The sequence below is a fragment of the Chlorocebus sabaeus genome, chromosome 14, assembly GCF_047675955.1.
Source record: "Chlorocebus sabaeus isolate Y175 chromosome 14, mChlSab1.0.hap1, whole genome shotgun sequence".
Classification (NCBI taxonomy): Eukaryota; Metazoa; Chordata; class Mammalia; order Primates; family Cercopithecidae; genus Chlorocebus; species Chlorocebus sabaeus.
Genome location: NC_132917.1, coordinates 91,996,299 through 92,066,966, shown reverse-complemented (window position 1 = coordinate 92,066,966; position 70,668 = coordinate 91,996,299). Strand labels below are relative to the sequence as shown.

Genomic DNA, 70,668 nt, shown 5'->3' with positions numbered 1-70,668 from the left:
TCTATCTATCTATCTATCTATCTACCTACCTATGTATCTCTATCTATCTATCTATCTGTCTATCTATCTATCTATCACAGTTTCTTTATCCACTCATTGATTGATGGGCTTTTGGGTTGCTTCCACGATTTTGGGATTGCAAATTGTGCTGCTATAAACATGCGTGTGCAAGTATCTTTTTCGTGTAATGACTTTTTTCCCCAGTAGTGGGATTGCTGAATCAAAGGGTAGTTCTACTTTTAGTTCTTTATGAAATATATTAGTTTAATATGCACTTCCCATATTCTTCTCTCTTAGAATACTCTACCCCAGAGATCCACCTGGCTTATTTCTTCTTCTGCGTTGAGGCCTCTACACCCATGGTTCCCTATCCGAGAGGTCTTTTTTGACCACCTTATCTAAAATAGCATTTGCCTCCTGAAAGCCACCTGTACCTCCTTTGCTTACTGTTTCTGTACTTTGCTTTATTTTTCTTCCTAAAAATGATTACTGGGTGGTCATTGTGGCTCACGCCTGTAAGCCCAGCACTTTGGGAGGACAAGACGGCCCGATCGCCTGAGGTCGGGAGTTTGAGACCAGCCTGACCAACATGGAGAAACCCCGTCTCTACTAAAAATACAAAATTAGCTAGGCATGGTGATACATGCCTATAATCCCAGCTACTCGGGAGGCTGAGGCAGAATTGCTTGAACCGGGGAGGCAGAGGTTTTGGTGAGCCGAGATGTCTCTATGTTCACCCATGGTGTGTGAAGAAAGCCTGTAAGTCCCCACACTCCTCCTTCTCTCTGTGAGAGCCACAAAACCTCAAAGAAGCAGGTGTGGTGGAATTAACTGGGCAGAAAGAACGACTTTCGAAATAGTGATTAAAGGATCATAGCAGAGCCACTGAACATGAGATGGCACTGTCAACACGCCCCAGCCTCACCACCCGATAGGGCAGGATCCCCAGGCCTGGCTTGCTGCTTATGATTGTTCTCTATCTGCCAGCCCCCAATGCCCACAGTTCTGTTGCTATCTTCTGTGAAGGGTTTCACTTCTCCTGACCTCCTGCCACTCCAAGTGCATCCAGGGCTCACCTTTGGCTCTCCAAACACAGACCAAAGTTCTCTGCTAAACACAGAGTCCATCCACTCCAGAAGGGCAGAACTTTAAAATTATAGTTATCTTTAACATCAAACTCTTCGACAGAACTTGTACCCCTTTCCAGACCAGGGCGAACCTCCTGCTGAAAGTATGCCTCCTCCACGCCCCTTCTGAGAAACTCAATTCAGAAGATTGTGCTGCAGGGAGCAGAGGGGAAGGGGGCCAGCTCCAGACAGAGCTGATTTTCAGATAGGCCATTTGCAAGTGGAAAGGGACAAGAGTCTGTAGTTTGAAATCATAACTCTCAGGGATGAGGTCCAGCTACATCATTTAATAGCCAAGTGATTCTGTACCAGCTCCTGAAGCTTCCTGAAGCTCATTTCATTCATTTAGAAAATCATGGCTGGGCACAGTATCTCATGCCTATAATCCCAGCACTTTGGGAGGCTCAGGTGGAAGGATCACTTTAGGCCATGAGTTCAAGACAAACCTGGCCAACAGAGCAAGAGCCCTCATCTCTACAAAATTTTTTTAAAAATTAGCCAGGTGTGGAGGCTGAAGCAGGAGGATCACTTGAGCCCCAGAGGCCTGGCTGCAGTGAGCCATGATTGTGCCACTACACTCCAGCCTGGGCGACAGAGCAAGACCTTGTCTCTAAAATAAACAAAAAAGAAAGAAAACCAAGATCATAATACTTCTCAGAGTTATTGTCACTATTAAATAACATGCAAAAGTGCTCTAGGTAAAAGCTCACTATAAAACTGTTTGAATAAGGTTATAACCCAAGTATTACCAGATGTCTCTAGCCCATGGGTCACCTGTATGTCCTGGTCCTGACTCAGCTCACCCTTAAGCCCCTCACTACACCCTGACATGCCCCATGTACAGATCGTAAATGCTCAGTTGCATAAATTTTGACAAATATATACATTCATTTAACCACCACCCCAATGAAAATGTAAAACATTTCCATAACTCCTGAAAATTCATTTATGTCCCTTTCTAACCAGTTCCTCCCACTCAAGAGGTATCCACTGTTCTGACTTTCATCTCATACGTTGGTTGTGTCCTGTTTCAAACTTTATATAAATGGAATCACATAGTATATACTCTTTTACTTGGCTTCTTCCTCTCAACATAATGTTTTTGAGGTTAATCCATGTTGTTGTGAGAAATCAACAGATTCTTCCTTTCTGTTGTTGAGTAGTATTTCAACTCATGAATAACAGGCTTTCTATGGACTTTTGAGATGTTTCCAGTTTTTGTCTATGATGCATAAAGTAGCTATTCTTTTATACCATTCTTCTTGTGGACATTTGTTTTCAACTCTCTTGCTTTGAGTAAATGCCTAGCAGTGAAAGGACTAGGTCAAAAGGTAGGTCAATTTACAAGAAGTTGGCAACTTGTTTTCCAAAGTTGTTGTATGGTTTTACGCTCCTGTCAGCAAAGTATAAGAGTACCAGTGGTGGCCAGGTGCAGTGTCTCATGCCTGTAATCCCAGCACTTTGGGAGGCCAAGGTGGGAGGATGTCAGGAGTTCCAGACGTCCAGGAACTCCTGATGTCAGGAGTTGCAGACCAGCCTGGTCAACATGGTGAAACACTGTCTCTACTTAAAATACAAAAATTAGCTGGGCGTGATGGTGGTGGTAGTTGTAGTCCCAGCTACCTGGGAGGCTAAGGCAGGAGAACTGCTGAAACCTAGGAGGAGGAGGTTGCAGTCAGCTGAGATCACTCCATTGTACTCCAGCCTGGGCAACAGAGTGAGACTTGGTCTCAAAAAAAAAAAAAAAAAAAAAAAAGACAGAAAGAAAGAAAAAGAAAAAAGAAAAGGAGTACCTGTGGCTCCAACTCCTTGTCAACTCGTCAATATTTGGTGGTCAGTGTTTTAAATTCTAGCCTTTCTTAGGAGGATGAAGTAGTATATCTTTGAGGTTTGAATTTGTACTAAAAATATTGAGCATCTTTTCATGTGTTTATTGGTCATTTGTGATTTTTTTTAAATTGTAAAATGTCTGTTTAACTCTTTTGGCCATTATTTTATTTGAGTAGTTTGTCATTTTCTTATTCATTTATAGTTTTTAAAAATTATTTTTAATTTTTGTGAGTACATAGTAAGTGTATATATTTATGGGGTACATGAGATATTTTGATATGGGTATGCAATGCATAATAATCACATCAGGGTAAATGGGATATCTATCCCCTCAAGCATTTATTCTTTGTGTTACAATAATCCAATTATACTCTTTTAATTATTTAAAAATGTGCAATTAAATTATTATTGACTATAGTCACCCTGTTGTGTTATCAAATACTAGGTCTTATTTATTCTTCTAACTATTTTTTGCACCCATTAACCGGCCCTACTTCTTCCTCACTCCCTCACTACCTTTTGCAACCTCTGGTAACCATCATTCTACTATCTCCACGAGTTCAATTGTTTTCATTTTTAGCTCCCACAAGTAAATGAAAACATGCAAGGTTCATCTATCTATCCCTGACTTATTTCACTTAACGTAATGACCTCTGGTTCCATTCATTTTATTGCAAATGCCAGGACCTCATTCTTTTTTATGGTTGAATAGTACTCCACTGTGTATATGTACCTCATTTTCTTTATTCAATCATCTGTTGATTGACACTTAAGTTGGTTCCAAATCTCGGTGATTGTGAAGAGTGCTATAATAAACATGGGAGTGCAGATATCTCTTCATTATACTGATTTCCTTTCTTTTGGGTATATACCTAGCAGTGGGATTGCTGGATCATGTGGTAGCTCTATGTTTAGTTTTTTGAGGAGTCTCCAAATTGTTCTCCATAGTGGTTGTACTAATTTACATCCCCACCAAGAGTGTGTGAGGATTCCCTTTTCTCTACATCATCACAAGCATTTTTTATTGCCTGTCTTTTGGATAAAAGTCATTTTAACTGGGGTGAGATGATAGCTCATTGTAGTTTTGATTTGCATTTCTCTGATGATGTTGAGCACCTTTTCACATATCTGTTTTCCATTTGTATGTCTTCTTTTGAGCAAAGTCTGTTCAGATCTTTTGCCCATTTTTAATAGGATTATTAGATTTTTTTTCCTGTAGAGTTGTTTGAGTTCCTTATATATTCTGGTTATTAATCCCTTGTCAGACAGATAGAGTGTAGTAAACATTTTATTCCATTCTGTGGATTGTCTCTTCACTTTGTTGATTGTTTCCTTTGCAGTGCAGAAGCTTTTTAACTTAATGTGATCCCATTTGTCCATTTTCCTTTGGTTGCCTATGCTTATGGGATATTACTCAAGATATCTTTGCCTGATCCAATGTCCTGAAGAGTTTCCCCAATGTTTTCTTGTAGTTTCATAGTTTAAGGTCTTAGGTTTAAGTCTTTAATCCATTTTGGTTTGATTTTTGTAAATGGCAAGAGACAGGAGTGTAGTTTCATTCTTCTGCATATGGATATCCACTTTTCCCAGCACCATTATTGAAGAGACTGTCCTTTCATCAGTGTATGTTCTTGGCAACTTTGTCAAAAATGAGTTCACTGTAGGTATATGGATTTTTTTCTAAGTTTTTACACTGTTCCATTGGTCTATGTGTCTGTTTTTATGCAAGTACCATGCTGCTTTGGTTACTGTAGCACTGTAATATAATTTGAAGTCAGGTAATGTGATTCCTCCAGTTTTGTTCTTTTTGCACAGGATAGCTTTGTCTATTCTGGGTCTTTTGTGTTTCCATATAAATTTTAGGATTACTTTTTCTGTTTCTGTGAAGAATGTTGTTGGTATATTAATAGGGATTGTACTGAATCTAAAGGTGGCTTTGGGTAGCATGGCCATTATAACAATACTGATTCTTTCAGTGTATGAACATTTTAACAATATTGATTCTTCCAGTCCATGAACATAGAATATCTTTACACGTGCTTGTATAGTTTTCAAAGTTCTTCTTGTTATTGATTTCTAGTTTTATTCCATTGTGGTCAGAGAAAATACTTGATATTATATTAGTTTTTAAAAATATTTTAAGACTTATTTTGTGGCCTAACATGGTCTATCCTTGAGAATGATTCATGTGCTGAGAAGAATGTGTATTCTGCAGCTGTTGGATGAAATGTTGTTTAAATATCTATTAGGTCCATTTGGTCTATAGAGTAGATTAAGTCTGATGTTTCTTTGCTGATTTTCTGTCTGGATGATCTGTCCAATGCTGAAAGTGGGGTATTGAAGTTTCCAGCTAGTACTGTATTGAGGTCTATCTTCCTCTTTAGCTCTAATATTTGCTTTATATATCTGGGTGCTCCAGTGTTGGGGATGTACATATTTACTCTTGTCATATCCTTTTGCTAAAGTAGCCCTTTTATTCTTATATAATGACCTCTTTTGTCTCTTCTTATAATTTTTTGTCTTGAAATCTATTTTGTCTTATGTAAGTAGAGCTACACCTGCTTCCTTTTTGTTTCCATTGGCATGGAAACAAAAAAAGTCATTTCTTTATTTTCAGTTTATGTTTGTCTTTTTAGGTGGGATGTGTTTCTTGTAGGGAGCAGATCATTGGGTCTTATATTTTTTAATCCATTCAGCCACTCTATGTCTTTTGATTGATGAGTTTCATCTATTTACATTCAATATTATTATTGATAAGAAAGGACTTACTCCTACCATTTTGTTATTTGTTTTCTGGTTGTTCTGTGGTCTTCTCTTCCTTCTTTCCTTCCTTTCTGTCTTCATTTTAGTGAAGGTGATTTTCTCTGGTGGTATGTTTTAATTTCTTGCTTTTTTATTATTCATGTATCCTTTGTAGGTTTTTTGATTTGAGGTTACCCTGAGGCTTGCAAATAATATTGCATAACTATTTATTTATGTATTTACTGAGACAGAGTCTTGCGCTATCAGCCAGGCTGGAGTGCAGTGGCACAATCTTGGCTCACTGGAATACAATTTAACACTGATTGCATGAACAAACAAGCAAAAGAAAATTAATAAAAACTCTGCACTATAACTTTATCCCTCACTTTTTAACTTTTTGGTGTCTCTATTTATATCTTATTGTACTATCTATGTCTTGAAAAGTTGTTACAGGCCAGGTGCTGTGGCTCGTGCCTGTAATCCCAGCACTTTGGGAAGCCGAGGAATGCAGATCACTTGAACCTAGGAGTTTCTGACCAGCTGGGCAACATGGCGAAATCCTATCTCTACACAAAATACAAAAATTAGCCAGGCATGGTGCTGTGCACCCATGGTCTCAGTTACTCAGGAGGCTGAGGTGGGAGGATCACCTAAGCCAGGGAGGCTGAGGCTGCAGTGAGCCATGATTGTACTACTACACTCTAGCCTGGGTGACGGAGTGAGACCTTGTGTCAAAAAGAAAAAAGTTGGCATAGTTATTATTTTTGGACAGTTCTTTTCATCTTTCTACGTAAGTTATGAGTAGTTTACACACCCCAATTACGGTGTTATAATTTTTATTTTTTGTGTACTTACTATTACCAGTAATTATCTGAATTTTGTACCTTCTGATGATTTCTTATTGCTCATTAATGTCCTTTTCTTTCAGATTGAAGAACACCCTTTAGCATTTCTTGTAGGACAGTTCTTGTGTTGATGATGAAGTCTCTCATATTTTGTTTGTCTGGGAAAGTCTTTACTTCTCCTTCATGTTTCAAAGATATTTTTGCTGGATATAGTATTCTATGGTAAAATTTTTTTTCCTTCAGAACTTTAAATATGTCATGCCACTCTCTCTTGGCCTGTAAAGTTTCTACTGAAAAGTCTGCTGCTAGATGTATTGGAGCTTATGTTATTTGTTTTTCTTATTTACTGCTATTAGGATTCTTTCCTTGACCTTCGAGAGTTTCATTATTAAATGCCTTCAGGTAGTCTTCTTTGGGTTCAGGTAGTCTTCTTTGGGTTAACTCCACTTGGTGTTCTATAGTCTTCTTGTACTTGAATATTGATTTGTTTGTCTAGATTTGGGAAGTTCTTGTTATGATCCATTTGAGTAAACTTTCTACTCCTCTCTCTCTCTCTACCTCCTCTTTAAGGCCAATAACTCTTACATTTGCCCTTTTGAGGCTATTTTCTAGATCCCGTAGGCATTCTTCTTTTTTTATTCATTTGTGTCCTGTATCTGTGCATTTTTAAATAGCTTGTCTTCAAGCTAAATAATTCTTTCTTCTGTTTGATCAAATCTGCTATTAAAAGGCTCTGAGGCTGAATGCAGTGACTCATGCCTGTAATTCCAGCACTTTGGGAGGCTGAGGCAGGAGGATCATGTGAGGCCGGGAGTTCAACACCAGCCTGACCAATATGGCAAAACCCGGTCTCTACTAAAAACACAAAAATTAGCTGGGTGTGATGTTGCACGTCTGTAATCCCAGCTACTCAGGAGGCTGAGACATGAGACTCACTTAAGCCTAGGAGGCAGATGTTGCAGTGAGCTGAGATTGCACCACTGCACTCCAGCCTTGGTAACAGAGAGAGATTCTGTCTGCAAAAAAAAAAAAATAATAATAATAATGAGAGAGAGAGAGAGAGACTCTAATGCATTCTTTAGTATATCAATTGCATTTTTCAACTCCAGAATTCCTGCTTGATTATGTTTAATTATTTCAATCTCTTTGTTAAATTTATCTGATAAGATTCTGAATTTCTCCTTTGTGTTGTCATGGATTTCTTTGAGTTTCCTCAAACAGCTATTTTGAATTCTCTGTCTCAAAGGTCACATATCTCTGTCTCTCAGGATTGGTCCCTGATCCCTTATTTTGTCCCTTATTCAGTAAGGTCATGTTTTCCTTTATGGTCTTGATGGCTTGTGAATGTTCATCAGTGTATGAGCATTGAAGAGTCAGGTACATATTGCAGTCTTCACAATCTGGGTTTGTTTGTACCCATCCTTCTTGGGAAAATTTTCCAGGTATTTGAAAGGATATGGGTGTTGTGGTCTAACTTTTTGGTCATTGCAGTCATATCTGCTTCAGGGGCCATGTCAAGCTTAGTAACACTGTGGCTCTTGCAGACTCATAGAGGTATCACCTTCGTGGTCTTGAATAAGATCCAGAAGAATTCTCTAGATTGCCAGGCAGAGACTCTTATTCTTTTCCCTTACTTTCTCCCAAATAAACAAAATCTTTCTCTCTGTGCTGAGTGGCCTAAAGCTGGGAGGAGTGGGACACAAGCACTTCTGCTGCCACCACAGCTGGGAATGCACTGGGTCAGACCTGAAACCAGCATGGCACTGGGTCAAGGCCCACTGTAACCACTACCTGTCTACCATCTCTGTGGACTTAAGGCCGTAGGGCTCTACAATCAACAGGTGTTGCAGCCAGCCATGCTTGCATCCTTCCTTTCAGGGCGATGAGTTGTTGTCTGGAGGAAATGGCCTGATGTTGGAAACCTTAGAAATCTACCTTGTGCTGTAGTCTACTGCAGCTGAGCTGGCACACAAGCCACAAGACAATGTCCTTCCTACTTTTCCCTCCCCTTTCCATAAGCAGAGGAGTCTCTCCTTATGGCCACCATTGCCACAGGGCCTTGGGGCATACTGTCAGGCTACTGCCTATGTTTACTCAAGGCCAAAGGGCTCTTCAGTCAGCTCGTAGTGAATGCTGCCAGGCCTGGGACTCACTCGCCTTCAAGACAGTGGGCTCCCATCTGGCCCAGGGCAGGTCCAGAAATGCCATCCAAGTGCCCAGGCCTGAAATCAGGGACCTCAAGGGTCTGCCTGGTATAAGCCTTAATGTCTCTGGGGTCCTAAATAAACTTGAAAGCTGCAAGACAAAGTCCCCTCCTTTATGTTTCCCTCTGCTTTTCTCAAGCTGAAGGAGTCTCTTCCCATAGCTACCACAGCTGGGAATGTGCTGGGTCACACCTGAAGCCAGCATGGCTCTGAGTCTCACTCAAGACCCACAGTGTATACTACCTGCCTACAGCTGCTGATTATTCAGGGCTCAAGGGCTTATTACTCAGCAGGTAATGAATCCTGCCAGGACTAGGTCCTTCCCTTCAAGGCAGTGATTTCCCTTCTGGTCCAGGGTATATCCAGAAATGTCATCTGAGAGCTAGGACTTGGAATGTGTGCCTGCGTACTCTGCTCAGTGCCCTATCCTACTGTGGCTGAGCTGGTATCCAAGTTGCAAAACAACATCTTCTGTATTATACCTTCGTTTCTCCTCAAGCAGAAGGAAGGAGTATCTTTTGGATCTGTGAGCTGCACTTCCTGGGATTGGAGGAGGGGTAGTGCAGGCCCTCCCTTGGCCTCCCCAGCTGGCGTATCACTAGGTCATGTGCCCCCCAAGTCCACTGACTCTGAGCCCAGAACAGCACTAGGACTTGCCTAGGAGTTGCAGTCCTTGTTGCTTAGATTGCCTTTCAAGTTTATTTAGGACCCCAGAGACCTTTAGTTCATGACATTAAGGCTTGCCAAAACTTAAGTTCCTTCCTCCGGGATGGACGATTCCTCTCTGCCTAGTGCTGGTTTAAATGCTCCCTCTGTGTGCATCAGCTGAGTTCTGCTTGGTGTTGCTTTCTACTGTGTCAGGGCATCGCTGAGCTCCAATGCAAAGGCTGGCCATCACTGCACTATCCCTCCTCCATGCTCATTGATTCTCTCCCTGTGCCACATGGCTGCTGCTGGGGGATGGGGGAGGGGTGACATAGGTAACTCAAAACCGTCTTTTCTACCCTATTCAATGCCTCTTTCAGTGCTGTGAAGTTAAAACCAGGTACTGTGATGCTCACCTGATATATATATATATTTTTTTGAGACAGAGTTTCGCACTTGGTGCCCAGGCTGGAGTGCAATGGCACGATCTGGGCTCACTGCAGCCTTCACCTCCCGAGTTCAAGCAATTCTTCTGCCTCAGCCTCCCGAGTAGCTGGGATTACAGGCATGTGCCACCACATCCAGCTAACTTTGTATTTTTATTAGAGACGGGTGTTCTCCATGTTGGTCAGGTTGGTTTCACACTCCCGACCTCAGGTGATCCGCCCGCCTTGGCCTCCCAAAGTGCTGGTGAGCCACTGCACCCGGCCTTGATTTTTGGTTCTTATGAAGGTATTTTTTTGGCATAGATCGTTGTTAAACTTGGTGTTCCTGTGGGGAGAGTGATTGTTGAAGTCATCTGTAAAGCCATCCTCCTCTGCTTCCCAGGCCTAGGAGTGAAATTCTGGGTCATACGGAAACTCTATGTTTCATGTTTTGAAGAATTGCCAAACTGGTTTCCAAAGTAGCTGCACCATTTTACAAACCTACCAAAAGTATATGAGATTTTCAATTTTTTGCAACCTTGCCAATACTTGTTATTATCTGTACTTTTTATTATAGCCAATCTAGTAGTATCTTATTGTGATTCTGATTTGTGTTTCCCTGATTGCTAATGATGTTGAGCATATTTTCATGTGTTTATTGGTAATTTGTCTACCTTAGAGAAATGTCTATTCAGGTCCTTTGCCTACTTTAAAATTGAATTCTTCTTTTTATGATTGGGTTATAAGTATTATTTATATATTAGATACAAGTCCCAGGGCTCATTTTTTTTAACCATGTAGATTTCCAGTTGCTCCAGCATTGTTTGTTGAAAAGGCTTTTCTTTCTTCATGAATTACCTTGACACCTCTGTCAAAAGATATGTAGATATATATTAGGACACTTTAATTCTGTTACCTTAATCTGGTTTTATATATTTTTGCCATTCTAATTTGAAGTATTCCCTCGTATTTCCTGTGATTTCTTGTTTGACCTATGAGTTATTTGGAAGTGCATTGCTTTATTTCCAAACATTTGGATATTTTCTTAGATAGAATATTATTATGGATTGCTAATTTAATTCCATGGTAGTCAGAAAATACGATCTTATGATGTCTTCCATTGAAATTTAGAGATTCTTCTGTAGTTCATGAATCATAAGTCTTGGTGAATATTCCATGAGCGGTTGGAAAGAGTATGTATTTTGCCATTGGTGGTGTAATATTATATGATGTCAGTTTGGTCAAGTTAAACAATTATGTTGTTCAAATCTGTGACCTTAATAATTGTTTGTATACTTGTTTTATTAATTATTGAGAAATGGGTTTTACAATGTCCAACTATGTGGGTTTTCTACTTCCATTTTTGCTTGACATATTTGGAAATTCTGTTGTGACATTCCTATACATTTAGGATTGTTATGTTTCTTCCTCTTCCTCCTCCTCCTCCTCCTCCCCCTTCTTCTCTCTTTTGACACAGAGTCTCACTCTGTTGCCCAAGCTGGAGTGCATTATCAGGATCTCGGCTCACTGTAACCTCCGCCTCCTCGGTTCAAGCAATTATCCTGCCTCAGCCTCCTGAGTAGCTGTGATTACAGGCATGTACCACTGCACCCAGCTGATTTTTGTATTTTTAGTAGAGACAGGATGTCACCATGTTGGTCAGGCTGGTCTCGAACTCCTGACCCCAGGTGATCCACTTGCTTTGACCTCCCAAAATGCTGGAATTACAGGCATGAGCCACCACACCCGGCCTGTTATGTCTTCTTGATAAATTGATCCTTTTGTCATTTTAATATGACCATTTTTATTTCTGGTAATTTCCCTGTATTAAAGCCTACTTTGTCTAAAATTCATATTACATAGTATATTTTCCCTGTACTTTTACTTTCAACTAGCATGGGTTTTTATATTTAACATGTGTATCTTGTAAACACAGTATAGTTGGGTCTTGTTTTCTTAGCCTATTTGACAGGTCTATCTTTTATTTGAAGTATTTAGTGTATTAATGTTTCATTTTCCATCTTGCTATTTGTTTTATGTGTCCTCCCTCTTCTTAATTTTTTCTTACTTCCATGGCTTCTCTTGGGTTAACTATTTTTCAGTGATAATTTTTATATCTTCTATCAGATTTTAGTCTGAATTAATATTATAAAACGTCATACACAACATAAAAATCTTACAATGTACTCCCATTTTTCTTCCCCTTCTATGCTTTGTGCTTTTCTTGTTATACAGCTTGCTTCTACAAATGTTACAAATCTCCCAGAATCTGACTATTTTTGCTTTAGTCAATGAACTTTTAAATAACTTAATACAAATGTGAAAAAGTATTTTGTATTTATCTGTATATTTATAATTCCCACTGCTCTTCATTGCTTCACTGTAGATTGTAATTTTTATTTAATATCATTCCCTTTATCTTGAATAATTTATTTACTTTTCATATAATACTGTCAGATTTTATTTATTTGAAGATGTCTTATTTCCTATTTAAAAATTTTTTAGGGGACAAAGCACTATAAGTTGCTAACTTTTTTACTTTTAGCATTTTAAAGATGATGTTCCGTTTTGGCTCGGCCTGGTGGCTTATGCCTGTAATCCCAGCACTTTGGGAGGCCGAGGCTGGGGAATCACTCGAGGCCAGGAGTCCAAGAGCAGCCTAACAACATGGCGAAACCCTGTCTCTATCAAAAATATGAAAATTAGCCGGGCATGGTGACATGCACCTATAATCACAGCTACTTGGGAGACTGAGGCAGGGGAATCGCTTGAACCTGGAAGGCAGAGGTCGTAGTGAGCGGAGATTGCACTACTGTACTCCAGCCTGGGAGACACAGAAAGACTCCATCTCAAACAAACAAACAAACAAACAAACAAACAAAACAATATTTTGTCCTCTGGCCTACATGGTTTCTATATGATGAAATTATTCATCATTCCCGTATGCAATGTACATTTTTTTATTTGGTTGCTTTTAAGAGTTTTATCTTTATCTCTGTTAAGTCAGTAGCTGTGAAAGGGTCTGAGTTTTTATTCTGCTTGCAAGCTAACTAGATAGCCCATCACAATTTTATAGATTCTAATAGACGATGGTGGAAGACAATTTATTACTCACAGCAGTAGCAGAGTAATACACAGACTCCTCGAGCCCCATTTTTTAAATTTTGAGACAGAGTCTGGCTGTGTCACCCAGGCTGGAGTGCAATGGCGCAATCTCAGCTCAATGCAACCTCCACCTCCCGGGTTCAAATAATTCTCCTGCCTACGCCTCCCAAGTAGCTGAGATTACAGGTGCCCACCACCACACCCGGCCTCCGCCTGGCCTTGAGCCCCACTTTCTACAGGGAGTTGTGATGAGCTCCATATGTTTCCTGAACACACAGTGAAGTACATCATAAAAAGAGACCCTGGCCGGGCGCAGTGGCTCATGCCTGTAATCCAGCACTTTGGGAGGCCAAGGTGGGCGGATCACGAGGTCAGGAGATCAAGACCATCCTGGCTAATATGGTGAAACCCCATCTCTACTAAAAATACAAAATAGCTGGGCGTGGTGGCGGGCACCTGTAGTCTCAGCTACTTGGGAGGCTAAGGCAGGAGAATGACGTGAACCCAGGAGTTGGACCTTGCAGTGAGCCGAGATCGTGCCACTGCACGCCAGCCTGGGTGACAGAGCGAGACTCCATCTAAAAAAAAAAAAAAGGAGGGGGGACCTTAATATTGTCATGGAGGCCCTGAACTTACATAGCAGCTGTTGGGAAACCTGCCCAGGCTTCCCCCTGGGGGGTAAAAGTTGGGATGTCTGGGGTAATAAAGATACAGATATCACCTTCATCAATGTGGATTTATTTATATTCCATTTGGTACTTCATTTAAAAGATGGTTATATTTCTCCTGAAATGCCTGATTTCTTTACCCATTATATCTATTTTTTTTGCTGGAAGTTTTTTTAAAACGTATTTATCATAGTATTTGTTTTTAATTCCTCATCTTTGGATCCCAATATATTGGTCACCTGAGGGTCTATTTATTTTTTTCTCTTGACTATGGCTCACATTTTTCTGCTTTTCTGAATGTCTGATAATTTTTTGTCACATGGTGAACATTGTGAATGATATATTGTAGATGCTCTGCATTCTATTTTCTTCCGAAGAGTGTCAAGTTTTGTTGTAACAGGAAGTTAAATTATTGAAAACTCACCTTGGTTTTGTGGAGATTCGGTTTTGCACTTTGTTTGGATGAATTTCTTTTGGTTTTGTCCCTAATTCTAGGGTATATCCCTTAATGCTGGGATGCAGTCCTTCCTGCTAAGGGGTGGTCATTCTAGGGTTACAATGGAAAGCCCAGTAGAATCAAGTCCCTCTCAGACGGTGGAACTTTCCGAGAGATGAAAACTAACTGCTCAGATCTCTGCTCACTATTGTTCTCTTTTGGGTTGTCTAGATTCTTGCTCCATGCATTGTTCGTTCAGGAATCTGCCAAGAGTTTAAAGGAGTTTGCATGTAGTTGTTGGGCTTCTGTTCTTTGTGGCTCCCTCCTTTTCAGGATTTTCCCCCTCAAAGACACCCCACTCAGCCTCCCAAGTTTACAATTTACCAGTGTACCTCACACTACTGCTTATAGTCCCTGCTAGCTGCAAGCTTTTGGAGTGTTCAGTTCATTGTTTTAACCAGTACCTGGCATATATACAGTAGGTGAATACTGAAGTGAATATTTGCAGAGTGAACAAATAAACTAATAAATTATAGGATTGTTAAACCTAGCATCAGAGCCCCATCTAAAAAGACGAAGCAGTAGTGTTGCACATTGACTTAGAGCAATCCCCTGTCCACGGCCTGTTAAGACTATGTTGGGGGTGGGGATTGCGAGCAAAGCTTCATCTGTATTTACAAGCACTCCCCATTGCTTGTATTACCACCTGAGCTCCACCTCCTGTCAGATCAGCTGCGGCATTAGATACTAATAAGAGTGCAAACACTATCGTGAACTGTGTGTGCGAGCGATCTAGGTTGTGCATTCCTTATGAGAAGCTAGTGCTTGATGACGTGTCGCTGTCTCTTATCACCCCCAGATGGGACTGTCTAGTTTCAGGAAAACAAGCTTAGTGCTCCTAGTGATTCTACATTATGGTGAGTTATAAAATCATTTCATTATATATTACAATGTAATAATAACAGAAATAAAGTGCACACGATAAATGTAATGTGCTTGAATCATCCTGAAGGACCATCCACTCCCGCCTCCCACATCTGTGGAAAAATTGCCTTCCACAGAAAGCAGTCCTTCCCTGGTGCCAGAAAGGTTGCACACTGCTGATTTAGAGCATGGTCTTTGGGTCTTGCTTGACTGTGTGCCTGTGTGTCTTTGATCAGGTTACTTAGCCTCTCTGTGCCTCAGTTTCCTCATGACGTGAAAAGCTTCCTAACTCATAGGGTTGCCATAAGGATTAAATGTTTTAAGACAGTTTATTGCCTAGCACTCAATAAATATTAGGTGTTGTCAGGGTTGTTGCTGCTTGCAGAGAGCCTGGTCAGCTTCATTTTAGCAGCATCAAATCAAGAAATGTACCTCTCTAGGTTGCCGGTTCCTAGGGGAGCTAAAATGTTGACTAGATATTGTGAATAAATGTGAACCTTAAACAGCCAGTTCTTCCAGATGGATCCTGAGTGGTTAACTGGGCCTAGATCTGTTTTATTTTTCCGTTTTTACATGTCAAATGACTGGACCGTATTGGCCTAAATTTAAAATAGAGCCAAGTGGTCATTTGCTGACTAAAGGTCACATAGGCTGAGCTGTCTGGAAACCAGCACCTTTTGTTTCTGGGAATTTCAGAGCTCACCTGAACCAACCAATCAGAGCTCACCTGCCTTGGCCAATCAGGGTTCAACTGTATCATGCAGTCAGGGCTCAGATGTATTGATCAATCAGAAGTTAGCCTTGTCAAGCAGTCAGAACTAAGCAAATTTCAAGCCTTCATTTGCACAGGAAACCTGTGTGGGACCATTTGCTATAAAACTCGAGCCTTCCCTTTGTTCTTTGGAAGCGCACCTTTGTTTTACAATAAAGGTTGTGCCTCTCCAGTTTACAAACTGCTTACTGGAAGATTCCTTTTGGAGAACTTTTATTCACGACATACAGGAAATATGGAATCATTTAACTCAAAATGTCATTGTATGGTGCCTTACATAGTTACAGAAATAGAAACCAGATCGTGCCATGAAGGGTGACACTGAAAAATAATAGCTTCTCGCCAATGACAACCTATTCTGAGCATATGTTTGCTGAAATAGATTAAGTGTAAAATCATAGCTATTTGCTTCTATGCCACCAATCCCCAAACCAACTAGTGATTGTTCACTGTAAGTCAACAGTTACGGACAGCTGAAATTCGGAAATCAAATAATGCAACTTTTTCTTGTGCCCAGTGAATAGTAAATGAATAAGGGGTTTGTAAGAACTCCAAACAATCCCTTTCAAGGCTTGCACGTATCTAGGGAAGGCCTCAGTTTCCGGTTTAGGTACTGGAAAAAGAGCCAGAGGGCTCTGGAGTGCCTGCAGCTCTGCAGCCAGCGCACAGGTCAGGCAGTGCGGTGCGGGGCGTGCAGGAGGTACCCGGCCTGCCTGGCGGCCCAGCCCGGCGTCACCGCGGTCAGACCAGTCCGACAGCTTCGCCCCCCCACACCCCAACCCTGGCCCGGTCTCAGCCCGCCCCTCCCCGCCCTGCGCCGCCACCAGCCCGCCAGCCTGCAGTCCCGGAAACCGAGTCCCTCCTGTGAGCGCCCGGAGCTGGACTGGCCCAGCCCCCCGCGCAGCCGAGGCCCCACAGCTCTCGCTGCCCACGGCTGGCGCCTGGGCGCGGGGCCATGGGGCGCCCGGGCCGGCGGGAGGCCGGAGTAGGAGCCCGGCGGGAAATGGGTAAGGGATCCTGGGGAGGCCTGGGCCGGGCGGAGGCACCCCCCGCCGTCGCCGCCCTCAACAGTGACTGTGTGCCACGCACCGGTCTCGCCAAGCCGGTGAGCACCTGCGGAGCGGCTGTCGCTGAGGGTAAGGGTCCCTGGAGCCGGAAAGAGGGTTGAGAGCGAGCAGGGGACCCTGAGAATCCAGCCTAACCAAGTGGCGGAGACTGGGACAGCAAGGGGACACTTTCTCCACTGAAAGAATCAGCCTGGGCTCTCTCGCTGTGGGCTACTCCAGTTGCGCTGCTGGATCCTGGCTCCAAGCCCCGCTGGCGAGCAGGAGGAGCCCTTAAAGACCCAAGTGTCAGAATCAGGCCACACTGAGGGCTTTGCTCCTAATCGCTCATGGCCCTGTGCCTCAGTGGTTTCTGGTGCTCATGACCAGGCCAGGCTGGCCCCTGCTGACCCCTGCTTGGTGGGAGCTGCCCCCCAGGAGTGCACTGGGCTAGAGGACCAGGCATCTCTTCCCTATCCCCTTGGGTGCTGGCCCTTCTCCTAGGTGTGTCTAGCAAGAAAGTATCAGAGATTTCTGGGAAGGTAAACAGTGTCTGCTCAGCTGACAAACTCATATCCCTCTAGGATTTCTTTCTGTCTCTAGAATTGTCTAGCTCATCTTTTCCGTAGGATGATGGAGGTAAGAATGTCAGTTCTTTGCTGGATTTTTCCATGCTGCAGGATGGACTTGCTGCTCTGGTCAATGCGCTCGCCAGACCTCTGTGTCCACGGTCTGCATGTCTAGGTTAGGGGACAGTATCAAAGTAAGACTGGGCAAGGTAAGCCCCACCTGCCCTTGAATCTCAGGCTTGGCGCCTCCTGAGCCCAGAGCTGATTGAATGTAATTAGCAACTAATTGGATGTCCATGAGACTCTCCACATAAAGAACACACCAGGGTCAGGTTTAGACAGTGTGTAGCGCCAAATGATTCATTCTTTTCTTCCAGACATGATATTTCCTGTATGTGAAGCATGTAAAGAAGATACATTCATTCATTCATTCATCTAGCAGGTATTTACTGAGTGCCAACTAGGAATCAGGCATGTAGGCACTGCGAATACTACTGCTCTTATTTGCATATGGGTTGGAGAGAGAAAATAAGCAAGTAAGCAGCTGAATGACATCATTTCGGAGAGCAATAAATGCTGAAAAAACAACACTGAAAAATTTCCAATAAGAAGGATATGGGGCATGACATTGAAACGTATAAGAGGATTTGGGCCTTAGCTAGAAAGTACAGCAAACAGACTTTCTAAATTAGATGGAAAAATGGTCCCATGTTCAGGTCCTCAAAATCTAGGGACACAGGATGAGGTGCCCTCTGTTCCTATGAGCAGGGAGTTATAAGCTGCCTATAAGAGATCAGTGAGAAAGGGACTAGTGGTGAGTAGCTCCTCTCTAAGAGTACGTTTCTTATTGGGAAGCTTAAATCTAAGACAGAGATTACGATTCCCAGAAAACATGGTCTATTGACTCACTCACTCATTTGTATAGTTATTCAACAAATATTTATTGAGGGCCTGTATGTTCCAGGCACTATTCCAGGTTTTAAGGATACATCAGTAAACAAGACAATCCTTCGTCTCATAGAGCTTATTTCTTGTGAGAGAAACACAATAAACAACATAGCAATTTTAATGTGGTGTCTGATGAAGGGAGTGAAGAAAAGCAAAGCAGCTTAAGGGGTTAAAGTTGATAGGGGCTGTTGTGTCCAACAGAGTAGTCAGGACAGGCTGTGCTGAGATGAAATTCGAGCAGAGACCTGAATGAATGTGGGACATAGCCGTGTGACTACCTGGGGGAAGAACATTCCAGGCAGAGGGAACAGCAAGTGCAAAGGCCCTGAAGCCAGAGCGAGGCATGAAAATGCTGGGCATGCTGGATGAACAGGGAGGAGGTCAGTGTGGCTCTGGGGTGGGGAGCAGGCGTCTCAGAGACTCGTCTTAAAGGAGACCGGGGTAGGGCTCAGCCTTGACCAAAGGCACCCAGGAAAGCAGGTGGTGCCCCGCATTGCTGTGGCAGGAAGATTTACAATCGCCAACTTGTGGATAGGACTGGTGGTTTATGCCAAGTAGGGCAAGAGGTGATCGACAGAGATGGAGAGCATGTCTTTTGGGGGGAGAGGTATCATTTGCTTTTCTTACTCACACCCTGTGTCCTTCAAAACATTACGGGCAGCCTGACTAACATGGTGAAATCCCGTCTCTGCTAAAAATACAAAAATTAGCCAGGAGTGGTGGCGCTTTCCTGTAATCCCAGCTACTCTGGAGACTGAGGCATGAGAATCGCTTGAACCCAGGAGGCAGAAGTTGCAGTGAGCAGAGATTCTGCCACTGCACTCCTGCCTGGACAACAGAGTGAGACCCTGCCTCAAAAATAAAATAAAATAAAATAATAAAAATAACATTATGGGGCCACACAGCAAGAATTATAGTGGGCAGCAGACCCTGAGGTTTTCAGATTTAGTATTAGGTTGGTGCAAAAGCAACTGTGACGTTTGCCATTACTTTTAATGGCAAAAACCACAATAGCTTTTGCACCAACCTAATAAATGCCCAGGGAATGGAAGATGAGAAAAAACCTGCCTTCTGGGAAAATTCCAATAACCTATTTTTTTTCATCCTTAAAACTATTATATGATCTCATTAGCAGGTTTTTCTTAAAAAACAAACCAGCCCAAGAGCATATAAATCATTAGCATTTATTGAACACATACTATATGCCAGACCCTCCTTTGGGTAACTTCTGTGCAGTAACACAAATAATTCTCCCAGTAAGTCTATGCAGTTTATACTATTTTGATCCCACTTCACAGATGAGAAAACGGAGGCCCAGAGAGAGTAAGAAAGTTGGCCAAGGTTACATGGGTAGTAAGTGAAGAATCAGAATTTGCCATCAGGCAGTGCCATTTTTGAACCAAGCGCTCTCACACTATGCTGTAACAATGTCAGAGAGCCACCTTGGGCCCAAATTTTGGAGAGATTCTGTCCACCAAATGGACTTCTGCCTGCCCTAACTTTTGGAGAAGCTCCTAGTTGGCAAATGAAATTGGTCCCTTCATAAAATAGTCGTGGCCAACCGGGCGCAGTAGCTCCCGCCTGTAATCCCAGCACTTTGGGAGGCCGAGGTTGGCAGATGACTCAAGATTAGGAATTCAAGACCAACCTGGCCAACATGGCGAAACCCCATCTCTACTTAAAAAAAAAAAAAAAAGAAAAGAAAAAGAAAAAGAAAAGAAAGAAAGAAAAATACAAAACTTAGCCAGGCATGATGGCTCGCGCCTGTATTCCCAGCTACTTGGGAGGCTGAGGCATGAGAATCACTTGAACCCCGAAGGCGGAGGTTGCAGTGAGCCGAGATTGTGCCACTGTTTCCCAGCCTGGGTGACAGAGCGAGACTCTGTCTCAAAAAGAAACAATAAATAAAATGAAAATAAAATAAAATAGTTGTGGCCATGAGATACATTCCACAAATACTGGTCTCAGGTAATGGTGAGGACGCAGGTGCAGGGTGAGGACTACATAGGGTGCGGTAGGTCAGTGGGTCAGATCCAGTTAGCGGGGGCTCAGCCTTGTGCCCAGGATGCTAAAGCAGGAGGATGGCATAAGACCAGGAGGGCAGGTTTTGTCCACAGTGCGTGACAACAGATGGTTAGAGAGAAGACAGCTGCTGGGTTTGAGCACATTCTACTTCTCTCCTTCTTCTAAAAAGATGTTTTTAAGATAGTGCTGGCCGCGTGCAGTGGCTCACACCTGTAATCCCAGCACTTTGGGAGGCCAAGGCAGGCGGATCAACTGAGGTCGAGAGTTCAAGACCAGCCTGACCAACATGGAGAAACCCTGTCTCTACCAAAAATACAAAATTAGCCAGGTGTGGTGACACGTGCCTGTAATCCCAGCTACTCGAGAGGCTGAGGCAGGAGAATTGCTTGAACCCGGGAGGCGGAGGTTGCGGTGAGCCGAGATTGCGCCATTGCACTCCATCCAGCCTGAGCAACAAGGGTGAAACTCCGTCTCAAAAAAAAAAAAAAAAAAAAAAAAAAAAGATAGAACTTACACAAGTTAAATACTCTTTAAAAATATTTTTAAAGGCAATATTTACATGTATTCAAAAATCTTTTTAAAATATTAATGCAAACAGCCGTTAAGGTACACAGTGAAAAATCTCTTTCCCTTTCCTGCCCTGTCATCCCCAATTCTCCTCGGAGGCGATTTCTTGAGGATACTTTCAGAGCGACATATTCTATTTGTAAACAAGCATTTATGTATATATACCTTTCCTGTCTTCTTTTTTTAAAACATAAATAGTAGGAAATAATACTAGGTATACACTTCTTTTATTTTATATACTTAACAATCATTCTGCTTCAAGACATATAGACAGGTTTCATTTTTCTTTTTTTTTTTTTTTTGAGATGCAGTCTCGCTCTGTCGCCAGGCTGGAGTGCAGGGGCATGATCTCGGCTCACTGCAACCTCCGCCTCCCAGGTCAAGTGATTCTTCTGCCTCAGCCTCCTGAGTAGCTGAGACTACAGGTGTGCACTACCACAACCAGCTAATTTTTGTAGTTTTAGTAGAGATGGGGTTTCACCATGTTGGCCATGATGGTCTCGATCTCTTGACTTTGTGATCCACCCACCTCGGTCTTCCAAAGTGCTGGGATTACAGGCATGAGCCACCACGCCCGGCTTTTTTTTTTTTTTTTTTTTTTTGAAACAAGATCTCACTCTGTCACCCAGGCCAGAGTGCAGTGGTGCAGTCATGGCTCACTGCAGCCCAACCTCCTGGGCTCAAGCAATCCTTCAGCCTCAGTGCCCTGCCCCGCCCAACCCCTGCCCAGTAGCTGGGACCACAGGCAGGCGCCACCACGCCAGGCTAAATTTTGTAATTTTTGTAGAGATGGGAGTGTCACCATGTTGCCCAGGCTGGTCTCAAACTGCTAGCCTCAAGCAATCCTCCCACCTTGGCCAGCCTCCCAAAGTGCTGGGATTACAGTCGTGAGCCACCACACCCCGCCTTCATCCTTTTTAAGTACATGTATGATACTGTATCTCATTGAATAGGCTACCGTATTTATCTAGTCAGTGCACTGTGGGTTTACAAGCTGTTTCCCCCATTTCTGTTTGCCGTGATGGACAATAACACATTAAGCGTACCTGTACCTATATAATCTCGGTTCTGCGACTGTTTCAGCAGGAGGAATTAATAAATGTGGTTTAAAAGTTACTGGCAGCCTGCCTTCCAAAGGCATGCATGTCTTTGTACTTAGGAGTGTGCCGCTTTCCCCTCGGCTCCACCAACTTGATGTATCTTCAACTTTTTGCCCTTGCCAATTTGACAGATGAAGAAAATGCCGTCATGCTATAGTTTTAGTAGGTCTTTCTTTCTAGTGAGTGGTGTTACAGGACTTACAAGCTATTTGTATTTCTGTGGACTGTTCACATACTTGGCGTATGTTTTCAATTGGATTTTCATTGTTGTTGTTGAATTATCATTTCCTCTTCATCCCTCATTCCTAGTCCCAGTGGTTTCCCCTCACACTTACCCTCTAACCCTACCCTCATGAGCAGCAGCTACTCTGACGTATTTATGATAGGTTTAGATGTATTAGATCTGGATGTATTTTAGAAAGGTATATGATGTTGATTTATATATGCATGTATTTTTAACCCTACATAAATTGCACTATGGGGCTGGGCACAGTGGCTTATGCCTGTAATCCCAGCCTTTTGGGATGCTAAGGTGGGAGGATTGCCTGAGGCCAGGAGTTCAAGACTAACCTGGGCAACATAGCAAGACTCTTCTCTACAAAAAGAAAAAGGTAATAATAAACAAAAATTAGCCAGGTGTGGTGGTGCACTCCTATAGTCCTAGCTACTTGGGAGGCTGAGGCTGGAGGATCACTTGAGCCCAGAAGTTTGAGACTGCAGTGAGTTACGATAGCATCACTGTACTAGAGCCTCAGCAACAGAATGAGACCCCATCTTTATGGGGTCACAATTGCTTCACCCTATAAATCATTATATTTTTCTTTCTTTTTAAAACCAGCACTTTTTTTTTTTCTTTGAGACAGAGTCTCACTCTGTCAACAATCTTGGCTCATTGCATCCCCTGCCTCGTGGGTTCAAGTGAGCACGCTTGGCTAATCTTTGTACTTTTAGTAGAGATGGGGTTTCACCATGTTGGCCAGGCTGATCTCAAACTCCTGACCTCAAGTGATTCACCTGCCTCGGCCCCTCAAAGTGCAGAGATTACAGGTGTGAGCCACCACCCCTGGCTAACCAGCACTATGTTTTTCTTTTTTTTTTTTTTTTTTTTTTTGAGAGGGAGTCTTACTCTGTCTCCCAGGCTGGAGTGCAGTGGTGTGATCTCGGCTCACTGCAACCTCTGCCCCCCAGGTTCAAGCGATTCTCCTGCCTCGGTCACCCCAGTAGCTATGACTACAGGTGCCTGCCACCGTGCCTGGCTAATTGTTGTATTTTAGTAGAGATGGGGTTTCACCATCTTGGTCAAGCTGGTCTTGAACGCCTGACCTCATGATCCACCCTCCTTGGCCTCACGAAATGTTGGGATTATAGGCATAAGCTACCGCACCCAGCCACCAGCACTATTTTTTAAAAGATCTATTTGACTGCAGTGTGTACTCTTGGTTTGTTGCTTCTGATTGCTGCATTGTACTCTGTAGCTGGAGTTACGGAATTATTGTAATAGTCAATTCCTATTGGATTGGTCTGAAAGATTGTAAGGAGAATTGGCATTATGGGGTGAGCCTCAAAGGATGAAGAGGACTGGGGAAGGAATTGAGAGCTGTCCGAGAGGATGTGTGAACATGCCAAGAACATTGAGGGAAGAACTCATTGCCTGCTGGGGCCACAGGTCAGGGTGTGCCAGTGCGTGGTCCTAGGAGAGGCTGGAGAGGTCTCAGACAACAGTGTTGGTCATTCCTTAAAGCAATGCAAGAAAGAGGCAGTTGGGGGCTTTGTTGGGAAATCGGGGAGGAGGGTACCAGGTAAAGATTTTCTAGGGCAGGAGTGATCTCCCAGTGGAGAATTAGGCAGGCAGTTGCTGCAGTTCTCCAGGAAAGCAAGGAGGCGCTCTGTGAGGGGGTGGAGCCCAGGGACCCGCAGGGGAGGAGGATCCAGCAGGACTGGGGACCAAAGCCATGAGGGGAGAGGGGCCTGGGCTGGTGCCAAGGTTGCTAACTTGGGAAGCTGGTGGATGTGATGCCTGTCTAGACAGGTCCTGGGAGGCGCAGGCATGGGCATGGGATGGGAAGGATGCTTACGGGCATGTGAGCAGGCTGTGAAGTCTGATGCTCTGCTGTACATCCAGCTAGAAGATTCCTGCTGGTAATTAAGATGCTAGGCTAGAGAGGGAATTGAGAACCTTTAGTGAGTAGGTGGGAGGTTAACATGTGGGACTGGGTGAGGTCCTCGCAGAAGAATGTGAGGGCGAGAGATGCCCAACCAGAACAGAGCATGGGGCAGGTTTACAGGGAGGAGCTGATGGACAGCGTGAGCCAGGCAAGAACACATGGTGACCTTTTGAACTCTGCCCTTTTCTGGCTTGACAACCTCTGGAAATGATCCTCTTGGCATGGACTCCGTGCTGCTGTGGAGCCTGGGCAGGGGAGGGATGGGAGGTGGGTATATACAACAAGGCCCAACGAGTGGACTCTGCCTTTTTGGAGCTCTCAGTTCTGCCTTGGAGGATGCATAGATGTATTGAGTCAGAGAGGAGGGAAGTGGCCCCAGGAAGCTTAGATGTGCAGGCTGTCCTCTGGGGGTATGAGCTCCGAGGCCCCAGTGCTCTTCCTGCTAGGAGCTGCCAAACCAGCCGTCTCTTTCGTCTTCTGAAGATGACGGTGGACAGAGCGTGCGTCAGCCCTTGCTGCTGCAGAGGGCGCTGCGAAGCTCACGGCTTTGTTACTATGGGCAGGGTTAAGCGTGAGCCTCCCCAGGGGAATACGTGACCCTTTACAAGGCCCAGGAAATGTCCTGCTCTGAGTTTGTCTTCCTCCTTCACTTTGTGAGAGCACACCTGTTCTCTGTTTAATGCTAGAGCTTTGCTTTTCTGCAACTCATACCCGCTTGAATTCCTATTCAGTGATTGGTGGCCAATCAGGGCTAATGAGCATTACAAGGAAGACTTTCAGCTCTTTCTCCAAAGGAGAACATGCTGCAAAGGTCAGCTCCAGCTGCAGAAAGAGTCTGCTCATTTACATATCCCTATTATAATTTTTGAGATGAGAGTTTTGATATTTAATTATATTATTAAATAATACTTAGTATTTTTCTTTGAATACATATACTTAACAACATAAAGTAGATGTTTTCTACTTTAGCGTTTTCCTAAATCACAGGTTTGCTACACTATATCCTATTCTACTGCATATTCGAATAAATGATTAGCTATTAATGTTCAGTATGTGTACCACATATCCACGTAGGCAAACACAGCCTCAGATTTGTGGGTTCATGGAGAAGGTAATCTTGGGGTAGGTGCTTTACCTTAATACTAGGTAGGGGAGGAAATAACCCTTTTCCTCTTCCTTCTTAGGTTTAGGGACTGAGACCTGCAAATTAAACTGACAAAAGCCAGATTAACAGAAGAAAAAGGTTTTATTCATATGTACATGGGAGCCAACAAAAGTAGTAGCTGGCTTGTTAGATAGTTAAAGTTCAAGGCCATGTACCTAACTCAGTAGGGGAAAGGGAGGGGCAGAAACAGTGACTTTATTATTTTTGCTGATGACAGACATAAAGTATATTTATTTTTAAAAATTGAATACATATGAAACAAGCATGAAGAAATTGAAATCATGTATACTGTTGTCAGGCACAGATAGCTACTGTCAATCAATGCTTTGATGTTTTATTGCCTAAATACACAAACACAAACAAGTTTTTTTTAAAAATTGGGACCATAGGCCAGGCGCAGTGGCTCACATCTGTAATTCTAGCACTTTGGGAGGCCGAGGCAGGTGGATCACCTGAGGTCAGGAGTTCGAGACCAGCCTGACCAATATGGTGAAACCCTGTCTCTACTAAAAATGAAAAAAAATAGTCGAGCGTGGTGGCGTGCACCTGTAGTCCCAGCTACTTGGGAGGCTGAGGCAGGAGAATTGCTTGAACCTGGGAGGCAGAAGTTGCAGTGAACCGAGATAGCGCCACTGCACTCTAGGCTGGGCGACAGATCAACACTCCATCTCAAACAAACAAACAAACAAAACAAACAAACAAAAAACTTGGGACCATAGTGAAATTATAAATAGTTTTCTTATTTAACAAAATTCTGTGAGCATCTTTCCATTTCATTAGATACTCTTTAAAAAGAAGATGGCTAAAGGTTGCCTAGGTTCACCATATGGCTATATGGCTACCCAGCAATCTATTCATTTATCTCATTCCCTATTGTGGATATTGAGGCTGTGAGCATTTTTGCCATTATAAGTAACTGCATGCACATGTGTTTCAGCAGATGTTTTGTGGGTGCCTTCTGGTGCTGAGGGGGCTGGGGAGAGAGGGTGAATAACCACAGTGCGCAACTCACTGCTCACGTGGAAAGGACAGGCCCACAACATGGGCTTATCTAAAAAACAAAGAGCTGGGAAAGAGCCCAGGAGAAGGACCTTGAGAGTGTCTGAGGCGAGCTTTTGTGTTGGGGCAGAGGAGAGCCAGGGAGCTGTGACCTGGGTGGCCCCGTCCCTGGCCATCTGTCCACAGACACTGGGTGTGCTTCATTTGGCCACGGGTGGTTAGGGACAGCCTCCCAAGGTCACTGCATGGGTACGGGATTGGGCAAGCAAGTGCGGAGACGGAGGCTTGTCATTCACTTTTGTAATCACTTCCTGCCCTTCTCCAGAGCACCCAGGGCAGCACCAGCGCACACATGCGCTCAGAGGTTGGTGATGTCAGCACCGGGCTGGGCTGTTCTCCCTTTCCTCTTTTCCCTGCCTCTAGGAGACTTCTCCCTCCCACTCTAAGGTCACAGGCGGCAAGGAGAGGCACCTTTGGCCCCTGCCACGTGCCCAGTCATTGGAAGCCCCGGCCCAGCCCTACCTCCCTGCTCTGATCCTGGGAGCCCACAGTCGAGCTGGCCAGGGGGACTGTAAACATCTTACCGGGCAGAGGAATGAATGGGGAGGCAGGCGTTTTGTCTGCCCTTCTCCAGGGCCGAGGCTTGTGGAGGTCAGAGAGCTGGGAGGGAACAGGGCCTTTTCTGGAGAAAGGAGCATGCGGCCACCTCAGTCTCAGCCTTCTCTAAAGCATAGGACTTTTATGGACACTAGTTTGGAGCCCATTTGGATGCTTCAGTCCTGCTGTCTCACCCTGCCCCAGGACAGTATTTCAGCTCCATTAGCACAAAGGTTTTCGTGAACTTCCAGTTGGGAGACGTGAGTCAGGCTTACCCTGTCCAGCTCTGCTCGTTTGGGAAGAAGACCTGCTCCCCACCTGGGTTTTCATTTCTGCAGCATGCAGTGGTAACGGGGTACAGCCAAAAGTGCATTTGGAGGTTCCACAGGCCTAAGTCCAATCCCAGCCTTACCATTTCCTGCCTGTGCAAGCTCAAGTGGCAGCTGACCCTCTGTCTCCTCATCTGTTCTGTAGCACGGAGATAATAAAGCCCCTCACCCTGATCCCAGCCCCCCAGGAACTAGAGATGATGCGTGGAGAGGGCCTGGTTAGTGTCAAGACACTGGGGTCCTCAGGAAAGGGTCCTGGGCTTTATGTCAGGTGCCATTTCCTTCATTGGTGGCCTCTCTCCTCTCTCCCCTCTGCCTCCCAGAAGGGGCTGACTATGTGCTGAGATCCCCAGGGCCCCTCTCCTGGAAGGTGGGCTCCACTCGCTGGTCTGTGCTCAGTGTGGAGAAGCCGTCTGTGCTGAGTAGCTGCTTCTGCAGGCAAACAGGAAGCAGCTTACCTTGAGGGAGGCAGCAGAGTTGCCTGGCTGTGCTGTGTGTCTGCTGTGTTGTATGTCCTCTGTGCCGTGGGGAGGAGGACAGGCTGGGAAGGGAACTCCCAACACACACACACACACACACACACACACACACACACACACACACACACACAATATGCAAGACCCACTGCGTGGAAGGAACAGGGAGAGGCAGGTCCCATTCCCCTTAGTACAGTCTTGAAGAGAGGCTGAGCAACCTTTATTCATTTATCAAATGGCTGTGGAGCAAGTGTGAGCCAGGCACTCTGCTGTAAAGCACATGGGCCAGTCCTTGCCCTGAAGAAGTCAAGGGGAGGGTGGGAACCCATAACTAAGCCGAGGGGCAGGGCCTGGACTTGGGGAAGGGGGAAGATCACTGGTGCCTCCCTTTCAGCTTCAGGAAGCCATGGATTACCAGGAAATCTGGACTGGAGTGGGCAGAGCCCCGACTTGAGGAGGTGACACTTCACCTCTTGGTCTCCTGGCTTCTGCTTTCTGCATCTGCTGCCAACCCCACTTGTCCATAACCTCTAGCCATGTACAATATAGATCACTTTCGCTTCTAATCTTCCTGCACTTTTCAGCAGCAGTCAACCAAGCCAACCACTTCCTCCGTCTGAAGTAACCACCTCTTGTATTCTGTGAGAACATGGCTCTCCCCTTGCTTCTCTCACCTTCGCAACAGTCCCTTTTCAGTCTCCTTTGCAGACTTGTACCCTCCCATCCGGGTAGGCACGACCTTCCCTCTCCCAGCTCAGATGGACTCCAGGTGCGTTTTTCAGTTGCCTACTTGAAATATCTCACAGGTAGTTCAAATCCAATATTTAAAACTTAAACTCTGGGCCGGGCGCGGTAGCTCAGGCCTGTAATCCCAGCACTTTGGGAGCCCGAGGTGGGCAGATCACCTGAGGTCGGGAGTTCAAGGCCAGCCTGACCAACCAACATGGAGAAACCCCATCTCTACTAAAAATACAAAATGCGTGGTGGCGCATGCCTGTAATCCCAGTTACTCAGGAGGTTGAGGCAGGAGAATTGCTTGAACCTGGGAGGCGGAGGTTGTGGTGAGCTGAGATAGCACCATTGCATTTCAACCTGGGCAACAAGAGCGAAACTCCATCTCAAAATAAATAAATAAATAAATAAATAAATAAATAAATAAATAAAAGTTAAACTCTGGATTTTCTCCCCTGAGCCTCATCTCCTAGTTCTTTCCTATTTCAGCAAATGCCATTATTACTACCCATCTGGTTGCTTAAGTCAGTAATCTGGAAGTTGCCCATGACTTCCCCTCCCATCTTGACCCCTCGAATATAATGAAGCAGCAGGTTCTATAATCATATGTATTCCCAGCCCTATGCCTCCCTTCTCTCCTATGACTGTCCCAGCCAAGCAACTGTCCCCTGTCACCTGGACTCTCCCAGAGCCTCCTAACTGGTCTCCTTGAACTTACATAGCCTCTACCATCTCTTCTCCATACAGCAGACAGATCCATCTGTTCTCCATATAGCAGATGGACGATCTTAAAAGTAAATACACAAATACTCTTTGACCTGTCATTTCTCTGCTTTAAAAATGCACCCTGGGGGTTGGGCGTGGTGGCTCACGCCTGTAATCTCAGCACTTTGGGAGGCCAAGGTGGGCAGATTACCTGAGGGCAGGAGTTCCAGACCCAGCCTGGCCAACATGGCGAAACCCCAGCTCTACTAAAAATGCAAAAACGAGCTGGGTGTGGTGGCACACATTAGTAATCCCAGCTACTCGGGAGGCTGAGGCAGTAGAATCACTTGAACTCAAGAGGTGGAGGTTGCAGTGAACTGAGATCTCCCCATTGCACTTCAGCCTGGGAGACAGAGCAAGACTCCATCTCAAAAACAAACAAACAAGGCTGGGCGCGGTGGCTCACGCCTGTAATCCCAGCACTTTGGGAGGCCGAGGTGGGTGGATCATGAGGTCAGGAAATCGAGACCATCCTGGCTAACACGGTGGAACCCTGTCTCTACTAAAAATACAAAAAATTAGCCGGGCATGGTGGCGGGAGCCTGTAGTCCCAGCTACTCCGGAGGCTGAGGCAGGAGAATTGCTTGAACTCAGGAGGTGGAGATTGCAGTAAGCCAAGATAGTGCCACTGCACTCCAGCCTGGACGATAGAGCGAGATTCCGTCTCAAAAACAAACAAACAAACAAACAAAAATGTACCCTGGGCTGGACATGGTGGCTCCTGCTTGTAATTCCAGCACTTTGGGAGGCTGAGGCAGGTGGATCATTTGAGGTCAGGAGTTTGAGACCAACCTGGCCTACATGATGAAACCCTGTCTCTACTAAAAATACAAAAATTAGCCAGATGTGGTGGCAGATGCCTGTAATCCCAGCTCCTTGCAAGGCAGAGGCAAGAGAATTGCTTGAATCCGGGAGGCGGTTGCAGTGAGCTGAGATCAGGCCACTGCACCCCAGCCTGGGTGACAGAGTGAGACTGTCTCAAAAAAAAAAAAAAAAAAAAAAAAAATGCACCCTGTCTTGCCACTGGGGTGCCTGTAGGATCTGGCCCTGCCCCTCCTGGGCCCCTGGGACTGTGCTGCACCACACTGGCTTGCTTTCTATACCCTGGAAATGTGGAGACCTTTCCCACCTCAGGGAAGGAATTAGAAGCCGAAAACGCCCTTCCATGCTGGACTCTCCTCACCAGGACATGGTACAGCTTCAGAGGCCTTCCCGAGTTCCCATGGCAGTGCGCTCACCCTCGCTGCTCTCTTATTTCTCTCTGCTTCTTCCCAGGCATTCCTCACAATTTATGATAAAGTTTGATTCATGAGTCCGATTGTTTATTTTCTTTCTCTGTCAGTGGACTGGAAGCTCCCTAAGAACAGGAGTTGTTCTACAGTAGACAGGCCTAAGCAAACCTACCCCAAAGTCTGAGGAAGCTGAGAAGTTGAAGAAACAGGCTGAGAAAGCTAGGGGACTTTCCAACAGAAGCCATGTAGGTGTCTCACGTGGCGATGAGATGAGATGATGGATCCCCGCATTAGCACCCAGACCCAGGGCTCATATACCATAGGGTAGGGGTGGTTCAGATGGGATTTGTAAGACAATTGAAGTGTAATATCATCAAGGTTGTTTGACCTACAGGTAGCACTTATGGACTTACAGTAAGTACTTGCTCTTACACAGGGAACAATAGATAAACTGGAAATCATAGAGGCCCTGCCTTGGAACTGGGGTCACTCGGTTAAGTCAATGTGGCAGGTTAGCTTTCAAGATGGACTTGCCTCAGCTTCCACAGGGGTCATGTGTTTTATTCCTGATAGGTCAGCGGCTTGTAGCATAGAGCCTACATGAGCAGGTGCTGGCTTTGGGCCCTGGCCATGTTCTGGAGGCACCCCTAGAGGCTGGGGGCTGGAGTGGAGGGTTTGCATTTAGGTCTTGGTGACTTCAGGTTTCTGACTTACCTAGCTTGATGGAGAGAGAGTTGTAAAAGCTGAAATACATGAGGAAGAACAGCTTGGAGAAGAGAAGGAACCAGGTTTGCCTTATAAACATTGAGTTTGAGGTGCCGGTGAGATAAATGTGCCCCCAACATTTGCCAGCCGCAGGAAGTGGAGAATGGAGGACCCCATCTGATATGTCCGAATATATGAAAGTTAAGACTAAAGCTCACAAACTGTCATATAAAATGTATCCTCCCGGGCGCGGTGGCTCATGCCTGTAATCTAGCACTATAGGAGGCCAAGGCAGGTGGATCGCCTGAGGTCGGGAGTTGGAGACCAGCCTGGCCAACATGGAGAAACCCCGTCTCTACTAAAAATACAAAATTAGCTGGGCATGGTGGAGCATGCCTGTAATCCCAGCTACTCGGGAGACTGAGGCAGGAGAATCACTTGAACCTGGGAGGCGGAGGTTGTCGTGAGCCGAGATGGCATCATTGCACTCCAGCCTGGGCAACAACAAGAGCAAAACTCTGTTTAAAAAAAAAAAAAAAAAAATAGTGTATATTCTCCTACCTAATTCTCCGACCTCCCACCTTCATCATAGCCTGGAGCTCCAGGTTGGAGGGAGGATTCTCAGCTGCCTCTGAGTGTTGCTGCCACAACACAGCCCACCCCAGCCTTTGGCCCATGTCACAGCTCCACCTCCCTTTCTCTTCCTCACCCTGCTCTGTATCATACATGCGTGTGGGTGGGTGACCTGCCCACAGGTTCAAGCTCTCTCTACTTGCTCCCATCTCTGCTATCAGGACTCTTGCCAGCGCTCCACCCAGTGTCGGGCAGTGCAGTGTGCCCACATGGGGAGGAGGCCATTTGGGCCCCAGAAGTGGAGAATCTCAGGATCTGGGGCACCCAGAGTGTGGTGGAGAAGCAGGGTGCACGGGCTCCATGTTGGTATGTTCCTGTGGACTCTGCACCCTGTGGGGAGGGGTGAGGCTGTGGGTTAGCCAGAGCCCGACCCTCTCAACTCTGGGTTGGGGTGTGCATGTGGGTGCACAAGTGAGGGAGTCTCCTGGTCAGCTGGAATCGTGAAAACGAGAGTTCAGGGAGGGTGGGAGTGGTGGACCCTCAGCAGAGAAGTTGATGGTCACTGATGCTGAGGAAGTAGATTGGGTGGAGGGAGGAGAATGGCATGTTGAGTGCGCTCCCCACCAGCCTCACTCACACTCGTGGACACTGCGGCCTGTGTCTCGAGGACATGTGTTGAGAATTCAGCCGTGGGGAATGGAGGTCCATTGGTTCATATAGTCAGAGGCTCTGTATTCTAACCCCAGCTTTGTGATTTTCCAACTGTGCAACCCTGGGCAGTGGCTTAGCGTCTCTGAGCTTGCCTCCAGATCCAGATCTGTATGATGGGTTTATTAATGCTTCATAAAGTAGGTGTGAGGAGCGGTTGAGGTGCTATTGGGAGACACTTTGTACCTAAAAGGCAACTGTGTCACTTGCGTTATTACCAGTGACATGAGACAAAAACTGAAATGTCGTTTGTTAAAAACCAGAAATTGCCCGACTTAGGGCCCTCCGGTCTCTCACTGGGTGCCCTGCAGGGGCCTGAGAGCCAGGGCAAGACTGAGAACCTGGGGCGGAACTGCAGGGAGGAAGGAGGTGGGGCCTGCTTACCGACCAGGCCTCGGTGGCCCCTTCCCCTTTCAATCCCAGGCCCCTGCATGGCAGAGAGAGGACAGTTCCACCATGGCAGGTTCTTTCTAGGCTGGTGTGCAGGGTGGGGGCCTCCAAGGAGCAGAGGCATGGGGAAGGGAGTTGGAGGCGCTGGGCCTAGGAGGAGAGACTCTTGTCTTGTGGGCAGGAAGTGTGAGGTGTTGAGCAGCTAGGGAACCCTGGGGAGGCGGCAGGGAGCAGGAGGGGTGTGTGTTGTGGTGAGGAGGAGCGGAAGTCGGAAGCTCCAGCCGTCACAGCCACATTCACTGGGCAAGCCGACTGTGCGGCCAGGAAGTGCTCTTGGGGACCCCAGGTCAAGCCATCCCTTCTTGGGTCCTTTGGAGGTGAGTTAAGTGGGTCTGCCTAGGGTGGGGCTGGAGGAACCTGCAGGAGCAGGGAATGTGGAGAGTCATATGTGGGTCCTTGTGGCAGGGGCTGGGGCAGGTGGGCAGGGGAGAGGCGAGGGCTCTGGCAGTGCCGTGTGCACCTGCCATGAACCCGGGCTAGGCTAGGCCCCTTCTTCCCGCTTCCTGCTCTCTGTCTCATCTCCTTCCTCCCTCAGCCTACCCCTCCTTATCTGACCCTTCTCCGATTCCCTGCCCTGGCCCCACTGACCCGTGTTGTTTCCCTTCCCTGGCTCCCCGCAGAGCCCCTGGAGGTCTGCAATAGTGAAGGGTGAAGGAAGTTCCTTGCTAAATCTCTTGTAAGTGTCACTGGGTCCCCAGTGACTGCTCTGGCTGAGTACCCAGTGGGGGCTTTTGTGGCCAAAGGCCCCAAGTGATCCTCGACCCTAGACTCCGGAAGGAGGGAGTCTGGAAGGCCTGGGTTTGAGGTGGGGGCAGCTCTGGGTGTGGTTGCTGTAGGAGCTCAGAGTCAACTTGGCCAGGAGGGGACTCTCCCAGCTTCATCTTGCCTTCCAGGACCATCCTGGAGAAGCTCGAGGAGAGGTAAGGGGAGCCTCCTTACTGGTTTAGCTCTGGCTTAGGCCTGTTGTCCTGATGGGCAATAGGAACCACTGAACTCTCAAAGTGCGCCTGTGTGGGACACTCTAAGGCCCACTGTAATCGTTATTGTCATAGTAAAGGGAGTTGCATGGAAGGAAAGTCCCCTGACACCACCATTCCCCTCTTATTCCAGGGCCTAAAATCCCACAGTTGAAGTCACTCCTCTGCTAGAATGCAGGGAAGGGTGGCCTGTCATCAACTGATGATAAATACTCCTCCGTTCATCGGACCTTGGCTCAGCTTTAAAAAGTGGGCCCCAAGCAGACCTGTCTCACAGTTTCCTAGGACTCTAGAGCATCACATGGCCCCTCCTCCTACAGACAAGGAACCGCCTAACATGGGGATCGGAACCCGGGCTGCTGAGCTCTTTGTTGGAGAGACCCACAGAAGGGGTGAGGGATGTGGGGTGAGAGGACCCAGGGAGGAGAGGTCCAGCCTGGCGCCAGCCCCCTAGGGGTCTTTGTCCTCCCCAGGCAGCAGCTGTCCTGGGTCCCCTTTGGCACTTTACCCCTACCCCCATGATCGCTCCCCTGGATCCTCTCTGCCTACCTCAGACCGCCATCCTTTGCTCCCTTCCTGAGCCTCAGCTGGCCTCACCACAGGCCTTCAGTAGCACTGGTTCTCTCTCTCTCTCTCTCCCTCTCTCTCTCTCTCTCTGCGTGTGTGTGTGTGTGTGTGTGTGTGCGCGCGCAAATTTGCATGATAGCTCTTTCTGTGTGGGCAGGATGTGGGGCCTTCTCTAGTCGTTTCTCTCACGGTGCTTCAGGTCCCAGGTTCAGACAGAGGCCTCTGTCCTGCAGCTCCAGGCCAGGAAGCTCCACTCATGGTTCCTGCCTGCAGCAACATCTGTAATTTGGCAGCTTCCTGGGCTGCAGAGGGACAGGACAGGTCACCTCCTAAGTCCTTGGACCGGCCAGAAGCCTTCATACTTTTTCCATAGGAGGGAAAACATGTCCAGGGTAAAAGGAGGGAGTGTTTGCTTGCTGAGTCTGGAAGCTCAAAAAGGGAAACAGATGGGCACCCTCTGGATGAAGGCTCAGGGCTGACTCCTTGAGGAGGCCGAGAGCTGAGCCTGACCAGGAGGGCTATTTGTTTGTTTTTGGTAATTTTGGCTTCTCTAAATGGACAGCAAAACAACAAAGTTAAACTAAGCAGGACACGGTATTTCCTGAGCACCCACTAAGGGCCAGGCCCGGCACTCAGACCCATTCCAACTTTACAACCAACCTGTGAAGTGTAGCTTTACTGGGTCTTAGTTCCTTATTTTACAGATAAGGAACCAGGTGGAGTTTTTCACCCAGAGTCACATGGCTTGTCAGCTGTAGAGTTAGGATGGGATTCTGCTCTGCATTCTTCACTATGACCCTGAAATGGGCAAAGGAGGGTGGTGAGTGCTGCGCACCCAAGGCCATCACCTTCCTACTCAGGGCAGGCTCATACCCCAGCCTCTGTGCCCGATCTCCCGGTTCTTCAGCCAGAGCACTGAGGTGCAATGGTTCAGAGGGTGCAATTGCAAGGCTGCAATGCCAGGCTGAGGGTGACAAACAAACTCACTGTTAGAAAGCACAACTCGGGTGCCAGGTGTCAGCTGGGTTCCTTCCTGCCCCCTAGGGTCAAAAAGAAATTGCCTTGAAGCCCGGGGGTGGGGCAGGTGGGAGGGACTCTGTCTTCTAGTCTCTCAGCCACCACTTTCTGTGTCCTTCAACTCCCACAAGAGGGACATAAGGCTTAGCCCCTGCAGTATTCTCCATGAGAAACAGGCACCGCCTCCCCACCGTGGTGAAGATTCCCTGAAATGCAGTCAGCTGTGCTCAAGAAGAGTGGCTAGTGGGCGGCAGAGTGGAGCCGTGCTCTCTCTTTCCCACCTGGGCTCCCTCCCTGCTCCCTCCCCTCTGAACCCTCCTTAAACTTTCAGAGCCACCTCAGTGCTCAGAAAAGATGAAGGACCACTTTAACGTAGAGGTAACAGAACTCAACTGGTGGGGCAGATGGCAATTCTTTTGCTGCGGATTCCTTTCCTCCTGCTTTCATTCTGGTTGGGTTAACAGACAGGAGATTTTAAAAGAGTTTACTAAACCCCAGGGGTGGAAAAACACAAGTAAACCAAGAAAATTTTAGATGCATAAGACCTGGGCTCTGCTGCCTAGTTCCGGGCCTGCCTCTGCCTAGGGGGTGCCATCCTACCTCGGGGATCAAAGGCTAGTTCCATCCTCCACCCTTCTGAGGTCAGATCGCCCTCACCTGGGTGACCAGTAGGACTGCCTTTAGGGCCTTAGGAAGTGACTTCACCTTTTAGGTCATCCTACCTTTCCATTCAGGCAAGAGCAATTAAAAAAAAAAAAAAAAAAAAGGAAGACATCTTTTAAACACAGTAGCACAGTGCCCCCTCCACAAGTGGAGAGCACAAACGAGACGATTGAATGGGTCCTCCTTTCTGTTCAGGCTGCTGCCTGGGAGCCAAGACCCGTAGGACATTTTAGCTGCTGACCTGGTAGGGACCTACCACTTGGGGACCGCTGCCCTTGGAGCACTGGGCTTCCTGGAGAGGGGAGGAAGAGGTGATTGGTCATGGGCAGACTGGTCCCCACGAGGAAGTCTTCATGTTATAATGATGCTAATTCTCTTCTCCAAGCCTCGGTCTCGCCAGTCCTCTGGCCTGGTTGTTGTGGAGGGAGAGTTCTGAGGATCCATCCCATCAGTGTGTCTCTCCATTTGTCTGTCCATTCATCTAGCCAACCTCTCTCTTATTTTCACAAATGTTCTACAGTGCTGACTCTCAGCCAAGGAGGTGCTGCACAGGAGTTTGAGTGACTCTAGTGAATTCAGGAATGTCCAAGAGATTGGATCAGAGGGCAGGAGGAGAGAGCGATGCTTAAGAGAGCTGTAACCTGGGTTCATGCCCCAGCTCAAGTCACAGGCGGGCCTGAACCTCTCACGTCAGCGCTAATCTTTAAGTTTCTAATCCGCTTGAACTAAACTTCTCAAGTCAATACTGATCTTCAAATTTCAAATCCAGTTGAACTAAAGTATGCCCCCAGAGCTTTGTGGGTGGGAGTGGTTTAACAAATCGGTCACATAAAGTGACTGAGCCATTCGACATTTTTGTACTGAGACACAGTGGTGAACAGGAAACACAAAGAACCTGCCGTCTTGGCACTTACCTTCTAGGCAAACTAGAACCATGCGGGTAAACACACTGGGAACTACACACCGGGATAAACGCTCAGAAAGTAAAAGTGAGGGGTGGAGTGTAGTCACATTGGGTTTAATTGGTTTAAAAAGTCATAGCCGGCCACGTGCTGTGGCTCACGCCTGTAATTCCAGCACTTTGGGAAGCCAAGGCAGGTGACCTCAGGTGGATCACCTGAGGTCAGGAGTTTGAGACCAGCCTGGTCAATATGGTGAAACCCCGTCTCTACTAAAACTACAAAACTTAGCCAGGCATGTTGGCAGGTGCCTGCAGTCCCAGCTACTTGGGAGGCTGAGACAGGAGAATTGCTTGAACCCAGGAGTCAGAGGTTGCAGTGAGCCAAGATCATGCCACTGCACTCTAGCCTGGGTGACAGAGCAAGATACCATCTAAAAAAAAAAAAAAAAAGTCATAGCCAGTCAAACTACATGCCTTGTCCCCATCGAATACCTGATCTGTCTCCACCCTTCTTGTCTCCATTGCCTTGGGCTCCCCTCCACTGACCAGTTCCTCACCTCCCACCCCTCCCAGGCTCCTCAGGTGCTGCAGGTCCCAGAGATCTGCTCTCTTCTCTTTGCTCGGAAAGCTGCTGCAGCCTCTGGTATTTATTGTTTTCCTTTGAAAAAACCCAGCAAGGAACACTGGTTTTTTCTGGGAAGGCAAGTCCAATCCTCATTTACATCTAGTGTCAGCATTAACGTGTACCTAGAGGGCTGCTTTATGTACATATACATATCTATTTGTAAGTGCATATGTGCAAAGAGAGACAATTTTTCACCTTATGAAAAATTAAGGAAGCTCTTTCCAGCAGGCCCAGTCCCACATTCCCACTCCCATTCCCATATTGGCATGGGAACATTTCTTGCCAAGTGAGTTGACTAATGATGAGAGAAGGTGAGTTGGTGTTATCTGGGCAAAATGCTCTGATGCCCACAGGGCCATGAGGCTGGCACTGATTCAGGTACAATGTGTGGAGTTGGGTAAATGAGAACAGGAGAAGGGATCAGGGGTGGTGCATGGCAGGAGAGCTATTTGGGCCCAAAGACCAGGCCTTTGCAGAGACCTGGAGGCTGGTTTTGGGGTATGGGAAGGGAGGCAGTTGGGTAGAGCTAGGGATGTCCCATGTTCTGGTACCTGTAAACCAGGTGCTTCTTCCCAGCTTTTCCCTCTATCTCTAAATCGACATGTCTTCCTAGTCATTTCTTGTACCCCATGGGCTGGTTTCTTGAGGCTGCGGTGGGATGTGGTGGGGTGAGTCACCTCCATGCTCACACTCGGTTGCTCTCCACCAGGCAGGTCTGAGGAGGGAGATTTGGGGTCCAGGGTGTTTTCTCTAGTACAGACAATACATCCGGAGGTTCCTCATCCCTTCTGCCTTGGAAATAGAACTGTCTCAAGCCTCTTGCCCAGAGAGCACTGAGGGTGGACAAGGGCAGCTGCATGGGGAGCAGATAGTGGTATCGACTTAAGGAGTAAACCATACAAATCCTCTGCCTGTTACCTGGAGGTGGTGATGTGAGGTGGAGAGGCAGAACCTAGAATGATGAGTGAAGGCTGGATCCATAGGAGAATGAAAGGCAAGACTGTTAGTGGAAAGGGGTCCCAATCCAGACCCCAAGGGAGGGTTCTTGGATCTTGTGCAAGAAAGAATTCTAGGTGAATCCATAAAATGAGGGCAAGTTTATTAGGAAAGTAAAGGAATAAAAGAATGGTTACTCCATAGGCAGAGCAGGAGCTTGGGCTGCTGAATTAAGGACACCCGTATCTTGAGCCGACCTCTTATCTCATCCTGTGACTTAGAATGCCTAGTCTACTGGGAATGTAGCCCAGTAGGTCTCAGCCTTATTTTACCCAGCCCCTATTCAGGATGGAGCTGCTCTGGTTCAAACACCTCTGACAAGATCAAATCCAGTCCATTTGATTCAGAGCATCATGTACAAGATTAAACATAAGAAAGGGCCCCTCCTCTCGGGAAGTCAGCCTGTTGGGGAGGCTGCCGTAACTAACGGGTGGAAGGGCCCTGAAGGCCGGTCAGGGGCCACTCCGGGTGGGCTGAAACATCAGAATCCCGAGGCCATCATCCAGCAAGTCTAGATTCTTGTTATTCAAAAACAGGAATGCAGGGGTTGGGTCAGAGGGAGGGGTAAAAACCCAGAAAGAGATTCCTTTTGGAGACACTTTAAGAAAAAGGATACTTTCAAGGTGAATAAGACACTGAAATGCATACTGGTCCTCCTTCCTTCTCTCAGGTGCCCTCCAGAAAGAAGGCATGGGGCAAAGTGATGTTTTCTAGGTGACCTTGAATAACAGCTGGACTCCTTGACCTTGTGAGAGAGCGCTGAGGGTTACCGTTTACTGAGTGGCTAACGGTGGGCCAAGCCTGGGCTGAATGCCGGGCGAATCACCTCCATTAACCCTAGCTCCCCTCTGCAGTGGGGCTCCCAGATGCTAAGGAACTTTCCAGGCTCATCCACTCAACTGTAGGTGGCAGGATGAGGGTTTGAGCTGCGGTCCATGTGGCTATTGATTCAGCTCATGTTCTCTAGTGCTGGGCAGGGAGGGGCCGACCCCCATGGGATTTGTTATGTGAGCTGGTTGGGGCCCTGCATGCCAGTCAAGCTCCTGTCCTATAGCCTGCCTGTGGCAGGACCTCGGTGTGAGGTCTGGAGCCCTGGACGAGGACACCTGGGTTCACTCTATTCATACTGGAACAGGGACAGGGCAGACCGGAAGGTGGATGATCTGGGGTCGGAGTCCGGCCCCTGTCACCAACTGTGGGTCATGAAGCCAGACTCAGGCTAAGGCTTCCCCATCTGTTAAACAGGGACATGCAGGGGACTGCTCCTCTTTCAGGTGCGAGGTTGGGGGAGTGGTGGGTGGGGATAGGCTTGGTTAACTGTGTGTGGAAGGGGCTGTTGTTCTTGGGGATCTGGAAGTCACACATAGTTCTAAATTGGGAGCATTCGTGTGTTTGTTAATAGTCTTGTTCCCCCAAAATATTCCAATACAGCTCACAAGCACACACACAAGGCTTCAAGATAGAAATCTGTGAGTGAAGAAGGTGAGGCAAAGGGAAAATAAGAAAAGACAGCTGCTGGGTGCAGTGGCTCACATCTGTAATCCTACCACTTTGGGAGGCCAAGGTGGGCAGATCACTTGAGGTCATGAGTTCAAGACCAGCCTGGCTAACATGGTGAAACTCCATCTATACTAGAAATACAAAAAAAAAAAAAAAAAAAAATTAGCAGGGCATAGTGGTGGACGCCTGTAATTCTAGCTACTAGGGAGGCTGAGGCAGGAGAATCGCTTGAACCCAGGAGGCAGAGGTTGCAGTGAGCCGAGATTGTGCCGCTATACTCCAGCCTAGGTGACAGAGCGAGACTCTGTCTCAAAAAAAAAAAAAAAAGACAGCTGAGCCAGGGTTCTTATGATGTGCCATAAGGACCTGTGTACTTGACCCTGCACTTCCACTTTGTGGAGAGCTAGCACGACAAGACAAACAAGTTACAAGCTTACGGTGTGCTTTGGATCAAAACAAGCCAGCTATTCTGAGGAAGCAGGGTTGCTCTGAGAGCCGTGTAAGCGGTGGGCTGCATGCCGGGAATGGAGATGCAATGCATGTTTCTAGAAAACACACTCTGAGGTTCCTGGGCTCATCTGATAAGGGCCCATCCAGAGAGTTAGTGCAGCCCGTGCAGACAGCAGCTCTGGGCAGATGTGAGGCAACTCCAGGCTGACACAGCCGCCACATCCCAGCCTCTTCCTCCCTAGAAGGCAGGGATCTGCTCTCCATGCAGCAGGTGGTCTGCTGGGTGGTGGGCAGCAGGACCGAAGCATCCTCCCTTCATGAGGGCTTGGGCTGAGTTGAGCAGAGAGCCCCTTGCTGCATCCACCTGGGCCAAATTCCAAGCTGTCAACAGCTTACAAGGACTAAGAAGCAGCCTGTGAACCAGCCTCATGAACAGGGTAGGCCCCAAGGATAGGAGCCTTGGAAAGTGGAAGTAAGGCAGGCTGTGGCCTTCCTTTCGTGGGTGCCTGCTTCTTCCGTGAGTCTGCTGCATTCTCTACCTCCAGTCTGTGTCTGTTTGGCTCCCACATGCTTTGGTTTACAGCTTTGGTTTACAGCGTGTAAACCAAAGCATGTGGGTTGCAGCTGCTTCCTTGATACCTAAAAGCATTTCCGCCTTCTGTTCCTGCTGCCAACCACCTCGGTCTCCATGCTCTCCAATCTAAATGCCCAAGAGAAGGATCTGATTTGGCCAGTTTGTTCTTTTCAGCTAAGCCACATGGGCTACCTTCAGCCAACAGATGGGTGTCTTTGGGGCAGGTGCTGCCCCGGTGCAAGTTTAGAGATTGTGGGGTCAGATAGAATATGTGGTACACTCCTTCCTCCCAGCAGGGCTGTGGCAGGCAGTGTCCCTTAGCAGAGGGCATAGATGGGGAAGACACCCCAAACACATCTAACACACTACGTACGTGCCTCCAGAGGCTGACAGCCCTTCCCTAACCTGCACTTGCTTTGGGCATTTCCAGGGTAGATATGGATTCCCAGTTACCCCAGCGGCCAGTGCTCCCCCTGGTCCACACAGTGAGACTGTGAGAGCAGATACTCCGGGGGACTCCTGCACAGCTTTTGCTCTATGGATGATGGGTGACCACAGACTCTCTGGTCAACCCCAGCCCATGGAAATTCTCAACCCGTACTTGGGAGACAGCCTGGAGCCCCACCCAGGAGAGTGCCCAAGGGAAACGGGCAGCCATGAGGATCCACCGGAGCCTTGCGAGGGGCAAACCTGGGCCACTGACCCTCCTGAACCTACCAGACAAAATGCTCCTCCCTGGGGCTCCAGTGTGGAGCTCACACACCTGGGGAGCTGGGTCCATCAGGACCGGCCGGAGCCTTGCGAGGAGCAAACCTGGGCCACTGACCCTCCTGAATCTACCAGACAAGATGCTCCTCCCTGGGGCTCTGGTGTGGAGCTCACACACCTGGGGAGCTGCTCTGCCCAGGGGGAGCACAGGCAGAGCACAGCATCACCAGGGTCACCTGCGAATGGCCATCTACTGGGGAGCCCACAGCAGAACCGGAGCACGTCCACGCAGGTAGTGTTCTGGGCAGGCATCCTGCAGGCCCAGATGTGTGTCCTAGACCTGGAGGAGGAGCTGGAGAAGACGGAGGGGCTCAAGGCTGGACTGAAATGCTGTCTCCCCACGCCCCCTGTGGACCTCCCTGGGGTCACGGGCCTGCACTCCAGCCCACCTGAGGATGAAGACTCAGGGGAAGACAGCAGCGAGCCTGAGGGGGAGGGCCAGGCATGTCTGAGAGAGAGAACCCCAGACTCTTCCCCACAGTGGGTAGCTGAGGAGGAGAGCATGTTCTTCAGCAACCCGCTCTTCCTGGGGAGTCCTTTCTCAGAGAACAGTGCTTCTGGAGAGTGCTTTTCCTGGGGGGCTTCAGACTCCCATGCAAGTGTGAGGACTGGACCTGAGAGCCCAGCCACTCTGGAGACTCAGCTCCCAGAAGACACGGTGCTGTGGGAACTGGAAAGTGAGCCAGATGTGGGGGACAGTGCTGCTACCAGTGGGCATCGTACCCCTCCATTCCCTGTGCCCGTCTATAAACCGCACTCCATCTGCTGGGCCTCAGTGGCTGCCGCTGAGGGGGCTCCTGCAGCACCTCCTGGTCAGGGGGAGAGTGAGGTAAGCCCAGTCTTGGGAACCAACAGGGGCTGTGCTGGGAACACAGAAGGGAGGGTCTTCTTCGGGGGTCACCAGGCCCAGGACATTCTTTTCTGATGCCAAGAGATTTTGGGATAACCTGCATCAGTATATAGCAGGGTAATAGAGCAGAAAATCAGGACCAGTGTTTTCGTCAGAATGATAGGACATTTTATCAATGCCATGATGTCAGCTAATGTCAGCTGATAATTAAGTCCACAAATGTCTCCATCTCACCAGCTCCAAGGGGCTATGCTTAGATACGTTTGGAGAACAAACAGCTCCTCTAATTGCAGCATGTTCCAGGCCATTCTGATTCTTCCCCTCCCACCTCCAAGACATTCCCAACTGTTAACAGGGCAGCACTCAGCCTGCAAGGATGACCTCTGCCCCTAGCAGAGAGATGCCTATTTCAAAAGTCCTGTCCTCTCTCTTCTTGACAGATTTCAGCATGTTGTTACTTTTAGCTCACCATCTGTCATTCTTCCCACGTCCAGTGTCAATAGATCAGGCCCATATGACAATGGCAGAGATTCTTAATATCAACTAAGGATGGGGACATGCTCTGTGAGATAATAGGGAGCACAGTTTTCCCAGGGAAGCCTCTCTTTAAGAGATAAGGAGACTCAATATGGTAGAGTGTGGCTGTAATTTTCTAATCTCTCAATTCCCTTAGAACAATGAAGAGCTATTACCCAGAGCAACTCTATTAGCCAGGGCAACTCTGTCACTGGAGCCCCAAGATCAGAGGAGCTCCTGGGTACTGATGGGAGTCCCCTCCACATGGGCCAAGGCCCCCAATGTAGGGCAGTTAGGGCTGTGCCTATGGAGGCCCATTTTCTCAGGACTTTCTTTTTTCTTTTTTTCTTGAGACGGAGTCTTGCTATGTTGCTCAGGCTGGAGTGCATTGGTGCCATCTCGGCTGACCCTCCACCTCCCAGGTTCAAGTGATTCTCCTGCCTCAGGCTCCCAAGTAGCTAGGATTATAGGTGTGTGCCACCACATTCAGCTAATTTTTGTATTTTTAGTAGAGATAGGGTTTTACCATGTTGACCACACTGGTCTTGAACTCCTGACCTCAGGTGATCCACCCGCCTGGGCCTCCCAGAGTGCTGGGATTACAGTCATGAGCCACTGCGCCCGCCATGGACTTTCTTGCTCTGAGCACTAACTTCTCAGAGGGAAGCCTGGGAGCGCTGTAAGTTGGAGATTGGCTGCTGTCTGGGAAGGCAGAGCCCACCCAGCCCACTGCCTGGGGCTATCACCCTCCCTAAAACACAGCCCCTTCTTGGGCTGGCACCACCTGAGGCAGGGCCATCTGGGCAGACTGTGAAGGGAGGCCTCATGGGATTTGAGGAAGGCCCTGGGAGCAATTTTCCTCTAGTCACCTCTTCTCTCCTTCTCTCCTCTGTCTCTCTCTAGACTTCTCAGGGAGATAGGCTTGGTCCTGCTCCATCTGCAGCACCGTGTGTGGACGAAGCATTGACCTGGGAATCAGGATGTATCGGATCTGATCTTGGCCCTGCTGCACATCCTGTGCAATCTTGGGCAAGTCACTTCCCCTTTCTGGGCCTTACTTTCTCCATCTTTGGAGGAGGAATATGAGCCCATTCAGTTCCAGGGCCTAGCACCGACAATCCTAGCATGTGGGGCTTCTCACATCCAGGACTCGCCTTCTGAACTGAGGCTCCAGCCTGGGTGGGAGGATTACCGTGGGGCTTCTGCCTACTCATGGCATCCTTCCCCTCCCCTCCTTTCCCCATCATCTCCCTGCCTGGCCTCTCCCCTATCCACCTCTCTGTGCCTCCAGGGCTCATGGGAATGCCTTTGCCTCTCTCAACAGGCCTCTCCCAGCCCTGAAGGCTGGCAGGGAGGAGGTCCTTTTTGGCCCCAGGTGACTCTTAACTCCCAGGACAGAGGTGAGCCCTAATAAGGGGGTTTGGGAAATTGGGTCCTGGGAGGCTTTGGAATTTGGAGTGGGGACAAAGATCATTCTTGGATCCATGGTTGCCATTAATGGGTCCCACTGTATTGTGTTTAAGCCAGACAGACTTGGGGTTAAATCCTGCCTCTTTAGAATTTAAATGAAGGAAATGTACAAAAGGCCCAGCATTTCTTACCTCTGGGTCTTAGAGGTTTAGCAAAGGTCCTGAGCCCTTAGTTGCCTGGAGGCTGGAGTCCTGGGAGCCCACTGTCTGCTGCCTCTGCAAGTGGGAGAGGTCACTGCCTGAGGGAGGGACAGGGCATGCTGCCAGGCTCCAGGGGAGGAGCCCCAGGGAGGGAGCCTCTGGATGTGGTGCCCAGGCTGTTCTCCTGCCTCCTGCCCTGTGCCCGCCTCACTTCACATTCTTCCTCAGATGAGACGGAGGCTGGGCACCTCCAGGAATCTGCTCCCACCTTGGCCCCCAGCCCCTGGAGGAGCCCAGCTTCTTCTCCAGAGCCTAGCAGCCCAGAATCTGAGAGCAGAGGCCCTGGTCCCAGGCCCAGCCCTGCATCGTCCCAGGAGGGCAGCCCACAGCTTCAACACCACAGCTCAGGCATTTTGCCCAAGTGGACATTAGACGCTTCACGTTCTTCACTCTTGGAGACGGATGGGGAAGAGCCAAGGTCCTTGAAGAAAGAGGAGGCAGGGGAGGCCCCAAACCCAGGCGAGGACGTAAAGAGTGAAGGAATAGCCAGGCCTGCAGAGACTGGAGACATCCAACCTGACATTCACCTTACTTCGGCAGAACAGTAAGTCTCAGACTAACTGGCTGTCATGCTCCTAATGACGGATACATTTAAGAATATCCTAGTCTGGATGGAGCATGAGAAATGTACATTGGAATTAAACATACATTTATTAAGCAAGGATTATATGAGTGGGCACCAGGAAAGAGTTTTGAGAAAGACCGTAAGGTTCAGAAGCATCAGAAACAAAACAGCAGATAGTGTTATACACGTGGAGGCGAGATCTGAGTGTGCTGGGGCAGGGCTTTCAAAGAAGCATCCACAGTTGGAGACCAGGAAAGGAGGAAGGGGAGGAAGTGTCCAGGGAACCTGAGCAAGGGCATGTGCCTGCCCAGAAAAATGGGAGTCCTGCTGGCAGGCCAGGGAAGTACAAGGTCAGAGCTTGTGATGTGGGGATTATGGAAAACTTTGAATTTGAAGAGGTATCTGGGAGGCATTCACCAAAGAACCTAGGCCTGGGGCACTGGCTCAAATCTCATCAAGTGGAGGTTTGATGGGGACCAAGGGAATGGATCCTGGGGCCCAACATAGCATTGTGTAACCCCAGAACTGTGACCAGAGGTAGGAATACGCCAACTGGGAAACCATCCTAGATGTCTACTTGTCCCAGAATGCTGCCTCAAGACTGTCAACCCCTGGGATCTCTACACTGAAAAAGGGGTTTTGTTCTCTAATTGGCTGAATGTGAGTCGTATTAATGGGACTAGCAGGAGCCAGCAGTGGTTCATGTCATGGACATAATGGTGCAGTCCATGCAGGTTAGTTGTTGCAAGGGTGCCCTGAGCTCAGGGCCTTCAATGGTGGGGCCTTGAGGAGCTGGACCCAGTGCCTCAGGGAAGAGACAGAGTCATAGCCAGACTGACTTAGCCTGGCCTGGGACCAGGAGAACCCCAAGAGGAAGGTATTCCTGCAAGGTCTCCAGGTCTGGGGCCCTGTGCTTCCTCAGGTAAAGCACAGCCACGCTCTGACCTTATTTCACCTCAGGCGGCAGGTGTGTCCCTGTGAGGACTCCAGCATTGTTTTCTCCAATGCAAGGCACGTGGGATTGTCTCCCTCACCTGTCCTGTGGTCCTCCTATACCTCCTTGTCCCTTCCTCACCTCCCAGCTCTGGCTCTAGCCTCCACTCCTAGATCTGGAGCCAAGAAAGCTGAAAGGATGGGCTGAGAACAGGAAGCTAGGTGGGCTCTAGTAATGGCAGCAGCTGGGGTAGTTCAGGAGGTGGTCCTCAGCGTCTCCCTTCCCCCACCTAGCAGCCTGGATGACTAGGAGACTGGGTGGTGACCTATGATCCAGTGTGAACAGGCCCAGGTGACCCCCAGCAGACTCAGAACCTCCGAGTCTGGCACTAAGACTCTCAGATGTCACTCAGTCCAATCTTTACCTGACTCTTCTGCTTCCCCCACAACGTCACAATCAAGTGTGGGGTATTCTAGTTATGTAAACATTCATTATCCAAGTGACACAGTGAGGAAGTTGAACTGGTAAGCAGGAATTATCATAATATGAAAATGTTCCCTGATAAACAGACGCATAACATTAGGCTTCACCTAAGCACCCTCTCCACCTAACACAGATGGGTCAGGGTCTTTGCTGGTGACTTCTCACTGCCTCTTGAAGCTCATAAACACTCCACAATGCAGGAGAAGCACAACAGAAGCTAACAGAAAAGTGTAATTACAAATCTTGTCAAAAAACATATGATTTCATGAGGTCTATGAAACTGATGCTGAAAGACCTCACAAATCACAGGGAAAGCCACTGACAAATGAGGAGCCAAAACAGACTGTCCAGTGAACAACGGAAGAGGCAGAAGTAAAAATGAAGAACCAATTGTCACATCTAAAGAGAATTACTTGAATAATCAACTGACAAAGCCCTAAAATATGCTTTTAAAAATGACCTAGTCAATTAGCATTCTTACTAAAATAATACTTAGATGAGGGAGCATTTTGAAAAAAAAGTGTATGCAAATATAAATTATCATAAAATTATACACTTTATTTATTTATTTATTTATTTATTTATTTATTTATTTATTTCTGCAACCTCTGCAGCGACTGAACCTCTGTTCAAGCGACTCTCCTGCCTCAGCTTCCTGGGTAGCTGGGATTACAGGCGTGTGCCACCATGCCTGGCTAATTTGTGTACTTTTAGTAGAGAGGTGGTTTCACCATGTTGGACAGGCTGGTCTTGAACTCTTGATCAGACTGGTCTTGAACTCTCAAATCCACTTGCCTCAGCCTCTGAAAGCGCTGGGATTACAGGCTTGAGCTGCCGTGCCCGACCCCACTTTATTATTTTATTTTATTTTTTTAAGTTGAATTTTCTTTTCTTTCTTTTTTATAACTTTTATTTCCATAGGTTATTGGGGAACAGTTAGTGTTTGGTTACACGAGTAAGTTCTTTAATGGTGATTTGTGAGGTTTGGATGCACCCATCACCAGAGCAGTGTACACTGCACCCTATTTGTAGTCTTTTATCCCTCACCCGCTTCCGGCTGTTTCCCCGAGTCCCCAAAGTCCATTGTGTCATTCTTACGCTTTTGCATCCTCATAGCTTAGCTCCCACTTATAAGTGAGAACATATGATGTTTGGGTTTCCATTCCTGAGTTACTTCACTTAGAATAATAGTCTCCAATCTCATCCAGGTTTCTGTGAATGCCATTCATTCATTCCTTTTTATGACTGAGTAGTATACAATAATATATATATGTATATATTCAATATATGTATGTATATTCAATCATATATGATTCAATTATATATAATTGTAGATATGTAATTGTGGGTGTGTGTGTATATATACACACACACACACACACACCACAGTTTCTTTATCCACTTGTTGATTGATGGGCATTTTGGTTGGTTGCACGATTTTGCTATTGTGAATTGTGCTGCTATAAACATGTGTGTGCAAGTATCTTTTTCTTATAATGACTTATTTTCCTCTGGGTAGATACCCAGTAGTGGGATTGCTGGATCAAATGGTAATTCTACTTTTGGTTCTTGAAGGAATCTCCACACTGTTTTCCATAGTGGTTGTAGGAGTTTATATTCCCACCATCAGTGTAGAAGCGTTTCCTATTGACCTCATCCATGCCAACATCTATTTTTTGATTTTTTGATTATGGACATTCTAGCAGGAGTAAGGTGGTATTGCATTGTGGTTTTGATTTGCATTTCCCTGATCATTAGTGATGTTGAGCATTTTTTCATATATTTATTGGCCATTTGTATATCTTTTTGAGAATTGTCTATTCATGTCCTTAGCCCATTTCTTGATGGGACTGTTTGTTTTTTTCTTGTTGATTTGTTTGAGTTCATTGTAGATTCTGGATATTAGTCCTTTGTCAGATGTATAGATTGTGAAGATTTTTTCCCACTCTACGGGTTTTCTGTTTACTCTACTGACTGTTCCTTTTATCGTGCAAAAACTCTTCAGTTTAATTAGGTCCTGGCAATTTATCTTTGTTTTTATTGCATTTGCTTTTGGTTCTTGATCATGAAATCCTTACCTAAGCCAATGTCTAGAAGGGTTTTTCCAACGTTATCTTCTAGAATTTTTTTTTTTTTTTTTTTTTTTTTTTTTTTTTTTTTTTTTGAGACGGAGTCTTGCTCTGTCGCCCAGGCTGGAGTGCAGTGGCCAGATCTCGGCTCACTGCAAGCTCCGCCTCCCGGGTTCACGCCATTCTCCTGCCTCAGCCTCCCGAGTAGCTGGGACTACAGGCACCCGCCACCTCGCCCGGCTAGTTTTTTGTAATTTTTAGTAGAGACGGGGTTTCACCGTGTTAGCCAGGATGGTCTCGATCTCCTGATCTCGTGATCCACCCGTCTCCGCCTCCCAAAGTGCTGGGATTACAGGCTTGAGCCACCGCGCCCGGCCATCTTCTAGAATTTTTATAGTTCCAGGTCTTAGATGTAAGTCATTAATACATCTTGAGTTGATTTTTGTATAAGGTGAGAGATGAGGATCCAGTGTCATTCTCCTTCTTGTGGCCAGTTAATTACCCAACACCATTTGTTGAAAAAGTGTGTCCTTCTTGTGACTAGCCAATTATCCCAACACCATTTTTTGAAAAGTGTGTCCTTTCCCCACTTTATGTTTTTGTTTACTTTGTTGAAGATCAGTTGGCTGTAAATTGTACACTTTAAATGGGTGAATTGGATGGTATGTGAATTATATTTCAAAATAGCTGTTTTTATCATTATTATTTTTTGAGACAGGATCTCACTCTGTTGCCCAGCCTGGAGTGTGAGGTACAATCATGAATCACTGAATCCTCAGCCTCCCAGGCTCAAGTGATCTTTCCATTTCAGCCTCCCAAGTAAGTGGGACCACAGGTGTGTACCACTACACCCAGCTAATTTTTACTTATTTTTATTTTTGGTGGAGATGTGGCCTCGCCATGCTGCCCAGGTAGACCACAAGGCTGGTCTCCAACTCTTGAGCTCAAGCAATCCTCCCACCTCAGCCTCCCAAAGTGCTGGGATTATAGGGATGAGCCACTGCACCCAGCCTGTTACTGTTTTTAACGGGCTTTATGATCTTACTGTGAAAATCAAGCATGAATACAAGATGTCTTATCCAGCCAGAAAACTTGTGCTGGGAAAATTAAATTTTAGGCATTGTGTTTAATATAAGATTTAAATAAACTTATTTGTACAATGTCTAGTATCATTTACCAAGATAAAGCTCCAATTAAACCTTTTCATTATTTGTTATGAAAGTATGTTCTCATTTTAGTTAGATTTACTTACTTCTATTTTGGGTTGGGTGAACTTTAATTTTTGGCATGAAGAACCCTCCCTTTTCAGAGGCTGGAACATCTCTGGCTACCAAGCCTATGAACCTCTCCACAGGGCAGCCTAGTTTCCAGATGCATATAAATGATGATTCTTTGGTTTCTGGCAGTGATTGACATTCTGTCACCATCACCCAAGGACCCCGTAATGGGAGTGGGGTTAACCCTCCCATTAACCCTGACCCAGCCGTGTTAGGTAGCGAGGGTGCTTAAGTGAATTCTAATGTTATACGTCTGTTTATCAGGGATTGTTTTCTTTTTCTTTTTTTTCCTTTGAGATGGCATCTTGCTCTGTCGCCCAGGCCGGAGTGCAGTGGTGCAGTACCGGCTCACTGGAATTTCTGTCTCCTGGGTTCAAGCGATTCTCCTGCCTCAGCCTCCCGAGTAGCTGGGACTACAGGCATGCACCACCGTGCCTAATTTTTGTATTTTTAGTAGAGACGGGGTTTTGACATGATGACCAGGCTGGCTTCGAACTCCTGGCCTCAAGTGATCCACCTACCTTGACCTCCCGAAGTTGTAAGATTACAGGCATCAGTACTGTGCCCAGCCCCATGGAATGTTTTCATATTATGATGTATTCTGCTTACTGGTTCAACTTCTTAACTGTATCACTGGATAGTGAATGTTTACATAACTAGAATACCCCACACCTGATTGTGACGTTGTGGGGGAAGCAGAAGAGTCAGGTAAAGATTGGACTGAGTGACATCTGAGAGTCTTAGTGCCAGACTCAGAGGTTCTGAGTCTGCTGGGGGTCACCTGGGCCTGTTCACACTGGATCATAGGTCACCACCCAGTCTCCTAGTCATCCAGGCTGCTAGGTGGGGGAAGGGAGACGCTGAGGACCACCTCCTGAACTACCCCAGCTGCTGCCATTACTAGAGCCCACCTAGCTTCCTGTTCTCAGCCCATCCTTTCAGCTTTCTTGGCTCCAGATCTAGGAGTGGAGGCTAGAGCCAGAGCTGGGAGGTGAGGAAGGGACAAGGAGGTATAGGAGGACCACAGGACAGGTGAGGGAGACAATCCCACTTGCCTTGCGTTGGAGAAAACAACGCTGGGGTCCTCACAGGGACACACCTGCCGCCTGAGGTGAGATAAGGTCGGAACATGGCTGTGCTTTACCTGAGTAAGCACAGGGCCCCAGACCTGGAGACCTTGCAGGAATACCTTCCTCTTGGGGTTCTCCTGGTCCCAGGCCAGGCTAAGTCAGTCTGGCTGCATCTCTGTCTCTTCCCTGAGTGAGGGCCTGGGTCCAGCTCCTCCAGGCCCCACCATTCAAGGCCCTGAGCTCGGGGAACTCTTTCCACAAGTGTCCTGCAAGAACACTTGACCCAGAGCTCCTGCATGTCTATCTCAAGTGAGAATCTGAGGACACCGATGAACTCTTCTAGGCTTCCTGGGAGCCCTATGCCCCAAGCACGGTCCCCAGAGGAAGGCCAGAGACCACCAGCTGGAGACAAGCTAGCTAATGGCATCAGGAACAACAAGGTAGCCTGGAACTTGGCCTCACGCCTCTATCGCCTGGAGGGCTTCCGGAAGTCGGAAGTGGCTGCCTACCTGCAGAAGAAGTAAGGGGCTTTGAGCCTGGGGAAGGCTGGAGGCTGAGGCAGCCAGGGAAGAGCTGCTGAAGGGCTCCCTCCACTGGCCACCTCCCCTTCCCGTCCCTGCCCTGTTCCGTCCCCATCTCCCTTCCTAACTTTTCCCCCATACCTTCACTGTGTCTGCTGCTTCCTCTCAGTCATGGTCACACTGTGTCACCTCTTCTCCACACCCTTGGTCCTTGGGCCTCGCTGTCTTGCCAACCAGAGTCCATAGGTCTCTCCCGGTGTCGCCCAGTGTACACTGAATAGGGTAGCAGGGCATACCAGACCCTGGCTGCCCCCTTGTCCTGTCAGGACCCAAGGCCCAGTGTGCCTGCGCCCTTCCCTTGCTCACCCCCACCGCATCGGGCCCCATAATGTGTGCGGGTCCTGGGGGCCCCAGTACATCTGCGGCCCCAGCCCAGGCCCCTGGTGCAGACTCCATGCCCCTTTTCCCTCTGCAGCAATGACTTTAGCAGGGCTGTGGCTGAGGAGTACTTGTCCTTCTTCCAGTTTGGAGGCCAGAGCCTGGACCGAGCCCTCCGGTAATGTCTTTGGGTCCTCTCTGGGGAGGCTGTGGAGGATGGCATGGGGCAGTGGCACCAGCCTGAGGCCGGGATCTGATTGGCCCTAAGCTCCTGGGCTCTCTCCTTGACCCTGGCCCTTCTTTATAGGAGCTTCCTCCAGGCCTTGGTGCTCAGTGGGGAGACTCAGGAACGGGAGCGAATCCTCTACCAGTTCTCCAGACGCTTCCACCACTGCAATCTGGGGGTCTTTCCCTCAGTAGGTAGGGAGGGGCTGACCCTGACAGCAGAGCAGGGACACTTTGGGGTGCCCTTGTCTGCTTGGGAGTTTAGTAGGTGACAGTGAACTGGGGGGAGTGTGTTGGGGGCTGTGGAGAATGGAAGCATTCCAGGGGTTCTGAGGTTACCCCACCCAGTGTGGGCAAAGGAAACAGGAACTCTGGTTCCAGTGAGCTTTCTTTCCACTCACCTATCTCTGGGGCAGATTCTGTACACACCTTGACATGTGCAATCATGCTCCTTAACACGGACCTGCACGGACAGGTAAGACAGTGGAGAGAGTCCCTGTGGGAACTGAGGCTGGGGCTGTGGCAAGGGGTTCGGGGAGGAGAAGACCAGAGGCCTGAGACCGGGCAGGGAACACCCCTGAGGGATGTGGGTCTGGGGAGCTGGAAAGGGTTCCATGGTGGCTGGCTGGGGGGTTATTCTATTGGGATGGAATGTGTGCTCAAGTCGTCCCACTTCTCCATGGATACAGAACATTGGGAAGAGCATGAGCTGCCAGGAATTCATAACCAACCTGAACGGGCTGAGGGATGGCGGGAACTTCCCCAAGGAGCTGCTGAAGGTATGTGCCATGGATCTTCTTACGGGCTCAGGACCCGGGGATCCCTACTTAGGACCTGCAGCCTTGGTTCTTTGTTCCAAGGGAGATACTGAGCTTGAGACTGGCTTTGCCAAAATATACTTAAGAGAACAGGGCTTATTTATTGCAGGCTAGTAAAAGTGTGGTCCCTGGCTGGCAGCATCAGAAGCATCTTGGAATTTGTTAGCCATGCAAATCTGCTGGCTCCCTGTACTGGACTTACTGAATCAGACTCTCTGAGACTGGGACCCCTAAAATATTTTCATAAGTTTTCAAGTCATTCTTACCCCTTCAAAGTCTGAGAAGGGCAAAGATACACACGGTGAAAGTCTGGAGCTCAGACTTGGGAGCCTGGTGTTCCTGGGTTTGAATTCTAGTCTTGGGCAATTTGCTCCCTCTTGGCCAACTCAAGTTCCTCCTGAGGGTATTAACCACTTTACAATGCCATTATCAAGATGAAATAAAATCTGTCAAGTGCTCAGCACGGTGCTTGGCACACAGCATGTGTGTCATAAGCAATTAAAATCATTTGCTGTTTCATCACAGTCACGCGTCACTTACCGATGAAGGTATATTCTGAGAAATGCATCGTTGGGCAATTTCACTATTGTGTGAACATTATAGAGTGAACTTACACAAACCTAGATGTACAGCCCACTGCACACCAGGGCTATGTGGGATAGCCTATTGCTCCTGGGCTACAAACCTGTATGGCATGCTGCTGTACTTAATACTGCAGGCAATTCTAACACAGTATTGTACTCGTGTATCTAAACATAGAAAAGGTACAATAAAAACATGATAGAAAAGTTTAAAAATGATACACCTGTATAGGACAGCTCCATCATAATCTTACGGGACTACTATCATGTATGCAGTTCATCCTTGACCGAACCATCGTGATGCTGTTATATGGTACATGGCTGTACTTCATGAACATGTACTGAACACCTACTATGTGCCAGACATCTTGCTAGGCGCTGCAAGGGCTATAAAAGCAAGTGAGATAACATCTACATTAATACGTCAAACTTTTAGCACATCATTCATTCATTTACTGCACGTTTATTGTGGGGATTGGTCAGCCAGTTTCTTCTCCATCAGATCCCTCCCAGCAGGATGCCAGGAAGGCAATTCGTTTCTCCTCCATGAGAACTAGTTAAGGCCTCACTAAGCATGGGCAGGACAGGGACTTGTCTGCCTTGGTCATCATCTTTTTTTTTTTTTTTTTTTTTTTTTTTTGAGATGGAATCTCGTCCCGTCGCCCAGGCTGGAGTGCAGTGGTGTGATCTTGGCTCACTGCAACCTCCGCCTCCCAGGTTCAAGCAATTCTCTTGCTGAGGCTGAGGCCTCCTGAGTGGCTGGGATTACAGGTGCGCGCCACCACTCCCAGCTAACTTTTTGTATTTTTAGTAGAGATGGGGTTTCATCATGTTGGCCAGGCTGGTCTCGAACTTCTGACTTCAGGTGATCCACCTGCCTCGGCCTCCCAAAGTGCAGGGATTACAGGCGTAAGCCACCGGCCCCGGCAGGTCATCTTTATGTCTCTAGCACCCAGCATAGTGCTTGTCACTGGGAAATGCTCCAGAAATACTTTGTTGCACGGATGGTTGAATGGATGGATGGATGGATGGATGGATGGATGGATGGATGGATAGATGGATGGATGCTTGCCTACTCAAGGAGGAAGGGCAGCTATATTGTGGGTGGAGGAGGCAGGCTGTACACATGCCCCTATCCTACCTCTGCCAGACAAAGAGGCTTTAGGCTCCACAGTCCTGAGTTTTCCCTGCCCACCTGTGTGCTTCTGTTCCAGGCCCTCTACTGGTCTATCCGCAGCGAGAAGCTCGAGTGGGCCGTGTGAGTGAGACCCCCTTTCCCCTGTCCTCCTCACTCCCCTCCCCTGTCTTTGGGCTGCCCTCCCTCTGTCACCCACCCGAGATTTAGAGAAACTCAGATAGTGCTCCTCTCTGAGTGGGACGAAGCCAGAGGCAGGGCTCGGGAGAGAGCATAGAGGAGCCCAAGTAATGCTGGAAGGCCAGTGGTAGTGGAACGTGGGGTACGGCAGAGTTCTCAGGAATTGATGGGTCTGCTCTGAAGGAGGAGTCCTTTTGGGGGGGTCCTGGGGTGTGGCTCCCCAGGAAAAGAGAGGTTGCTGAGGCTTTGGGAGGCAATGGATACCTCCCAGTGGTCTTTGCATAGTCAGCACTTCCAGCCTGATTCTCTGTTGTTCAGGGATGAAGAAGATGTAGCCAAACCTGAGAAGGCCCGGCCGTCCCTGCCAGCTGGCAAGATGAGCAACCCCCTCCTTCAGCTGGCTCAGGATCCTACGGTGCCCACCTACAAGCAGGGCATCCTGGCTCGGAAGATGCATCAAGATGCAGATGGCAAGAAGAGTGAGTGTCTGCTGCCCACAAACAGGGTGGTGTGCTGGGAGCGGCCCTGCTCAGGTACCTGTGCGGATGCATGCACAGGTGTGCAGAGAGATGGCCCGTGTTGAGGACAGGGAGCCAGACCATGTTCCTTCCTCAGTGTGGACTGAACAGTGACCACGGGCTGGATGCTGTGTGAGGCGCTAGAGGGTAGGTAGGAGAACCCAGACAAAACAGGCCTAGTTATTCCTGGACCCCAGAGTCCCTGTGGTAAGAGAGGGATTAGACAAGTGTGTCAATGTCTGGGACAAAAAGGTAGCAAGAGTTGAGTGTCTAGGGGCTGAATCAAGTGAGGAGACAAAGGTTTTTGGTTTTGCTTTGGAAGCGGGATGTGGGGACAGGGAGAGGTAAGGCTTCTGGTAAGTGATGGTATCTGCACTGAACTTTGGAGAAGAAGAGGGTCTGGAATTTGGAAGCTGGGCAGAGGGCATCCCACACAGAGAAAACAGCGAGCCAAGTTTGCTCAGAACATGGGGTGGGTGCAAGGGAGGTACACTTGTGGCAAAATTGCCAGGGCCTGCGTTTGGGCCTCATTCCGCAGGCAGCTGAAGGCTTTTGGTTAGGGTACCAACGTGACCAGAGTGGTGATCTCAGCAGACTAATGTGCAAGCACAGATTGAACAGGGTGGGGCGACCAGGATGCGAATTAGCATTTGCTGTGAAGCCGCCGGGGCCCTAGGGCTCACCACACAAGACCAGGGTGGAGAGGTAGGGGGAAAAGAGGGCAGGTGGTGCTCAGAGTGGGGTACACAGGGAAGGACACCCCAAAGCTGGGCCCTGTGCCCTTGAGCCCCTCTGGATGGGTATGCAAGGTCAAGATCATCCTGCAGGGACTAGAAAGCTGTCTGGGTGAGTTGTGTTTGCGTCTGGGTGTTTGCCACTACTTGGGGTAGTGGGTGTGTGTTCGGAGTTGGAGAGAGGATGATCTGTATGAATATCCATATTTGGGTGTGAGTGGTTCTATGGTTTCGTTTACAGGAGGGATTGCCTGTGTGTGGAGAGACGATATGTTTGTTTATGATTGTATATGTTTTCTTGTGTTGGCATGTTCTGCATTTGTGGGCATCCTGGTGAGAGACTGGAGGTGGTGTGAGGGGCCGGGGGCATATGCACACTTGTGTGTGTCTGAGTGTGTCTGGATGCTGGTGCCCCCACCTACATTTGTGTTCTGTTCCTGGAACAGCGCCATGGGGCAAGCGTGGCTGGAAGATGTTCCACACCTTACTGCGAGGGATGGTTCTCTACTTCCTGAAGGTAGGAAGGGAGCCAACAGCCCTGTCAGAATGGGAGACTGAGAGAGGCCCAGAACTGTCTGGAGGGTGGGCAGCTGATGATAACCTCTTGTCTGAGCCCCTGTGACTGGTAGCAGGGAGAAGACCACTGCCTGGAGGGGGAGAGCTTGGTGGGGCAGATGGTGGACGAGCCCATTGGGGTGCACCACTCGCTGGCCACCCCCGCCACCCATTACACCAAGAAGCCGCATGTCTTCCAGCTGCGCACGGCCGACTGGCGCCTCTACCTCTTCCAGGCACCGTAAGTCCCTGGCGTGGGAGACCGTGGCAAGGCCTTGCCTTGCCCTAGTTCTCTCTCCACTGACCCTGCTGACACCTGAGGCCTGTGGACCCCGGGGGCCCTGGTGGGAATGGCCATACTGATCAGAAATTCTTAGAATGTGGCAGCAGGAAGAGGAGCTGAGGACCAGGGATGATGCCCAGGCATTGCCTGCTTCCTCACCATCCTTGGCCAACTTTGCCAGTACAATATGCCATTTCCTTGTTGGTGGGATCAAGCCTCCCAGTTCAGAACACAGGATTCTGGGAAGCTGCTAACGATTGACCAAGTTTGGCATTTGTTATAAAATCTGTCGCCTTCTCAGCCTGTCCTCTTTATCTTTTATTTTTGAGACAGAGTCTCGCTCTGTCGCCCAGGCTGGAGTGCAGTGACTCGATCTCGGCTCACTGCAACCTCTGCCTCCTGGGTTCAAGCGATTCTCATGCCTCAGCCTCTCCAGTAGCTGGGATTACAGGCGTGCGCCACCGTGCCTGGTTAATTTGTGTATTTTTAGTAGAGACGGGGTTTCACCATGTTGGCCAGGCTGGTCTCGAACTCCTGACCTCAGGTGATCCGCCTGCCAAGGCGTAGCCACAGCGCCCGGCCTCCAGATTTTCCTCTTTATTGATAAGAAATGCCACGGTCAGAGGTCGAGTGCCCTGCTAGTGGCAGGGCTCTAACTATGGGAGGCTGAGTCCTGAGCAGCTGGCCAGCTGTGCAACCAACCACAGGAGGGTGCGGGAGGAGGGTGGCAGGACCAACTGTGTGTCCCTGGGGACCAACGACCTTCTTTGCCCCAGCACTGCCAAGGAGATGAGCTCCTGGATCGCGCGCATCAACTTGGCTGCGGCCACACACTCCGCGCCGCCCTTCCCCGCCGCCGTGGGCTCCCAGCGCAGATTCGTGCGGCCCATCTTGCCGGTGGGCCCCGCCCAGAGCTCCCTGGTATGGCCTCCGGGAAGGGGTGGGGTATGTTGAATTGGGAATGTGCACCTGGAGCCCCAGGACTAGCTCGGGGAGGCTGGAGGTCGGCTGCGCACCTGGCCTGGGAACTGAGGTGACCAGGAGGGCAGCACACCCGGGCCCGGAAAGCGGCGGAGGGGACGCCCGGGACAGCGTCCCTCACCGCCTGCCGCTCGCAGGAGGAGCAGCATCGATCCCATGAGAACTGCCTGGACGCTGCCTCGGACGACCTGCTGGATCTGCAGAGGAACTTACCGGAGCGGCGGGGCCGCAGCCGCGAGCTAGAGGAGTACCGCCTGCGGAAGGAGTACCTGGAGTACGAGGTGAGGGGCCGAGCCCACCTCCCCGCCGCTGCGCAGGACCCTCTCCGCCCTCTCGTGGCTGCCTTGGTCCCTGCAGCCGTCACTGCCCCGATCGCGCCGGGGCAGTGAGAGGCGCTTGTGTGAAGGCGGGGCCCGTGTGTGATCTCTGCAAAGGGGCAGGGACTCCCACAGGGACACCCGCGTGCACGGGGGTGCGCAAAGAGTGTGTGTCCCCATGCACTTAGGCCTTTCACCTCTTGTCCTGGGGGCACATAGCAGCTGCTTGTCTGGAAACACCCATAGCAGACGTTATTTTATAGTTTTCTTTCTCCTAAGAGTATATTTGACTTTTCCCAAGTTGAAGGAATTAACTATATTTCAGCTGAATTGTTCCATCTAATACCTGCCAAATATTAATAGGTAGTATTTATGGAGCTTGTCTTCCTTGCATGGATTATCTCATTCAATTATCTTAACAACTCTGGGTAGGTACTATTATCCTCATTTTACAGATGAGGAAACTGAGGCACAGAGAAATTAAACTACTTGTCCAAACCTGGTAAATTTACATGCTGCTTCAAATGCCCCATTGATGGTCTTAACTAAGAAATGACCATTTTTTTTTGTTTATGTTTTGTTTTGTTTTGAGATAAAGTCTCACTCTGTCGCCCAAGCTGGAGTGCAGTGGCTCAATCTCAGCTCCCTGTAACCTCCGCCTCCCAGGTTCAAGCGATTCTCCTGCCTCAGCCTCCCAAGTAGCTGGGATTACAGGTGTGAGCCACCACCCCTGGCCAATTTTTGTATTTTAAGTAGAGACAGGGTTTCACCATGTTGGCAAAGCTGGACTTGAACTCCCGGCCTTGAGTGGTCTGCCTGCCTCAGCCTCCCAAAGTGCTGGGATTACAGGTGTGATCCACTGCCCCTGGCCAGTAATGACTTTTGTTGGCTCTAAGCCCATGTTGAAATGTTTTATCCCCTAGTCTCCCCCAACCCTCACCCATCCACCCACACTCCCCAATTCTGCTTTGGTGTCACGTCACTTCATCCGGGATCCTAACACTGGGTGCCTGCTTCAGGGGTCCTGAGTGCCTGCTTAGGTTGAGGGCCCACTGGGGAGGAAGCGTAGGTTAATGCAATGTGAAAATAGAGGGAATCAGAGGCCACCCAGAGGCAGAGACCAGGAAGTGGGAATCAACATTGCCTCCTGCCTGTCCCCACGGCACCCTCATGCAGCCTTCTGCCTCTTTCAAGGCCCCAGCCTATCCCTTGGCTTGGTGGTTGTATCCATGGCTGTGAACTCCCCACTTTTCAGAGGCTTCAGGGTGTGGCTGTGAGGACCCAACCTCTTCCTCCCACTGACCAGCTAGGACCTTTAGCAAGCCACCAGCCCTCCCTTCCACAATGATTTGTGCCCCTCCCAGGGCTGGCATGAGGATCCAATGGGATGGAGGGTGAGGAAGCACTTTGTAAACTGGAAACCATATCCCAAGGATGCTAGCTGCGGGGGCCTTAGTAGTACAGCGTTAAGCAGATGAGGGTAGTTAGCATCATGCTCCACAGATGCCAATTGTTAAAATGCTATTCAGACCCAATTAGGGCTGTACAGATGTGAGCTGTTTGTGTGTAGGGCTGCAAAGCTCTCAGGCATAGTGGGTGACACATCTTTTAGTGCCTCAAAGATGGAACGTGGCATAGAGATGTTAGTTACAGCACTCCAAGGGGTTGGTTATGATGAGAACAGGGCTGGGCTGATATGTGTCGTTCTAATACTATCCAGAGGTGTGCTCTGCAGTCTGCTTGCCCAAGCATTATACTGACACTCACTGTTGGTCCAGCCCTCTTTCTGCAGAGGTCTGTATCACCTTAGCTTCAAGTACCTGTGAGCTGTTCCTCACCATTCCAGCCTCCTCCCGGCCTGGAGCCAGGATGGTGCTAAGGTGGTGGGGACTGTGTGTTGCAGAAAACCCGCTACGAGACCTACGTGCAACTGCTGGTGGCCCGCCTGCACTGCCCCTCCAATGCTCTGGACCTGTGGGAGGAGCAGCTGGGGAGGGAAGCTGGCGGCACTCAGGAGCCCAAGCTCAGCCTGAAGAAGTCCCACTCAAGCCCGTCCCTGCACCAGGATGAGGCTCCCACCACAGCCAAGGTGAAGCGCAACATCTCAGAGCGCAGAACCTACCGGAAGATCATCCCCAAGCGGAACCGCAATCAGCTGTGAAGCCAGCACCACCTCAGAGCCACTGGCCCCTGCTCCAGGGTACACTTGAGATGGACCTCCCTGGAGGAGACTGATTTCAATGAGTCCACCATGACGGATGAGGCACCTCCTTTCCCCGCTGAAGGACAAACCTCATTTCCCTGTGGCCCTCATTCTCATGCTCACCGAAGCTTTCCTAATACTGCTGTGCTGCCCCCCAACCCCATGGCAGTCCCTCCAGAGCCCCAGTCCCTGGCCATGCCCAAGGGAAGAGGGAGGTTGAGGACTTGACTTTCCTCCCGGAGCTCATCCCACGTCACCCTGCAGGCCTCAGAATCCAGACTGGCCTCATTTCCTAGACCTGCTGGGAACTCAGCACTTGTTTGAGAACCAGTGCCTATGTGGTGTGGCCTTGGCTTCTCGGGGAGAGCTTGGGGCAGCAGGGGCCCCTGGGCAACCCAGCCAGGGGAGCCGCAGCCCTGAGAATGGTCTTGCTCTGGGAATTAGCTGACCTTCCTGGGGAGGCCCCAGGAGAGTGAATCAGGGACTCTTGAGAGATTCCCAACCAGCCTCCTGTGACCCAGGGAGCAGAGTCGCTAAGGTCCTGCCCACTGAAGGGACAGCCTTCTGGGCAGGGACCTTGGGGGGCTTCAAGGGCCCCGCATGGCTGTGGGGCCCCGTGCCTTTGTCTCCTTTCCCCCTACAGTCGTCCTTTCCCCTGAAGCAGATGAAACAGTCTCACACACCCAACTGCCCATCAGCAGAGCAGGGCTGATGGCGTGAGTGAGGGCTGGGAGGGGTGGGGCCTCCAGAGCTTTGCAGCGAACCCTGGAACCCTGGGAACAAGAAGCCTTTGTTCCAACAGAGCAGGGAAGGAGGTTCTCTAGGTTCAGACCACTGGAGAGGATAGAGCAGTAAAAGGTGGCGACAGTTTCCCTTAGGGGTCTGCCTGGCAGGAGCCACGGCTCAGGAGAGTTGTGAGGGATGGCATGGAGGCTGGAGACCAGGTGAGGCCCAGGCCAGGCTTGGGAGACTCTTCTGTGCTCCTTCCTACACTTGCCTTAAAGCTTCCTTCCTGTGGGGTGCCTGGACCCCCTCCCCATCTCTGGCAGCTCAGAGGGTCTCTGCTACTCTCCCCTGGGAAATCCCCTCGTCCTGCCCTCTGGCTGCCTCCCAGCTGGACTTGTTCTCTGAGGGAGGTTCCGGAGACTCATGGACTTGGGGCTCTGCCTGTAGGAAGGAGGCTGGGCCGGAGGGAGCAGCCACCATTGTCTCTGTTCAGCCAAGTGTGCAAGTAGGCTGCCCGCCAAGAGGGGGCCTCTGCTACCCACTGCTGCCTGCCGGCTGACGCACTGCCTCCCCAGCCTTCCTGCTGGGCCACCCTCCTCCCTTCCCATGCTTGTAATCAGCTCTGGGGCCTGGACCTCCACAAAGGAAGGCTGGCCCTTGGAGGCCATGTTTGGGTCTCCGGCCAGGTCCTGGGGCTAGGCCATGCACCCAATGGGTGCACAATAAATACAGGTCAACAAGGACGGAGGTGTGTCAGTGTGTGAAGAAGGGAGGTCAGGCAGCTAGGACCACCTGCAGTGTGGCAGGCTTCACCCTCTTTGCTTCAAGTGTGTATGTGTGTCTGGGCGTGTGTGTAGTGTCTGTGTCTGTGTGTTCATGCACATGCAGGAGTCACACGGTCGTAGGCTGTCAAAGCTGGAGGAGACCTCAGAATCATTCATCCACCTACTTGCTCATTTATTCGTTCATTCATTTGGCAAATAATATGGGACGCTTTCTATGTGCCAGTACTAGGGGATTCACAAATGAATTAAACATGTCCCTGACTTCATGAGTTGACAGTCTTGCCCCCTGGTTTCCTGCTCTCAGTTTACAGATGCAATTTTATCCTGCTGGGGAAGTGTCCTGAAAAGACACATTCCCAGCGCACACCCAGGGATGCTGATTCAGTCAGCCTGGGTCAGGGGGATAGATAAATATGTTGGGTAACTCTGATGTGTAAGTAGCAGTTAGCTGCAGTACAGTCCAATTGCCTCATTTGATTGAGGTGGAATCCCAGCATCAGGTGGACATGACTTTTGGCCCAAGACTAATGCTTACGAACTAAGTGGAGTAGGTTATTAGAACTCACTGAACATGCATCCATTTTTCTTTTTTCTTTTCTTTTCTTTTCTTTCTTTCTTTTTTTTTTTTTTTGAAACGGAGTTTCACTCTTGTCACCTAGGCTGGAGTGCAATGGTGTGATCTTGGCTGACTGCAGCCTCCACCGAATCAAGCATTTCTCCTGCCTCAGACTCCCAAGTAGCTAGGATCATAGGCGAGTGCCACCATGCCCGGCTATTTTTTGTATTTTTAGTAGAGATGAGGTTTTGCCATGTTGGCCAGGCTGGTCTCGAACTCCTGACCTCAGGTAGTCCGCCTGCCTCGGCCCCGCAAAGTGCTGGGATTACAGGCGTGAGCCACCACACCCGGCCTATGCATCCTTATTTCTAAAACTGTGAGAAAAGGTGGAAGTTTGAATGCATGGGTGTGTGACACTTTGATGCTCCTTTGCTCACGTAGAACCGGCACCTCTCTTTCACCTGAGTACGTGGAATCTTCAGAGCCAGATGATGGTGGCTGCCTGGTCTCCCACAGTCAATGCTGCCCAGGCACCTCTGCCTGGAGGGTCTGGGTTGTGGGCTGCAGTTATGACATGTGACCACTTGGAGGCGGGCTTGCATCTTTCTAGCTTCTGGCTGCTCAGGTGTCCTGCTGTGGAGCTGTGCTGTGCTCCCTGAAGGGCAGAAAGTTACTCTGTGTGCCCCTATGCCATCACAGAACCAGGACCTTCAACTTCATCACACCCACAGTGGCCCAGGCCAGGACTCCCACCATCTAGGGAAGCCTCTCCCAGGGAAAAGATTGGGGATCCGACATCTTCCTGCAGATGTAAAGAAAGACATCTCAGAAGTCTACGGGGACAGCCCACAGCTCCCCACAGGATTGCTCCAGGTAGCCCTGGAAGGTGAAAGCTGGGCAGGCCCCAGTCCCCATCCTAGGTATGGAGTAGATCAAACCGCCGTAGGCCTATGTCTGACCTTCTTGTCCCCACCCCATGCTCCTCTGGCACCTGTGTCCTTCTCTTTGCAGGAGAAGGGACAGACAGAGGTTCTCGGTGATGAGCTCAGGCTCTGGAAGGGCAGTTGAAGTTTGGCTTTAGTTCTTCCTTTCCCATATAGGGTAGTTCAGCTTCCGGGGGCCTGGGCCTGCTGTGACCCAGGTTGACACCCCTGATATAACTGCTTCCTGGGCTCTCATGATCTCAGCTGAGCCTGGCTTTCTGCTAATGATATTTGTTTGTTGCTTGCCAGGCACCAGGGTAGATAAAAAGATCACTAAGATCTGGACCTTTTTCCTTAGAAGGCTCTGAGTCTTCTGGAGATGGAGACATATGGAATGTGTCGGGGTTGGAAGGAGCGGGACTGGAGGGTGGGGATGACGGGGGCAGAGGGAAACAGGGCTGTCAGGGTGGCCTGAGGCCAGATCATACAAGGCCTCCAATGCAGCCAAGGAGAGTGGCTTTTTGTGAATGTACAGTGCAATTTTTATTTTTTATTTTTTGAGACAGAGTCTCGCTCTGTCATCCAGGCTGGAGTGCAAAGATGCAATCTCAGCTCACTGCAAACTCCACTTCCTGGGTTCAAGAGATTCTCCTTCCCCAGCCTCCCGAGTAGCTGGTATTACAGGCATGTGCCACCATGCCCGGCTAATTTTGTATTTTTTAGTAGAGACAGAGTTTCGCCATGTTGGTCAGGCTGATCTTGACCTCAAGTGATCCAGCCACCTCGGCCTCCCAAAGCATTGGGATTACAGGTGTGAGCCACCATGCCTGGCCAGTGCAGTGCAATTTTTAAAGAGAAGAGTGCCAAGCTCAGGGCTTGGGGGACAGCCTAGGGATTTCATTTTAAGAAGATGAGCTTTTATCTGGCCGGGCGCCTTGGCTCACGCCTATAATCCCAGTGCTTTGGAAGGCTGAAGCGGGCAGATCACCTGCAGTCAGGAGTTTGAGACCAGCCTGGCCAACATGGTGGAATCCAGTCTCTACTAAAAATACAAAAAATAGCCGAGCATGGTGGCACATGCCTATAATCCCAGCTACTCAGGAGGCTGAATTAGGAGAATGGCTTGAACCCAGGAGGCAGAGGTTGCAGTGAGCTGAGGTTGCGCCATTGCACTCCAGCCTGGGCGACAGAGCAAGACTCTGTCTCAAAAAAAAAAAAAAAGAAAAAAGAAAAAAAGATGAAACGCCTTGAATAAGTAAAGCCAATGGGTAGGGTCAGCATATAGACTACAAATGCCCTGTATTATTTGTGTAACTTATATGTAAATCTGAAATTATTTCAAAATAAATACAAAAAGAGAAAAAGGCAATATCCCAGAACCTTGTGAAAACCTGGCCATAGCAGGTCCTTTTTCCTCCTGCTGAGCTGAGCAGGCATGCTCCATGCTCACAGGTCCTCAGGGTTTCCTGAATGGCTGCTGTCCTCCCCACTGGCCCCTCTGCCAACACCTCTGCCCCCCAGCTTTTCTGATGCCCATGCCCCCTCACCAGTTAATCGTGGCTTGCACCTTTACCTGTTCCCTTCATCTTCCCTTCTCCAGAGGAAGAGGTGCTCTCCACAAGCCTGTGACCAACCGGTCCCCTCAGCCGGCACACTGGCCCCTCTTCTCCTGCTTGCCACAGACCTGTCTCCTTCATGGGCCCACTGGGGCTCTTTGGGCCTATTCTCTACCCCCTTCATTATCATGCCTTGCAAACATCATCGTGAGCAAAAATCAAAGCTGGTGTTGGACTCTCTTGCTTTCCGTAGCTGAGCCTGGCTTCCCTGCTTTCTGTGATGAAGTCACGGGATGTCTGCGCTTTGCCAGCTGTTCCCAGCCCTTATCAGGTTCCCATTCATACCTGGCTCTAATTCACACCTTACAAATCGGCGTCTACCCCACCTTTGCCTGAAATGCCAGGGCCATTGATGGCTTCAGTCATCAACTCCAATGCCTTCTCAGCCTTCTTCCCCCATCACCTCTCAGCGACCTTTGGCCTTGGTAGCCATGTGATCATCTACCAGACCCTGCACCAAGGCTCAGCCTGATCTTGCCCCAGTGGCCAGGCCCTTGAGTGGGACTGCCGGGAATTGAGTCCAGCTTTTCCAGCCATCCGACTGTGGCCAGTTAGCCTCTTATGTTCTGTTTGTTTCTCTATAAAATGGGGATAATAACACTACTTATGTCGTAAGGTCCTCATGAAGATTAAGTGAAATTATGCACGTAAACATCTCAGAACAATGCCTGGCACAGAAGGAACACCTGTGAGGTTAGCTATTAATTCATAGCCTCACCAGACTTACCCCACGTCCGCTCCCCTCCTCCTCTGGGCTCTGGCTTAGGCTCTGCCCTCATGCATGCCATCCTGCTCAGATACTGGGTCTCTGCGCTTGGCTCTGCCTTGGCCTGTGAGTCACAAATCTTAGCTCAAACGAGCTTTAGCAGAAAAGGACTTTGATTGGCTCCAATAGCTGAATAATCTGTGTCCAGGTCAGGTGAAGCTTCATCTAGGGCTCCACTCTGATCCAAGGCCCCTTCTTTCTCTTGTTCTTTTAGGGGCTCCATCTCCCAGGCCTATGAGCAGGAGCAACCCTCATGCTTCCAAGATGGCCCCAGGAGCTCCCAAGATCCCTTTTCTTGGTGCAAATCTAGCAGGAAGTGATTCTCTGCTTCCTGGAAGTTTCAAACTCAAATCCAGGAATAGTCTCCTGTAGCAGCCTGCCTTGGGCCATGTGCCCATATCTGAGCCAGTCACTAGGGCAAGGGGTTTAAGGAGATCAGAGTCCATTTCTGGAGAGGATGAGAGTGAAGTCAGCACCACCCAAAACATAGGGACCAGTTGCTGCGAAATTCTGAATACTAGAAGGACAGGCTAGGAGGAATGGATGATGGGGAGAAAACCAACTAATATGCAGATGCCCTTTCCTCCAGGAGGCCTTCCCTAAGTCTTCCTCCTTCAGTTTCTATCACAGGAAACTCTGTAACTCTCCTCTCCTCTCTCCTCCTCATTCCTTTTCTTTTCTTTCTTTTTTCTTTTCTTTTCTTTTCTTTTTTTTTTTTTTTGAGACGGAGTCTCGCTCTGTCGCCCAGTCTGCAGTGCAGTGGCACAATCTCGGCTCACTGCAAGCTCTGCCACCCGGGTTCACGCCATTCTCCTGCCTCAGCCTCCCGAGTAGCTAGGACTACAAGTGCCTGCCACCTCGCCCGGGTAGTTTTTTGTATTTTTAGTAGAGACAGAGTTTCACTGTGTTAGCCAGGATGGTCTCCATCTCCTGACCTCGTGATCCTCCTGCCTTGGCCTCCCAAAGTTTTGGGATTACAGGTGCGAGCCACCGCGCCTCGGCCCTCTTCATTTCTTTTTGCCTCTCTGCTTCCAGAGCAACATAAACTCCCTGTGGGCAGGAAATGGAATTATTGATTTCCACTATTTCCCCAGGGCCCAATATCTAGAGTTGAAAGAATGCATATCTCAAAACTATCTCCTGGTTCTTTTTCTACTTTCTTGTGTATTCTTTTTTTATTTTTTAAGTTTTTTGAGATGGAGTCTCGCTCTGTCACCCAGGCTGGAGTACAGCGGCATGATCTCAGCTCACTGCAACCTCTGCCTCTTGGGTTCAAGCAATTCTTCTGCCTCAGCCTCCTGAGTAGCTGGGATTACAGGCATGTGCCACCACGCCCAGCTAATCTTTGTATTTTTAGTAGAGATGGGGTTTCACCATGTTGGTCAGGCTGGTCTCAAACTCCTGACCTCGTGATCCACCAGCCTTGGCCTCCCAAAGTGCTGGTGCATATTCTTTTTTTGTCTTTCCTGCTACTCCCTCTTGCTCTTCCCACCCCTAAACTATGTAGCCTCAAAGATCTTACCTGGCTGACTGATCAGCTTTCAAGATAGTTTCTGGAAGATGCCTCTAAATCTAAGCCTTCAACTCTCATCTCTGTTCTGAATTTCAGACCTGGAATTCTAATTCCAGGTCCACATGGCTCCTCAGTACATCTTCCTGGAAATTACAAATGACCATACGGTACAGTTGTTACTTACCACCCGTAAGACCACACTTGGCGTCATCTCCTGAAAACGACTCCTCTCCTGACTCCCCTGTTTCTGTGAGTGATTCTGCAGTGGCTTGAGGTCATCCATTTCTCTGAAAGAACTCACACCAGGGTACATACCGAGATTTGACCCGGACGGTTGGACCTGTGCCTCACGATCAGGGTAGAAGCCTCTGGTGGTCTCATTTCTTTGTCCTCCTCTGTGGTGTGACACAGGTGCAGGAGGAGGTACACAGACACAGAAGAGATGCTTTCCCTGTGCAGGGTTGCTGACAGTCTTGCCCGCAACTCCTGGCCTCCTCCCCCTACATGTACACATTCACTGCTCTGACCCTGAGTTGGACCCAGCTAGGAATTGTGACTTCAGTTACTAGTATTTCCTCTGAGCCTCTAGTCATGGCCAAGGGCTAATCTGTATATGAAAACCCACTTGAAAGAAATCCCAGTGCTGAAGAAAGAATTGAAACATACAGAGTGTTTCCTTGCTCAAGGGAGTGTTGACTTCAGCACTTTCACTGAGCAGAGGCTGCAGGTGACTACCTTGGCTCTCCCTGCAGGAGAGAGCCCAGGGAGACTGAGCCTGAATTTGCTGCCATGTTTTGAGGACATTATCCATGCTAGTCTCTTTCATCTGGGCCGAGGTGGGTAATTTTCCTTAGAGTCAAGTAATAGAAAAAGTGTTGCTTCTTCCGAGAGCTAGTACATTGCCCTCTTGTGAATGAGAGCTCTGTACGTGACCACAACACTCTTTCATTTGACCACTAAGAGACTGAAGGCCAATTCCGGATCAACTTTACAGCTGCCTAGGGTCTGCTGTACCACCCATGGCATACTTTCTGTGGTCTGATGCTTTATTTTTTATTGTATTTTACTAATTTATGGCATGCATATCATATGAGCTGTCTCAAATCCTCCCCAGAATAAGGTGAGGAATATATTAATATTTAAAATAAAATAAACAAAATGTCAGTGTGTGTGTGTCTTAGGCTGGAAATTCCTTAAGGGCAGGGACCATGTCTGTTTATATAGCACCTGGCACAGTGTCAAATTGAGGCTTAACACATGAATTTTGATGAAGAGCAGAAAGAAGCTGCAGAGACTAGGCCTCATGCTCCCACTGATAGTGGAGCATCATCCAGACCGTGTTTGCCAAGGTCCCCTTCCTCATGCCTGACGAATCCTTACCCCACTCCTGACCATACAGCTTCGCTCCCCACAGTCTACCTGGTCCTCACCTAAGCTCATGCTCTCTCACCAGCCCAGAGGTTCACCCCAATCACCCAGCCCACCCTTTCACCCACAGTCTCCGCCACCCTGCAGGCCCATCCCGGGCTGGGCAGCCGCGCGTGGTGCTAGGAAATGCCACTGGCATTTGAGGCGTTTGAGGTGCTGTCCCCACACGTGCCTTGGCCCTGTGGGGGCCTCCAGCCAGGCAGGGACCCGGGAGAGGGAGGGAGAGGATAAGCCGCTTCGAAACTCCAGATGCAGCAGTTAAAAAGAGGACAGAGGCAATGATCCTTCAAATTGCCACATCTGTATAATCTGCCTTTTATTTTCTGCTTCATGAAGTTTTATTTCCTATTATTTATTCACCTCCCCGCCCTCCCCTCCCCCGCCTCCACTCCTCCTTAGCAGGCGACATGCTCAGATGGGTCCTGAGCCCTGGCCTGGGTCTGGGTCCACCCCCATCCCCTCCCTGGGGCTGGCTGCTGGGAGGAGGCACCTGCTCCCCGCTTCTCTGACTCCCTGTCTTCTACTTTCCCTTCCTTCCTTGGGACATTTGGGTACTGCATCCCCCCATCATTGTGTTTCAGCCTCTGAAGTCCCCTCCCTCCATCCTTCAAGTAGAGCTCTGAGAAAATGTGCATGGATCATGGGATCATGGAGGTGAGGACTGTTCCTACAGCCTGTATCACTGTCACCTCCCCCAGCCGTCCTAGAACTCACAGCCAGGTGATGTCCCTGGCCCTCTCCTTTCCTCTGCTTGCCATTTCCCACTCTCCCCACCCTGGAACCTTCCCTCCCTTTTCTAGTTCTCCAACCTGTGGTTGGGGAGCTGGGCTGGTCCACCCTGGGTGCAGGGGGCTATGAAGATGGGAAGGAGGGGACCAGCCAGATGTGCAGGGAGGTGCAGCCTATAGTGTGTTTTCAGACCCTGAGCACCCACTGCCCCCTTCCCCACCCAGGTGTAAGAACAAAGAAGCAACTCAGAGAGAGACGCAGGCCTTCTGGTCCTAGGCTTGCGGTCCGGTTAGATAGGTCTGGAGCAAGTCTGGAAGACGGTGGTTGGAATGGGGTGAGAGGGTGTTTGGGAAAGGATGCTCATGATGTTTTATTTCTTCCTCGCCTAGCACCACCTCACTCCTCCCAGACACAGAAGCGTAGGAGGCCAGGGGAGCAGCCTTTTTCCAGGAAGACAGGTCGGACTTCAGGCTTGAGGGTTAGAGTTTGCAGTTGCTGTTCTAGTGGCTGCTTCTTGGAGAAGACAGTGATTCCAGATAGAGGCCTGGGATGACCATGAGGGACTTTGCAAATATCATCTGAAACCCAACAGTATTTTGTGTTTTATATGCAACCGTCTTCTGATCTTCACTTTCCTACTTTACTCTATAGTTCTGTACAAGTCTCGTTTCTTAAGCTATTGTGTTTTTTTGGTTTGTTTTTGTTTTTGTTTCCCCTTGGGAGCTGGGAGGAGTCCTTTTGGGTTCATCTTGTTTTCTCCTGGTGTCTACCAAAGGGAAACGTTCATAGCAGGTAGTTCATGAAAGACTTCTGAATGAATGAATGAATGAATGAATGAATGAATCAGCTAATGT

General features: G+C 48.6%; 1 protein-coding gene across 4 annotated transcripts; it reads left to right on the top strand.

Annotated features, from left to right (window-relative positions):
• The first annotated feature begins 16,455 nt into the window (after nucleotides 1–16,455).
• Nucleotides 16,456–62,552, top strand: PSD4 (pleckstrin and Sec7 domain containing 4). 4 transcript variants are annotated; one of them, XM_037994311.2, is made up of 17 exons: nucleotides 16,456–16,730; nucleotides 41,572–42,738; nucleotides 44,179–44,304; nucleotides 44,600–44,675; nucleotides 45,114–45,489; nucleotides 51,687–51,863; nucleotides 52,340–52,420; nucleotides 52,550–52,662; nucleotides 52,884–52,942; nucleotides 53,157–53,246; nucleotides 55,081–55,124; nucleotides 55,500–55,660; nucleotides 56,880–56,950; nucleotides 57,063–57,229; nucleotides 58,048–58,192; nucleotides 58,390–58,533; nucleotides 60,473–62,552. In XM_037994311.2, exons 2-17 carry the CDS (start codon nucleotides 41,683–41,685, stop codon nucleotides 60,728–60,730), a joined length of 3,144 nt encoding a protein of 1,047 aa, XP_037850239.2. In that variant the 5' UTR covers nucleotides 16,456–16,730; nucleotides 41,572–41,682; the 3' UTR covers nucleotides 60,731–62,552. The 4 variants fall into 4 exon arrangements, with proteins under 4 accessions (XP_037850239.2, XP_037850240.2, XP_008006623.3 ...); XM_037994312.2 differs by lacking the exon at nucleotides 16,456–16,730 and adding an exon at nucleotides 16,739–16,859; XM_008008432.3 differs by lacking the exon at nucleotides 16,456–16,730 and adding an exon at nucleotides 32,445–33,188 and having other exon boundaries at nucleotides 57,066–57,229.
• The last annotated feature ends 8,116 nt before the right edge of the window (nucleotides 62,553–70,668 follow it).

Excerpts from the sequence above, each read along its gene's own strand:
- PSD4 (XM_037994311.2), top strand. The coding sequence starts at position 41,683 with ATGATGGGTGACCACAGACTCTCTGGTCAACCCCAGCCCATGGAAATT. Across the intron at positions 45,490-51,686 it reads CACCTTACTTCGGCAGAACA|GCTTCCTGGGAGCCCTATGC; the intron begins GTAAGTCTCAGA and ends GAACTCTTCTAG. Across the intron at positions 53,247-55,080 it reads TCCCCAAGGAGCTGCTGAAG|GCCCTCTACTGGTCTATCCG; the intron begins GTATGTGCCATG and ends CTTCTGTTCCAG.